This window comes from Cannabis sativa, chromosome 1 (genome assembly GCF_029168945.1).
Source record: "Cannabis sativa cultivar Pink pepper isolate KNU-18-1 chromosome 1, ASM2916894v1, whole genome shotgun sequence".
NCBI lineage: Eukaryota > Viridiplantae > Streptophyta > Magnoliopsida > Rosales > Cannabaceae > Cannabis > Cannabis sativa.
This window is the reverse complement of record NC_083601.1, coordinates 54,676,416-54,748,504: the sequence shown is the minus strand read 5'-3', so window position 1 is coordinate 54,748,504 and position 72,089 is coordinate 54,676,416. Positions and strand designations below refer to the sequence as shown.

Genomic DNA, 72,089 nt, shown 5'->3' with positions numbered 1-72,089 from the left:
AATCTCTGCAAAGAGTTAATATGCCTATATCCACTGAAAGTAGTTCATCTCATTCGCAGATGGATGTACATTCAGGGGTGGATATGAGTTTTTCGTTGTATTCTTAAAACGATAACTCTAGATTATACCTTTTAGCAAAGAAATTTGAAATGTTTGAAAAATTTCATTAATTTCTAGCAATGGTTAAAACCATTAAGGTAAGTGGTTAAAGATCTTGCGAACTGATAGGGGTGGAGAAATAGTTAGTAGATATGCAGTTCAAAGATCATTAAATTGATTTTTGAATTATATCCAAACTTACCTCCCCAGAAATTTCGAGTTGCATATTGATGATTAGTTACTAGTCGTTGCCTAATTCCTTCTATGGTAATACAATTTTAGAATGATGTAATGGTTGTATACTTAATGTAAATCATTACTAGATTCATGGATGACCTAATCAAAATCTTAAGAAACGTTAGAACTATTAACCATGGTTTGTTAGCTATTCTAAGTGATTAGGGGTGGACTATCCCATTGTCAATAGATAAGAAAGTGTTTGATCAAACAAATACTACTTTTCTAAGAAAATGACTAAGTCTGAAAAATAAGTAGCAAATAAAGGAGATATTCAATTCTTCATTCCAAAAGTGTTCTATCATCTTACATATGATGATCCCACTGCCTCTGTTGTCTTGTCACAACCAAAGAGGTTAATACCATTTAGTCTTCTTAGACATAATTCACGGTACCTTGTCGTAGTGGGAGAGTTTCTAGGAACTCACCTTCTTATGACTTGGGAGACACTAGTGATTAAAATCCATTGTGAGTTTAAACAAGTAATGGATTGTCAAGATAAGAAACTAAGAAGAAAAGCCAATAGAACTATGGTTTAATCCATTCACATGGAATAACCTAAAGTTTTCTATTACAAGGACATAAAAGGAAATTTTAGTTAACAAGTCTATTCTATGGACTTAACAAAACTTCTTGTTCCTAGTATTATAGGTTTGAGTTTATCTAAACCTATGGCTTGTGGTATACCTGGTAATTACTTAATCTAATGCAAGCAACTTACTTTAGTAAGATGCTGAAGCATTTTCTTTCTAATGGCAATCTATAGAAGCTTCACAACTTCTTAGGCATAGATTTTATTTATCTAAGGAAAAGTCTCAACTATTCCAGAAAAGATAAAGCCATGAAAGAATTTCTTAAATCAACAGTGAGAGGTCTTAGATATACTTTTGTATGCCTTAGACCAGACACCTGCTGTTGAGTGGGAGTAATGAGTAGGTATCAGATTAATCCAGGAGAAGAACATTGGAAGACAATCAAGTAAATCTTAAGATTAAGAAGAGGAACTATATGTTAGTTTATAAGGGTGTGTTTAAAACTCTTAGACTACACCATTTCAGATTTCGAAATTTGCCTTTGTGCTAGAAAATCTTTCTGATAAGATGGTGGTTACTCTGGGGGTGGAATAGTGATTTTGGAGAAGTGTAAAAACCTATCTGAAGTCTCTAGGTCTACCAGAGAGGGACTGAATGTTAAGGTTGTAGGAAAGGTACTTATTCAGTCTAAGGAAAGTTCTATACATTTTTGGCACCATTCCAAATTGCCTAAACTACTAGTGTTAATTTCCTGATTAACCAAAAGTAGTTGCCAAAGGTATAAGAATCCAGTATCCCAAGAGAGTAGACATATAGAGAGGAATTTCACATTATCAATGATTTTGTGATTAAGGAAGAGTAATGGTGGAGAAAAAGTTGTGGTTAATTCAACCTTTCAGATCCTATTACGAGGAGTTTACTACTACTACACTTGATTTGTATATCAAGGTGTTGAGATTATTTGAAACGCACGTTTTGTTTTATATTAGTGCAAGTGGGAGTTTGTTGGGTTTTATGCCCTAAATAAAACTCATTTCAATATAATCAGATTTACTTATTAATATAGATCAGAAATAACATTTAATGTTGCATGGTTCACATGATTTATTTCATGATTATATGTACATAATGTATAAATTCATCTGAAACCCTTTTCACATACTTGATCCTGTTTATTGTGCCGTCAACACATTGGAAAGTAAACATGACTATGTGAATAAAGTTTCCTAGATTTATCAGACATAGGGTTTTACTGATATGATAATCTACAACAGAGTTTACTTGCATTTGGAGAAGTGCTATGTTCTTTCCAGAGCATTGGTTAAAGTAAAGCTCAGGTTGGATGCATGGAGTATGCATCGGAAGGGACCGATATTGAACTTTGACTTAGATTTATTAAACTTACCGTAATATCTATTCAAGTCAATATCGCCTAGTTGATCCTAGATCAAATGTTCTTAATCCTGTTATGATTAGGCTCAATCTTGAAAGGCTATTCGTGTTCTTTGATTTGTTAGTTAAGCCTACTTTTAGGTCAGGGTGATACGTACATTTTGGGAACACGGTAGTGCAATTGAGTGGGAGCGCTAGCATAAACATGGAATCTATAGCTTTTATCTGGCGAATAGTAAGCAAAGGATGATCTCCTTCGAGCTTGACCAAACGAACATAAATGGTGGAGTACTCATTTCACATAAGCTGAAATATCATTTATACGGGGTCAAGTGTTTTAAGGAATAAATACATTGTAGGGTGTAACGGTAATTTAATCCCTTTACAGTGTAGATCATTCATATAGAGGATCAGTGATCACATTAGGATTATAACAATGGATAACTAATGATGTGTCTATATGGTGGAACATATAGAGCATTCTATATACTGAGAGTGCAATTCTAAGTTCTATGCGTGGATTCAACGAAGAATTAATAAGTTAGTGAATTTTAGTGCTAAATTCTTGATCTACTTATTGGAAGCTCGGTTATATAGACCCATGGTCCCCGCACTAGTTGAGATAATATTGCTTGTAAGACTCATGTAATTGGTTTTGATTAATCAATTATAATTCTCAAATTAGACTATGTCTATTTGTAAAATTTTTACTAAGTAAGGGCGAAATTGTAAAGAAAGAGTTTATAGGGGCATATTTGTTAATATGATACTTTGTATGGTTCAATTAATAAATATGATAAATGACAATATTATTTAATAATTATTTATAGTTATTAAATAGTTAGAATTGACATTTAAATGGTTGAATTTGAAAATTGGCGTTTTTGAGAAAATCAGATGCAGAAAAGATAAAACTGCAAAATTGCAAAAAGTGAGGCCCAAATCCACTAAGCATGGCCAGCCACTTTTATAGGCAATTTAAACTGATATTTTCATTATTTTAATGCCAAATAATTCAAACCTAACCCTAGTGGAATGCTATAAATAGATAGTGAAGGCTTCAGGAAAATTACACTTTTCTTCTGACACTTCTGATTCAGAAAAAACTGAGCCTCTCTCTCTCCCTATCTTTGGCCGAACCCACTCTCTCTTTCTTCCCTCTCAAATTTCGAAATCCTTAGTGTATGAGTTGTGCCCACACACAGCAAGTGATACCTCAATCATAGTGAGGAAGATCGTGAAGAAAGACATTCAGTAAGAAGGAGGTTTCAGCATCAAAGATTCAGAGAAAGAGATCCAGGTTCAGATATTGATAATGCTCTGCTACAGAAAGGAATCAAGGGCTAGATATCTGAACGGAAGGAGTCATTATATTCCGCTGCACCCAATGTAAGGTTTCTTAAACTTTATATGTGTTTATTTCATCGTTTTAGAAAGTTCATATTTAGGGTGTTAATAAACATACTTGTGAGTAGATCTAAGATCCTGGTAAAATAATTTCCAACAATAACTTCTTGGAATAAAGTGGAATATCCATTTTCTTAAGAATCCTATCAATCAAGCCATGTATAAAGTAAACCATTATGAATCATTTGAGACTGTAAAGCAATAGGACGCATGTAATGACCGCGTTAGTAATTTGAATTAGTAAAGGCAATTAGGACTAATTTTTGATATTTTTGTAATCGTTTATGAATTTAATTATTTCTGGACCCCATTATTAGAAATGAGCATTAGAGTTATAATTTCTCAATTCCGGAGATTTTATTAAACTCTAGGGTATTGTTTGACTTATATGTGAATTATGTTATTTTTGTAATTTTTGCTCGGCGACGACGGAAAATGCGATAGATGACTAATTTGATCACATGGGTAAGTTTAGAACCTTATTTCTTAGTGAGAAATATTTTGGAGAAAATAAAAAACTGGGATTAAACGGGGTTATGGAATTTGACCATTTTACCCATTGTTTTGGAAAATAGCTAAGTTGTAAGATTAGGGGCATTTTAGTAATTTGCCAAGAGGGTGATTTGGTGGCTGCCTAGGGTGTGGACACCTGGTTATTTTAATTCAGCAAGAAATCAATTAGTTTATCTCTTCTCATTTGAAGAAAAATAAGAAAAAAACCCAAAATTCAAGAACAACCTCTTTCTCTCCCTTCTCTCTCTTCGAACCAGCCAAAAACCAGGGGAGTTGCTGCTAATCTTTGGTGTTTTCAGGAAGGAATTCAAGTGGGATTCAAGCTAAGGTAACCCTAAAATCCATAGACTTGTTTTTTTTGAAGCTTTTACTTTGGTTTGAGTAGGTGATTTTGAAAATTAGGGGTTGTTAGGGTTTAATTTTTGTGTAGTTCGAATTATAGGGTTTATTTGAGTTGAATATAGCTTCTTGTAGCTGGTTTTGGTGTATGGGGTTGGATTTATGCAAGTTTGAATTTAAAAACCTAAGCTTTGATCTTTAATGGCATAATTTGATTCGCTGAGTTTTTCTAGTGAAATACTGGTTGGAATATGTTGCTTATACCTTAATTAGGTACTCTAGAAGGTTGGGTTACATTTGGTGGAGTTTTGAGCAAGAAATGAGATTTTTAGGTGAACTGGTGTAAACTGGGTAACCGGTTTTACACGTACCTGTAAAACCGGTTAGCCGATTTTGGCAGGGTTCCCCGAGTGTCTCGTTTTCTCAATTCTCGTCCATTCTGTGTCGTAGTTTGGTGTTTCCCTATTTCCTGAGTTAGTGTAATCCCTAGAGAGTATAACAGAACCTAGAGTGGTGGGTTCAGGTTTCCCGGATTAGGTTTTTTGATCATGTGATTTACCCAGTTTCATTATGTGATTAGGGCATCCTTCTAGCGCAAGACTTTCCGTTCAGGTCGGCCAGCACACTTGAATCTGAAAACAATGTAAGAATTGTATATAATGTGTGATATGAATATCTGAATGTATGTATATGTTTAGTGTATATGCTGTTGAAATTATTTTACCAGGATCTAGATTTACTACCATGTATGTTGTTTAACATCCTAATATGAATTTCTAAAACAATGTAAATAAACACATAAAAGGTATGAGAAACCTTATAGTGGGTGCAGCAGAATTAAAGGACTCCTTCCGCTCATATCTCTAACCCTTGTATCCTTTCTGTAACAGAGTATCACCAAGGTCTGAGCCCAATTCTCCTTCTTGTTGATTGGATTCTTCACAGTCTTACATACTATGATTGAGGACCAACTTGATGTGTGTGGGCACTTACTCTATCACTCAAGGTATGAAAATATGAAGAGAAGAAGAAGAGAATGTGGTTCGAAATTAATTGAAAAGAATTTGACTGAAGGTAATTTTTTCATCATCTTTTGGTGTGAGCCATCACTATCTATTTATAGGCAACCACCTAGGTTTAGGTTAGGATTTCTTAGGCATTAAAATAATAAAGAAATTAAATGGAAATTCCTTTCCCTAGTGGCCGACCGTAGGATGTTTGGGCCCCACTTAGAATTTTTCCATTTTATCACAATCTTTCCTTATTTTCTCAAAAATGCTATTTTTCCAATTCTAACCACTTAAATGCCAAAACTATTTATTTAATAATTAAAATAACTATCAAATAAAATTGTCATTTAATATATTTATTAATTAGACTTAATAAAGTCTCTTAATTAATAAATAAGACCTACGATCTCTTTTCTTCACATTTAAGCCCTTGCTTAGTGAAAAATTCATAAACTAGACATAGTCTAATTTTAGAATTATAATTGATTAATTAAAATCAATTAACCGAGTCTTAAAAGCAGTTTGTCTCAACTAGTATGGGGACCATGGGCCTATATAACCGAGCTTCCAATAAGCAAACCTAGAATTTACCAAGTAAATCCACTAACTTATTAATTCCTCATTGCATCCACCATAGAACTTGGAATTGCACTCTCAGTTACATAGAACGCTCTATATGTTCCACAATATAGATACGCTATTAATTATCCATTGTTATAATCCCAATAATCAATGATCCTCTATAGATAATCTACATTGCATAGGGATAAAATTACCGTTACACCCTTTCAATGTATTTTATCCTTAAAACACTTGACCACCTATAAATGATATTATAGTGAACTAATATAATCACTAAAATGAGCGCTCTATCATTTATCTCTATTTAGCAAGCTCGAAGGAAATCATCGTTTCACTTTTATGTCGGGATAGAAGCTATAGATTCCATATATATGATTAGCGCTCCCACTCAATTGCACTATCATGTTCCCAAAATGTATGTATCACCCTGACCAAAAAAATAGGCCTAACTAACAAATCAAAGAACATGAATAACACTCTTGAGATCGAACCTAACCATGTCAGGATTAAGATCGTTTGATCTAGGATCAACTAGGTGATATTGAATTGAATAGATATTACGGTAAATTTATCATATTTAATCAAAGTTAAATATCGGTCCCTTCCAATGTATACTCCATACATCCGATACTGGTAAACTTTGCCAATGCCCTGGAAAGGATATAACACTTATCCAAGGTGTAAGTATACCTATCGCTGATTATCATGCCAGTCTAAATCCAGTGAACTGATAAATCAAGGAATTAAACTTTTGAACATATAATCATGATTATATTCCACTATGTTGACAACACTATAATCATGAACAAATACATATGTTCTGGATTTAATAGAATTTATACATTAAAAATAAACATGAAATAAATCAAGTGAACCATGCAACATAAAATGTGATTTATGATCTTTATTAATTAGTAAATTTGATTATATTGAAATGGGTTTTATTTAGGGCACAAAACCCAACATATGCATGCTTATATGTTGTGATTCATACACTACCAACACTTGTACGGTTGCGGTACAGAGTGCATTGGTAAGGTGTATGATGTCTGAAAGTACATCATGGTGTTACCAACACTTGTACGGGAAGGTACAAGGTGTCTATGGTACAACACCTAACAGTACTCAAGGTGCGGTCCATACCCTACCTACACTAGTACGAAGGTATACTGAGTGCATGAGGTACATGGTACATGGTCGTATCTTAGTAGAACGTTCTTACTCATCTGCTAAGCCTTGTAAATAGGCGTATGGGCGCCTAGATACAAGTCGGTATTATATGACATGTTATATGCTTTTCTTACTGAGTTTGTCGACTCACAGTTCTACTTCCATGTGTGGGTAAAGGAAAGGCGAAAGCTGAACAGGAGTGAGCCTGGCTAGGATGAGATTGTACATGTCATGGCAGTGTGACCTAGAGTTTTCGGTCTCGGGACAACTGGGGGTATATTTTGTAGTCGCTGTGCGACCTGGAAATTGTATTTTGGTTCATTTTGTATAAAAGTTCAGAAACGGGATCCCGGTGTTTGTAAATAATTATATAAATTATAAAGTTTAATATTTATTATAAAAAGTTTTAATTTGACATATTTTTCGAGAAAAAATATTTGATTAGCAAGGGTAGCACTGTAATTGAAAAAGCACTATAGCGTGCCTTAGCATTAGGGCGTTACAACGCATATCTAAAAAGTTACCAAAGCAAGTACCACAATAAAGCTTAAGTTGAACTTCATTGAAATTGGAATTGATATTTTTAATCATATTGTTCTCTTGATTAGGAAATAAGATGATTTTACCCCTCTAACCTATATGCTAAGTAGCTTAATCATTACACCAAAATTAATATTATACTTATAAGTATCATCTTTTATTTAAAAATATCTGTTGCAACTAACTAAGATACATATGTATTTTTTTTCCAGTTTTTTTTTAAGGGGTTACTGCCCCACCTCGCTTATATGTGAGTCTGTCCGTGATTTTACCCTCAATCATTTCATCAGGCTTCAAATAAAACTTTCATCCTGAAAACAAAAAACAACTCGTAGGAAACTTAAACTTATTACTGTTGTAAACAACTCATGATATAAAAAAACTGAAAATAAACCATAAAATTATAAACATAAAAAACTAAATGTTTTTTTTTAAAAAAAAATAAACAGACAGTAAATTTTATTTTTTGAACTAATTTTTTATAAAACTAAATTTAATTATTAACACTAATAAACTAATTTTTACATTACTACCACAATAAACTAAGAAAAAACTACCAAAATTACTACCATAGTAAAGTAAACTAACAAATAAACTACCAAAATCACTCCTATAATAAACCACAATAATAAACTAATAAAGAAACTACCAAAATTAAAGAGACATTAATAAAATATTACATTACCACCAAAATAAACTATAAGTCTATAACCAGGGTCGTGTCGGAATATTTTACTAGGATCTAGATTTACTACCATGTATGTTTTTAACATCTTAATATGAATTTCTAAAACAATATAATTTAAACACATAAAAGTTATGAGAAACCTTACAGTGGGTGTAGCGAAATTAAATGACTCATTCCACTCAGATTTCTAACTCTTGTATCATTTTTGTAGCAGAGTATCACCAAGATCTGAGCCCGAAACTCCTTCCTTGTGTTTGGATACTTCACAGTCTTATACACTATGATTGAGGACCAACTTGATGTGTGTGGACACTTACTCAATCACTAATGGCTAAATAATATTTGTGAAGAAAGGCTTAGTGTTTCGAAAATTCAAGAGGAAGAAGAAGAAGGAAGTTGTCTCATCAGAAAACTAGGTTTTTAGCTTTGGAGGCATTAGTTGGATGAAGACACCATAGCCTTCCTTTTATACTATCTTCAATAGGGTTAGGGTTGAATTATTAAGAATAAAAAAATGATAAAAATAGGGTGAAAAACCACTTGATGGCCGGCCACTTAATGAGCCCCACTCAAGTTTGGGTTTTGTCATTTTTTCCAACTATTTTACCTATTTTTCATAAATACCACTTTTGCAATTTTAACCTCATAAATGCCAAAACTATTTATTTAATAATTAAAATAACTATCAAATAAAATTGTCATTTATAATATTTATTAATTAGACTCCATAAAGTCTCTTAGTTAACAAATAAACCCTAAAACACTATTTCTTCACAATCAAGCCATATCTTAGTGAAAAATTCATAAACTAGACATAGTTTTATTTTAGAATTATAATTGATTAATTAAAATCAATTAACTGAGTCTTACAAGCAGTTTGTCTCAACTAGTATGGGGACCATGGGCCTATATAATCGAGCTTCCAATAAGCAGATCTAGAATTTACCAAGCAAATTCACTAACTTATTAATTCCTCATTGCATCCACCATAGAACTTGGAATTTCACTCTCAGTTACATAGAACGCTCTATACGTTCCACGATATAGATACACTATTAATTATACATTGTTATAATCCCAATAATCAATGATCCTCTATAGATGATCTACATTGCATAGGGATAAAATTACCGTTACACCCTTTCAATGTATTTTATCCTTAAAACACTTGGCCACCTATAAATGATATTTTAGTGAACTAATATAATCACTAAAATGAGATCTCAATCATTTATCTCTATTCAGCCAAGCTCGAAGGAAATCATTGTTTCACTTCTAAATACCTATAGAAGCTATAGATTCCATATCTATGTTTAGACCTCCCACTCAATTGTACTATCATGTTCCCAAAATGTACATATCATCCGACCAAAAAGTAGACTTAACTAACAAATCAAAGAACACGAATAACACTCTTGAGATCGAACCTATTCATGTCGGGATTAAGATCATTTGATCTAGGATCAACTAGGCGATATTGAATTGAATAGATATTATGGTAACTTTATCATATCTAATCCAAGTTCAATATCGGTCCCTTCCAATGTATACTCCATACATTCAATACTGGTAAACTTTGCCAATGCCCTGGAAAGGACATAACACTTATCCAATGTGTAAGTATACCTATCACTGATTATCATGCCAGTTTAAATCCAGTGAACTGGCAAATCAAGGAATTAAACTTTTGAACATATAATCATGATTATATTCCACTGTGTTGACAACACTATAATCATGAACAAATACACATGTTCTGGACTTAATAGAATTTATACATTAAATATAATCATAAAATAAATCATGTGAACCATGCAACATAAAATGATTTCTGGTCTTTATTAATTAGTAAATCTGATTATATTTAAATGGGTTTTATTTAGGACACAAAACCCAACAGGCCGGCCCTGGGCATAGGCGGGGTAGGCCCACGCCTAGGGCCCACTCATTTTAGGGGCCAAAATAAAAAAATTGCCTTTTAAAAAATATACATATTTTTTTTAATAATTTTTAAAAATACTATTTATCTTTATAGTAAGGGCCCAAATTTTTTTTTCCTATAGCCCATTTCAACCCAAGACCGGCCCTGTCTATAACCAATTAAAATATTAAAAGTTAAGAAAAAATATAATCTGGTTATTAAAAGTTTATATATATATATATAAATTGGGTAAATACCATTTTGGACCCTGTGTTTTGCAAAAGTTACAAATTGGACCCTGTGTTTTGTTAAATGACAAAATGGACCCTGTATTTTCTAAAATAGTAAAAATAGGATCTTAAGCTTAATTTTTGACAACTTTTTTTTTTAATACAACAACTTGAAAACAATGCTTAATACGAACAGATACAAAAAATGTAAACAATTTTGTCATAGCACTTTTAGATCAGATTATAATTAAACTTTATTTTGACAAAAAATCAATTCAGGGTCCTATTTGTACTATTTTAGAAAATACAGGGTCCATTTTGTCCTTTAACAAAACACAGGGTCCAATTGATAACTTTTGTAAAACAGAGGGTCCAAAATGGTATTTACCCATATAAATTTGTTTAGTAAACATTTATAGGTAATATCCATTGAGAAGTATTTTATGTATATATTTAGTTTATTTTTGACATTTTTTTTTGTTATATATGTATTGCTTTGTGGATGATGATGTATATATGTAGTTTATTTTTGACACATTTTTTAATTACAATGATAAGTTTTTTCAAATTTTTTAATTTGCATAATTCGGACTAGTAGATATTGACATATTAAAATTAGATTGTTGTCTAATTGACTTTTTTGTTGTATATTATACTACCCTATTTATAAATTATAAGATACTAGTGGGAGGCACACGTGCTCCGCATGTGTATTCAACGTGATTTTTTATTGGAGTTTTTTTTTTTTACACTTCAAAACAGCTTTTTTTTTTTTTTTTTATATATTTTTACGGAATTCTACATAGAAACTCATATTGCAATTAGCGCTGCAAACTAAATTGCACCAAAAAATTGTATAGAAACCCCTATTGCAACTAGTGCTGCAACTACTTTAGAAACTCAAACCATAAATTTGAAAAAAAAAAGGTTAAAAAAAATAGTATATGGGGTAATTCCCCTTTTTTTTAGGGAACTCATTTATTATAAAAATATAAAAAATTTTATTTGCACCCCACAAATTAATAAGTACACCCTAATATTTTATAAAAAATAAACTTAAAATAATTTTTAAAAATTACTCTTTTAATATTTTTTTTGAATTATTTTTCTCATATTATTTTGTGTTAATTTTAGTACTTATTTTTTTTTTTAAAAAAAATCATAATGATTTTTCAAATTTATATAATTTTTTTTTTATTTTTTTTCTAATAGATTTTCATATAATTTTTTATTTTAAATTTTTATTATAATATTTAAATTTTTTCGATGGATTTATTTTTTAACAATTTGAATTGAATGACTTTTGATAAAAAAACTAATATAATTACAGATATAAATTTTATTTAAAATAAAAATTATTAAAATATGGTGCATTTATAAATTTTTAGAGTGCAAATAAAACTCCCCTAAAGATATTTGTGCTCACTGCCCACATTAAACAAAAATTATAATCACTTATACTAAATTAATTTTGTGGAGCTCTTTTACTATTTTACTTTACAATTATGAAATTAAAAATTACATATATTTTTTAAGTGTGATATTATTTTAGTAAGGCTATGGTCCTCACACATCAATAAATTAGTTTGTTCTTACGTGTGTCAAATTAATGTTAAAAATATAAGTGAATATATATAATTCAACAATTTTAAAAATTTATAAATCTATTATTTTAATAATCTAAAGGAAGAGAAAGGTAATTATAACATATATATATATATACTTATATAACTAAAATTGTGTTTTTTTTTTATTATTTTTATTTAATAAAATAATAAGTAAATTATTTCCATCAATTGAAATAATTTTTAAAATTTTTTGTATAAAATAATATACTTTTAAGTTATTTTGTATAAAGATAAATTATTATTCATTAATTAAATGTGAGATATAAAAAGATTTTAAAAATGTTTTTTTGTTTTATTTGTAAAAGGATTACAATATGTATAGTTGTTTGACTTAAATTTCTTTTGAGTTATAAAAGAACAAGTTATTATTTTTTTGTAGTTTAATATTTAGTAAAAGTTAATTAAGTAATTTACTTAGTGGAAGCCTAAAACATTCTTTTTTTCATAAAGGTTATAGATTATTATTTATATTTTTAATGTAACTATTTCTTTTATTGTTAAAAAATGAAAGAAGAAAAAAAGAATTAAGAAGTATGAAGTTAAAATAAACAACTTTCTGGAAAAAAAAAATAGTACAAAAATAGAATAAAATTGTCAAAAATTAGTAAACAAAAACTTTGGTAGTATAAAACAAGTTGATGACTTGATTTCTGATTGATTTAAAATTTAAATTTTTAAAAATATATAAAAAAAAGAGATATTAGCTGTAAAATTATCCGAACTTTATGGATTTTAATACTTAACTTCATAAATTTATTTTTCGACGACAAAATCTACTAAGTTTTCATTCCGTTTTGATATTTATACTTTCGTCCAAAAATTTCAGTTTAGTGTCACATTGGACTGCCCACATGTATAGAAGTGTACACGTGGAAAATTTTTAGTAGTCCACATAATTTTAATTTTAAATATAACAAAAAATTATTTTAAAATTAAAAAAAACAATTTAGAAAGTAAAAAAATATAATTTGTTTCTTTTTCTTTTTCTTCTGGAGCGACTAGAACCATCCCAACCCTATAACTTCTTCTTCTTCTTCCTCCTTCAACCCAAACAAACTTTGCCCCTCCTCTCTTGGTCTCTCTCTCATGCTCACTCTCCTCTCTCGTCTATTTCTCTCTTTGACGTAAAAGGGTAGAGGGCCACATTGCCCCATCTTCGACCGTCAATCATTGAAGACGTTGGGTGATGAACCCCTCTTTCCTCTCTTGGTATTGATATTTTTCAGATTTGTGTCTTCTGCCTTCTCTCTCTCTCTCTCTCTCTCTCTCTCTCTCTCTCTCTTAGCGTTTCGTTCGGCCTCATGTCGACGAGGTGTCTACGACCATTAATGGAAAAAATAGAGATCACAGATGAACACAAAGTACCTTGAAACCCACACTCACGTGATCCCTTGAGTTCCTCCTTCTCCATTTTTGTCTCTCTCTTTCTCACTGGATCCAAAACTTTTTAGTTTTGACCTGGCCATCTCCGGTGGTCAACAAGCGAAAGGAACTTGGTTTTGGTTTCCCATCATCAAGAGCTTCAAGAATCTGTGGACTGATCTTTCGTACGTCTCATTTGACTGAGAATCGCCACCACCTACGGTGGAGCTTCGATGAGCATCTCGGCCAGTAGGAGCCATTAGTGTTCCAGGCCTTTGTTTCGAGATTTAAAAGCTAACTCGAGACTCATAATGAGTATAAAACGCGCTGCATATATAAATTTTAATTTGATTTTGTCAATTGAGCTATTTTGCTCATGTTCAACATATATTTTCGAGTTTAGAATTTGCATGCATTTAAAATTTATTGTGCAAGTGAATTATAGTTGTGATTGCAGTGTGATGGTGGTGGTGTTAATAGAGGTGGTGTGATGGTGGTGGTGTTAATGAAGGTGGTGTGGTGGTGGTTTTGGGGTGAGGAGGAATTAAGGTTATTAATTAAGGTATTTAAGTTGAAAAAGAAAAGAAGTAGAATCTATATATGTTTTTATTATTATTTTATTTTTAATTTTATAATTATCTCTTTTTATAATATTTTAATAATTAAAATTATGTGGACTACTAAAAATGTACTATGTGTGTACATGTAGACAATTTACTGTGACACTTAACTGGAATTTTTAGACAAAAGTGTAAATACAAAAATAGAATTGAGATTAATTAAGTTTTACCGTCAAAAAATGAGTTTATAGAGTTAAGTGTTATAAATCATAAAGTTAAAGTGATTTTGCCGCAAAAAAAAAGGTACACAAAATATAAAAGTAACCCTTAAAATTTTACATTTCACACATTATTTTTTTGATTTAATTGTTAAAATTGACTTGATCAAGTATCAATAACATTTTTATTTGTTTGAGTATGTTTTAATACCCTTATTTATACATTTTTTTCTCTATTTTTTATTCCTTTTTCTCTTCTCTTATGCTTCTCTCTTTCTTATTTTTCCATTCTCTTTCAAACTTTAAAAATAATTTCTGATCACGTCGTTATTCGGATGAACCTAAAAAAAATAACATTGTGATCTACTCTTCAATGTGAATATTTCAAAATGTAGCGCTATTTTAAGAAAAGAAATAGTTAGTTACTAATATATCGATTAGTTACTGTTTTATAATTTTTTTGAAAGGTTGTTTTATAATTTTTTTTAAATCTTAGTTGACATTCATTTTAGAATTTCGTTAATTGTATTATACAATAATTAACTAGCTTTCAAAATAAAAAATATATAAAATAATTAGTATATAAAAATGGTAGTTGTTATATTATATGACAACTTATTAATTTCGAAAATAATTTTTAAGATTACTTAAATGTATTTTAAATTATAATTTACCATAATATAACTTAAAAATAACTAACTATACAAATAAATTATAGAGATAACTAAAATATATTTTAAATTATATGATAAAAATAAAGATTTTTATATAAAGGTAACTAATTAGTTTCTTATCAACACTATTAGTAACCAAAAAGTTACGCTTAAAAAACAGAAAAACGATTAAAAAAAAAAGAAAATGTCAAAAAATATCAGAGAACGTCAGATGTGGCTGATGTGATACGTCAGTAATAGTAGTAATATTATTATTATAAATTAAATGCAAAGAGTGTATATTATTGTAAATTTCTTAAAAAAAAAAGTATGTGTGAAAAATTCTAATTTCTTAACTTTGTTTCGAGAGATAAGTTGAGATATACCTTTTTTTGTATCAATTAATCAAAAATACTTTCATATTATACTTTATTAAAATATAGCACATGCTTTACATTAATCTAAAAGGTATAATGAAAACATCATCTATAAAAATTAAAACAAACAAAGTAAATGGATATACAATCCAATTTCCACTTATTTCAATGATTTGAAACCGATGGAATAAGCCCAAGCCCAATTCATTTATTTATTTATTTTTTTTGAAAGAACCAATGTTGAAGTCAGCACAACTTCACCCACCATCTGTCTACGTTAATCAATTTCTCTATTTCTTTTCTTCTGTCTTTTTTTGATCGCGCTCCCTCTTTCTTCTATCACTTGCTAACCTCTTTCATCGGAGAGGAGGAATTCATAGGCTGTGTTGGGTTGTCCAACTCGGCTTCTTTACCACCTGCGCACGCTTCGCTCATTGCTCTGATAAACAATTACAATTACTTCACTCACAGGTACGCCATTTCATCTATTTTTACAGACTTTATTTTTTCCCCTTTACATAATTTTTTTGTTAATTTCTCTCTGTCTTTATATTCTCTGATAAGTGTTGAAGTAATTGAATCAACCTGTGTTTTGTTCTGAAAAATTGTTTAGAAGAAGAAGATAAGTTAATGGTTTTGAAATATGATAATACACTGATTTGATTCTGTTATGCTGTAATCCAAATTGAGTTCTCTACTTGAAACATTTGTTTTATTATGCAGCCCTAAATGTAGAGAAAAGATTGAAACTTTATCAGGTTGTTTGATTTTTCTCAAGTGATTCTCTCTGTTCTACATTGGCATTCTAGGTATCTTTTTAGAGGGATATGATTTAGCTATTATACAATTCTTTTTTCCTTCCTTTTTAATGGTGTCAGGGATATGATTTAGTTCTAAAATTTTGATACTGTGTATATATGTACACCTTATCGCATTCTTTTAAACGTTAATAGTGTAAATATGTTGTAATAATCATACGAGATTTTGTTCTAGTCTAGATGGTTCCGAGATTTTGTTCTCAATCTTTTTTCATTTGAAACAAAAGAAACTTTCATATTTTTGTGATTTTGTTTCAATGGGATTACACCTACAGAAAAGAAATGTCTGCTTCTTTCATGCGAATCACATTTGTTCCTTGTTTGCTTTCTTAATCACTCTAGACATGACATGGCTTATAGTTTGTAAATGGATACTATTGTGGGGTTTGTTTTTTGTTTCCTTTTAGTAACATGTTTAAGTTTAGGATAATTCCATATATGGGGTTCTAAGAAATACCAGTATTGGTTTTGACTAAGTGTTTGGTGACATTGAGAAACTTCTTTCCAAATAAAATCTAATTCATGGTGTTTTTAAGCAATTTGAATTGGAATTATTCTCATAGTGACAAATAAGTTACCATTGCGTGTAATGTGGAGCAATGCTGTGTTGTTGTTGATTGGAAAAATAATTTGTAGTTGTTTCAAATTTTATTTGGCATTTTAATAGGAGAAGCATAAAAGATAATGCTTCATTGAATTGATTACTAAGTAATGACCTGTTTAGAGAAGTCTAGAACCAAAATGGGCAATACTTCATTGAATAGCTACCAACTAATAACGCGCTTAAAGAAGTTGTGAACAATTATGGTTTATTCATTTGCATCTCTTCAGCATTGTTGTTAGTATTTGACGGATTTCTTTTAGAACTAACAGAGGTTTTAACAGTATTCTGTTAAGCCACAAGAAATTCTGTTAGATAGGCATTTATTATATAGGTAAGAGATATGTGTGTTGGTGCGCGAGTGTAGTACTTTGACATTGAGCAAATCAGTATGACTTGCATAAAAACCATATATAAACTGATCATTTGTAGTTAGGGGCTTTATTACATATGAAAGATACATTGTTTCATACTATATATTGATCCTTTTAGTCCCATAACCAATTACATATAATCCAAAGGCCAGTTGGAGCATATAGAGAAGAATAAATTAGTTAGGGTGGCTATGCTGTCCTCAAAAGATAAATAAAGCTTGTGTTCAAATTATGTAAGAATGAAATTGCTCTAAGTCATATGCTGGCCTTGTAGATGTAAGCCAATTGTTTGTCTGTGCATTCTATTTTACTTCTCCAAGGAGGAAGTTTTCAGATTTGTTGTAGAAGTAAGGCATGCTCAGGCAGCTAATTTGGTGGTTCATTCATGATAGGACATGAGTCTGAATTTTAATGTAGACTACTAGACATTTTGGGTGGTTGTGTGTGATCGATTTAAAGTGAAAATATAAATATTAAATATTCATTTTTTTAATTAAATTAAATTTATTTAAAAGTAAACAAAATGCCAAAATAAATAAATAAATAAAATGCCATTTATGTTGAAGTGAAAACAAAAATTATTAGAAGAGAAACAATAGGTTGCATTAAGACTTAAATTAAATTAAAATTATATATATGTTTACATTTAAGCTAGCAATTTATAAGAAATTAATACTATAGTGATGTCTATTTTGATAATTTTGTATTTATCAAATAAATATAATTATCAAACACTCAAATACAATTACACTATACAATTGATATCGTATGTGTGCTTAAGTTGGTTAAGAAAAAGATTATGAAGCTAGTTTGGACTCTAGCTTAGAAAGGTATACTAGCTTGAAATGTCTCGTTGGCTTAATTATGAAAGTAGATTAATATGGCATTATCAGGTTTGGGGTTAATATGTCATAGCTTCAAGATAGACGTTTCCCATGGTATCGGTAAGGTGATCCATAAGAACAAAAAAGATTTTAGTCCTTAGCTCCTTCTTGACATGAACAATGACCTCCATCCAAAACCAATAGAAGAAATTATAGCACTGCCCACAAATCCCAGCTTCTTTCTCGTAGAATTTCCTTCTCCATCATCAAAGCTATTAGTCTAGATTTTCCTTTTCATTTTCCAGCAATGTGAGTGTAGTTAAAGGACTAGGGAGTAGGGACAACCTCCATCTCCTCCTCTGCGTTCTAGTTTATCACTAGTGTGAAAATATATTTTTGATTTTCTTTTGCAGCCTAAGGCTTGATTGATTAATTCAAAAAGAGTAGCATGATTGCCCAAAATATACATATTCTTTGGACCGAAATTAACTTGGTCAGGTCCAGTTAATTAACACATATCACTAGATAGGCATCTCGCGTGATAACAGAGTGATTGATCCCTGGACTCCAACATCTGCCCAATTTTATTTTATTATTTTACATCTATTTCTCTGTTTTAATGACTTTTTCCATGTATAATTCTATCTGTTTTAGTTGATTTGAACTTTTAATATGTGTGGGCTATTCATCTCTTTGGTTTGGCTGTAAAGTTTGTATTGTATTGCAAGGTCTTATCATCTTCAAAAAAAAAAAAAAAAAAAAAGAAAAACGTGTGTGCATTTTAGATGTAACTTTTCATTAAAACAATTCATGATAATATGCGTTGAAAAAAATTTGTTTTTCATTATCCAAACATGTTTCTAGTTTTTGAATTTTTTTTTCAGAAAATATTAGCCGTAGATTTTGAAAACTACAAAAAAAAAAAATTAATAATAATAAAAAGACTTTTTCGATATTCATTTTTTAAATACGATATTGAAAAATGAAAACATAAAACAATTGCTAACAGAATTACATTTCATATTAGTTTTCTGTGGCTTTTCTTGGTTTCACTTGTAGTGTGTGATAGTTGGGACTTGTTCGTTGCTTATGTTTGAGCTTCTTCTGTTTGTGTGAGAAAGCTTGAGATTAGGCTCATTATGTCTTGTTTTTTGAAACTTGCCAACTTTTTTAGATCTCTTCTCTCTTTTTCCTGAATGTTGATCTGCACTTTCCCGAGAAAATAAGCTTCAGTTTCCTTTTCCTCTCCGATAAACAACAGAAAAATGTCAGACGCGTTGATCAATGGGCTCGCCGGAGCTGGAGGCGGGATCATCGCCCAGCTGATCACATATCCTCTTCAAACCGTGAATACTCGACAACAAACAGAGCGTGATCTGAAGAAAGAGAAGAGGAAGCTTGGAACTGTTGATCAAATGTGTCAGGTTGTAAAAGAAGAAGGATGGGGACGATTATACGGAGGTTTGACGCCATCGCTTGCAGGAACAGCTGCTTCTCAGGGTGTTTACTATTATTTCTATCAAATATTCAGGAACAAGGCTGAAGTTGCTGCACTTGAACAGATGAAGTTAGGAATTGGTGATGGATCAGTTGGCATGCTTTCTTCACTTGTGGTGGCTGCTTTATCTGGGTAATTTTTGAGTGGGCTGGGAACAAGAAAAGAGAAATTTATACGTAGAAAGTTGACTACATATTCATTTATCTCATGCATTAGTCTATTTCAGGTGTGTGAATGTGCTGTTGACGAATCCTATATGGGTAATTGTTACTCGCATGCAGGTAACTGGTCTTAGTTTTCTGTTATCTCAAATAAGTTTTATTTTAGTGCAATTGATTCCTGTTGATGTTCGTTAGATTCCTACCATGACTGACTAGGTTAGTGAAAAGTGATGGGTGGACGAATATATAGTATCACTGTAAAGTTTGCAATTGTGGCTCAGACAAAAACCTCCTTTTCTTAAGAAATAGCAAAGTATAAAACGAGTTTAGTTTTTAAAAGTGTTGACGGACCTGCATTCTACAAGATTCCACATTCTTGGATTGGATGCTATTACAGTGGCTGCTGGTCTGGAACTTGGAATATTGTCTGAATCTTTGAAAAATTAATTAGTGTGCTTTATTACAATGCTGTCGCATATGATTTATACATGCATAAATATATATATATATATATATATATATATATTTATATGTATATTTTTTTCCTGCTGTGCCAGTATCTTAGTTTCCTTTTTCTGTTTTAAATTACATCTTAGTCCTCTTGTTGAAAATATGTGACATGCAGACTCATACAAAAATCTCAAAGTCCTTGCCTGAGACACGACCAATTACTCCAGATGAAGCAGTTCTTACTGCAGCAACCGAGCCTCCGCCATTTGGGACTACCCATGCAATTCAAGAAGTTTATGGTGAAGCTGGAGTTTGGGGATTCTGGAGAGGTGTATTTCCAACATTAATTATGGTTAGCAATCCTTCCATACAATTCATGTTGTATGAAACCATGTTGAAGAAGCTTAGGAAAAGACGTGATTTGAGTAAGCAACGTAACAAAGGAGTGACAGCTTTAGAGACATTTCTTCTTGGTGCTCTGGCAAAACTAGGAGCTACTGTTGTCACATATCCTCTTTTAGTTGTCAAGGCTAGGCTTCAAGCTAAACAGATTGCAACCGGTGACAAAAGGCATCATTACAAAGGCACATTAGATGCTATTTTGAAGATGATCCGGTACGAAGGCTTCTACGGGTTTTACAAAGGGATGAGCACAAAAATTGTGCAAAGTGTACTTGCAGCTGCTGTTTTGTTCATGGTTAAGGAAGAACTTGTAAAGGGAGCTCGGTTCTTGCTTACCAGTAAGACCACAAAAAAGTTGAAGTCAAAGGTTTCATTGTAGTCTCACTTTCCTTACGTGCTGTCTTAGCAAGGCATATCTGTAGTCAAATTTATATTTACAAAATTTTCCCTCTTTCGACAAACTCTTGCTTTGGGAAATGATTAGGATGTTAGAGGATTGAATGGAAGTAATAAAATCTGTATACCAAATGTTATATTTTATCTTAAAAATGTTCCTTATTGATTTGTATACCAATGTTATGATTGGTGGGGTATGCTGTTCAAGCCTAATTATATAGTGACACGGTGATTGTTAGCACTGGTTTCATTTCAAATAGAAAACGTTCTTTTTTTTTTTTTTCTTGAGTTTCTCCTGCTGGTTTGTTTGTTAGCTTGCATTTGAATTTAGTGTTTGCTTTTTTTTTTTTTTTGCTTTAGTTGAATCGGTAGTGATAAGTTTCTTTTATTATTGATGGTGCTTTCACCATCATGATTTGTGTTTAGAGCTATTCCATTTTCATAATAGAATATAGAGCAAGGGGTCCAAGCCAAAGTGGGATTTGGTGTAATGATAGACTGTAACCAGTAATGACGGTAGGTAGGACTACTTGCTAAGGCTAAGGCAGGCACATTTTATTCAATCTGAATCTATGTTCACTAATATATCATAATTCTTCACTGTTGACGAAGACATTGCTTCCTACAAACAAACAAAAAAAAAAAACCCTCTATATCTCAAACTCTAGCCTCAACTAAAGACTAACTGAAAGAAACATAACAACACTACAATTAGTATAACAAATCTACCATGTTGTTGTTCAATGCATTTGAATGATAAAATACTATATATATATTTAGTAATTAGCATACAGTATTAACTTTTAAATTCATTCAAAAGAAAAATATTAAATACTATATGCTTAATTTTTATTTGGCATATAAACAACAACCAAAAAAAATCCAATTTTATTTTAAATATTTTAGTTTTGTTTTATTTACTGTGCAATTATTTCTATCCAAACAAACTGTGTAATTCTTTCTCAAAAAATAATAATAATAATAATAATAATAAAAAATAAAATAAATAAATAAAACTGTGGAATTAATCTTTTGTAAATAATTACAGGTATTTTTTTTGCTGAGCATTCACGTCTGCCCGATTGTCTGAAAAAAAAAAAAAAAACTCACAACCACCGCCGCTCTAACCCTGGCTATGGCAAACCCCAACGAAGACAAACAGGGTCTCAACACTCTCAACCCTAAGGACCACGAAGACCATGGCCCATTCTCCAATGGCGACGATTCCGAAGATGATGAATACGATGCCGCAGATGAAGAAGACGACGAGGATGATAACGATGAAGAAGAGGAGGAAGAAGAAGAGCCACCAAAGAAGCCCCAATCCCAGGCAGACCGGTTGCGTTCAGAGAAGTCCAAGCTTGAAAACCTAATGCATCGAATGTCCACCGGACAAGTTCCTTTGAGGGTTCATGATGTTATCATCAAAGGTAATTCTAAGACCAATGACTATCTGATCGAGGCTGAAGTGGAAGGTATCAAGAACGCTGGCACTATGCAAGAGCTGCTCGAGGCTGCTGGAATGGCCAATGCGAAGCTTCAAGCACTTGAGATCTTTGATTCGGTTAGGATTACACTCGATTCTGGTCCGCCTGAGTTGCCTGGGACTGCTAATGTGGTCGTTGAGGTCGTCGAGACCAAGAACCCCCTCTCCGGAGAATGCGGCGCCTACACTAAACCTGCGGTAAGGTTTAATTATGCGTCTGCTTATGTTTGTTTCATTTCATTATACAAATTTAGTTGTTCACATGTTTGGTTGCTGAGTAAAAGTGGATTAATTGAAATGCAAGTGCTGCTTTACAAGATGAAAGACTTCTAGTCATGTAATTAAGTTTGTAGTGTATTGCTTACTAATAGATTTTAAGTAGGTCAGTTCAATTTTTGGATTTATGTGACCTAAAGGTTCAAAACAAGTTTTAGACTATTCACATGCCTTTCATAATTTCATTGTTGTCATGTCTCTCAGGAGCATTCATTGAATTTAGAAGTTATATGACTTTGTTATTTTAAGTTAAGATGCTCAAGATGTCAAGTTTTGTGAATTATTGTGTGTGAGTTGTTTATTTACTTGTGGATAGCTCTCGTGAAATTACATGATTCTTTTGTAGGCTAGATCTTGGACGCTTGAAGGCTCAGTTAAGTATAAGAATTGGCTTGGATATGGGGATCTGTGGGATGGTTCTTTGGCGTATGGACCAAACCAAACTTCTGAGATAAGTGCTGGAGTGTTTTTGCCCAGATTCAAATGCTTCTTAACTCCTGTGGTAGCACGGGCATTCTTGCTTTCTCAAGATTGGCAAGAGTACTCTTCATACAAAGAGCGACAATTGGGTCTATCTCTTGGTTTATTTTCGACCAAGAACCACGACTTGGCATATAATCTTGGATGGCGTACCTTGACAGATCCAACACAGATGGCCTCGAGGACAATAAGAAGGCAGCTTGGACATGGCTTACTTTCATCTCTTAAATATACGTTTAAGATTGACAGAAGGAATTCAGGTGTGAGACCAACTCGAGGTTATGCTTGTGTTTTGAGCAGTCAAGTTGGTGGGTTATCTCCTGATCCTCGGTGTTTACGGTTTCTACGCCAGGTATACTTGCCTTATGTTTAGTGTATCACATCTAAGCTCTTAAAACAGAATTTACAGAATAAGGGTCTAGCCTTTTCATTGAATTGGGTAGGAGTCAAATTGATTTGGTTCTGTTATGATATGTAAAAATAAATTGGTCTGGACTATTTGCAAGAAAATGTTATTCTTGGGACAATTTTCTTTTACTTTCCTTTTTCTCCCTACCTGTCGCCTTATTTGGAGGAATTATGATTACTTGTTTTGTTAGTTTGAGAGAAAAATATATATATTTCGTAGAGTTTACATAGCATCATCGGACATTAGGTTAATTTGATGACAATTACACTGTTATACGCCCTTCCCTTCGTTTGTTTTCTTTATGCCTTTTACTGCTTAAGTAACTTTTTCTGTGGAAATTTCAAACAGGAATTTGATCTTCGTTACGCTTTGCCTTTTGGATTTTATAACGTTGCACTTAATTTCGGAATATCTGGTGGTGTTATTTTCCCATGGGGGAATGGATTCTTGAACAAGCCCTCATCCCTGCCTGAAAGGTTCTTCTTGGGTGGTGATTTCTCTCCAGTTTGCACTGTGGGAGGGCCAACAACAGTGTGGGGATTTAAGACAAGAGGCATAGGTCCTACAGAGCCAAGAAGGCAAAATAATGATAAACCTGATGAAGAGAGTTCCGACTCTTCTGGAAGAGATGTTGTTGGCGGAGACCTTGCTCTTACTGCATTTGCAGATCTTTCCTTTGATCTTCCTCTGCGCTGGTTAAGAGAACATGGAGTGCATGGACACATTTTTGCAGGTTCTGGGAACCTCGCAAAATTGACAGAGAATGAGTTCCGGAACTTCTCTGTTCCGAAGTTCTTTCAGTCATTTCGAAGTTCAGTTGGAGCTGGGATTGTTGTGCCCACCAAATTCTTCCGCCTAGAGGTTAGTTATATAATCTGGTTTTATTTACCATTAAACAGTACTTTTTTGTTTACTGTGTCCTTTCCATCTGAAAGATTATTCAATGTTGAGGTAAAACTTATAAATTTCCAAATTCATCCACTTATAAATGAAATGCATCCAAAAAGAAAGTGTGCAAGGATTTGTTATGCTGATTGATCACAGAGTATTCCGTTTCACAACCCAGAATTTCTGTTGAAACTTCAAATTGATTTGTAGAAATAGTAGTCTTGTAGAATTTAATAAATAATCATTTTTTTTTTTTTGTAGAGACAATCGTCACAATTCTATTTCTTAACAGTTTCTTGATCTGCCTACATACTTGTTTAGCCAATTGTGTTATTTTGCTTGTTAGGGCAAGGAGAACTTGCCAGAGATTATATGGGAGAGCATAAAACTTTGAGTTATTGTTTGCGTCTAGAGTAAGAGTTAAATACCTTTTCTTTTTCTGACCTATAAGATAGGTTTTGCTGCAACTTATTGCTGTTTCTAAGTTAGCTTTTATTTGTAGTTTTTTGTGGCTATTAAATTTTTTCGCCTGCTTGAGTTTGATCTGGTGTGTTCGGAATAAATCAAACTGTCTTGGTTGTCTGATTGTGTTCCAGCTAAAAAAAAACTGTCTTGGTTGTACTGATTTTCCACAATACAAGACTGGTTATCTGTATATGTGTTTGTTATTTTAGTGAAATTTATAATTATGATCTTAAAGTATGAGTTCTGGAAATCATATAAAAATGTGTTTTCTCCATGAACCTGTTTGACCAACACATATGGAAGTACTTTTCAATTGTTTGCGTTGTTTCTTTTTTCTGTATGGCCTATTGAATCATTAAGAAAGGTCTTGAATTTTGCCAACTTTGGTTTTCTTGGCAGTGCAACTACTACTATATATTAAAGCAATACGAGGACGATCGTGGGAAGTCTGGCTTTCGATTTAGCGTGTCAGCTCCATCATAGAATCTGGAACTCTTATACTTGATTCAGCAACCATGAGGTGGCAAACAAATTTTTTAAATTTCAGGTAACAAAGATTTTTTTTTCTCTCAACAATGGGTTTACAGCTATGCTGCTTTGCTAAACATCTTGTCATAGACAATTACAATTTTTTTGTACTCTTAAACCTTTGACTGTAATTGAGAAAGCATAGTCTTACTCCATCAAAATGGAGGAAAATAAAATGCCCTTTGGAATGTTGAAATATGTGGCTGTTCTTGAAGTTTATTGAGCTGTGGCATGGTCTGATATCTTATTGCTTTTCGTAGAAGAATATGATTTCATATTTACCCCTACTCTTCTTGTTTATGATATGACTCATATGAAGTAGCTTTTTCGTGTAAGAATATTTCTATTTATTTAATGTGGATCACATTGCATACCAATCTTGGTTGTGATATTTCTTATTTTTGTGGTTACTACTGCAAGCTGATCGTATATAATGGTTAAGACTTTTTAGAGTGCAAACTTTGAGTTCATATCTTAAAAGTTTGCCCTTGAATTTGGATGACGTGTAAAACTAATGTACATTTATATTTCATGTTAGATTAGCCGTATATGAGCTTTTTTTTTTTTTTATTATTTTAATTTAAAGATGTGTCTGTCTTTGAAGATGTGTGGCATGGGAAATTATGCTTTTCTAGACTCCTTTCATGAAATATGGTTTTACAGTTTGGTGTGGGTGTGTGGTCTTACAGTTTTACGTATAGGAACATGTTCGTTGGTATGACTTTAACTAGTGAAATGCATTGGCAGCTTTAATTCTATTTTATTTTATTTATTTATTTATTGCTTGCTTGCTTGTGTTTTATTTGTTTTTACTGATGAAACCAAGATAAACTCAGTTGCCACTATTAGGTGGCGTATAAATTCAATCATACGTTTGGGTTATAAAATTGATTTGTTACGTATCAACAACCTCTAATATCAATTTAGTAGTAATAATAATGAATAACCAGGATGTTGTCCCCTACTAAAATTCTGCTTTGTTTTTTTTTCTTTTCCAATTTTACTTTTTAAAGGTTGATGTTATTCCGATAATTTATATTAACGATTTTTTTTGGGATCTGGTCATCATGATCACTAATTAGAAAATAATAAACGAGCTCAACATGATCAATAATAACATGTATAGAACTGTTGTATGTTGTAGTTGATATATTATACCCAATTAGTCGTTAAAACAAATACTCAGCTATCTAGACCGTGGTGATTGTAGACCTAACTCAATTATTGCATCTGATTTTGTTTTTTAAGTAGAATATACCATAGTATATTAATTAAAATTATACGTACTTACAATATACGTACATGTATTCAAAGGGGTATGTGTTATTGTTTGGTTATTTTATAATTGGTGTAGTTGTGTCTTGTGTGGCACTTGTTTGATCTCTTGTGAGTTGTGAGTGACTTCTTGGACTTTGAAAGGGTCAATGATCAGGTGACTTTACTCGCGTTAGAAAATTTTAACTTGAGAGAATACTCTAATATTTGCAAGTGGGGGCAAGATGCATAAATAAATAAAATACTTGTGCACTTGTATATATGTGCGTATGTATATAAATATATATTTTTGGAAAAGACAGACATCCTCTTTCTCAAGGATAGAGATCCGTATTAATAGGGTCACGTATTCTCATGCATGAAAAAAAATTATTTATTATAAAATAAAATAACATTAGCTATAAGGTAAAGTTAAAAATAGATGGGAGAATGGAGGTACTGTTGGGAGGGAGTTGACTTTACAGTTGGGTCTACTAATGCCGAATCTTTTCAGACCAACCTGTATTTTAATAGTTTTCACAGACTTCTAATAAACTACGAATTTAATTCGATTATTTTCTAAAAAAATTATATATGGTATATAGCTCATCTCATCTGCCTTTTCGAAATCTCACTAAAACTTAATTATGTTGAGGGTAAATGTATATTGTTGTGTCTCTTATTATTTAAATGGTTTTGTTGGGTTTGTAATAATAAATTTCTCATCATTCATGTACAAGTATAAAATTGCTAAACTTATCATCATTCGCATATTACATAAATTCAAGGACGTCCTAATTGTTAGAGGCATTTATGAGAATAAGCGTACTGCTAATTACTAACCACATGATAACCAAATTGTATATATTAGAATTTATATGATCCATTTGGAAAGGAATATAATAAGTTGTAAAGAAAGAAAAAGGAAAAAAGAAAGCGTGCGCACCACATATAAATTCAATTTATATTATATGTGGAAGACATTGATTTCGAGGAAAAAGAAAAGAATAAGAAGCTGCATGCATGCAGATAGAAAGAGGTAATAAGTTGGTATAACAATAATGTTTGCAGAGCTGTTCCAAGGTTGTATATTATTTCTTGGACGGCCATGGCCAGATTAATGTCTCAGGAAGCTCGTGATGGGTTCCAAATAATGTTAACCTCTTTTAATACCATCTTTGTAACTTGTACCTTTTGATTCACACCCATTCATTTCAGAAACAATATATTACACGAGCGCAGAATATTCACTTCCATTTTTAATTAAGGCAAGTCAATTCACAGCGAAAAAAAAACTTCAATTCTTCGGATATAAATTAATGTTATTTGTTTTATACATGCATAATATATATAATTTATAAATATGTGCGTGTACGGTCATTACACTTCAATGAAATGTTCGGGTTTAAATCGAATTTTTCAACCTGTACAACGATATCCATTTAATAGCCTCTTCTTTTTCAGTTTAATTTTCCCAGGCCTTTAATAAAAGGTATTCTCTATCGAAATATATTTAGTGTTTTATTAACAATATATTTGTGTTTAATTAGTTTAGAGAGAAGTGACATTGTTTTCGTCATTCACAACACACATTATATATAAAAATCAAGTTAACACACATACTTCTTTCGTCAGATATCAATTAGAAGGCATGCATATAATATATATTATAATTATTTTTTTAAAATAATAAATAAATAATGGTCCTTCAAAATACTTTCGTCAATATATATCAACAACACCAAGGGAATATTTGAGTAGACCATGTGTGAAGTATTTATACTGCCACCGAAACACACAAGAATATATTAAGCAGAGATCAGCTATAGAGAAGCTAATTAATTATTTTCCAAACTTAATATTAACTGTTTTTTTTATCTGCTAAATGTATAAACTAAGAATGAATCATATATATGTCTGGTGTGATTTATCACAAAAAAAAAAAGAAAAAGAAAAGAGAGAATAAATCATATATTTATTTTCAAATACTCTATAGCTAGTAATAACATATTCCATAATTTTGTCTCTAACATTCTTTCTTCCTATGTGAGTGGGTTTTTCATGGTCAAATTCTATATAGGTAGCAGTTAGAGCGCATATATATATTTTCAACGGCATGACATTAGTAGTCATGATCAATTAACACACAAACCATATATTTAAATTATATGAAAGTGTTAGATTCAATATAAATAAATAAATATATACATTTTAAATGAAATAATTATATATATATATATGGAAGAGGTTTCAATGGTTATATTTTTATTGTAACCATCATGGTTACATTTTTTTAAGCCATTGGATTACTATTTAATGGTTGTGATTAATTTGGAAATTAAATAAAAATAAATAAAAAATAACTTGTAACCTGAAAGTAACCTAATCATTTATTTCCTTATAAAACTTTAATTAAGATTAATTATATTTTAAAATTAAATTAATTATAATTATTAATTAATTTTTTACAATTTATTACTATATAAGGATCTTTTAGCAATTTATTTTTTTATACTTAAATTATTTAAAATTTTATAGCAAAGTTTTTTATAATTTAAAATTATACACATATAATTTCATAATTTAAATTTTATTATACTTGTAATCTTAATTTTAAATTATTACACATAATTATTTAATTTTTTTATTTAAATATTTAAAAAGTAAAAAATGAAATAAGTTGAAGGATTTTTTTTTAAAAAAAATGGCTGCACTTGTTATCGATTGATTAGCTTGAGGCCTCGATCATACTTAGTTCATATAATTGTAACAAAATAATTAAATATCATTTAAAAATAGTTAATTATTTGAAAATTTATTATAAGAAGAGAATTTTAATTTGTGTCAAAAGAAGTTTAATTTTTGTAAAAAAAATAATTTTTTTTGTAAATATTATAATTAAATGGCTTAATTATTAAAATAATTCAAGTAAGGATTTAAATATAAATATTAATTACTAAAAGAGGTCTTGTTAAATATTTAATTAATTAAGAAAATAGTTAATTATAATTAAATAATTCTAAAAAAGTAATGTCTATTTAATTAATTATTTTAAGAAAATAGTTAATTATAATTAATTAAATCTAAAAAAGGAAAGTCTACCTATTAGTAACCTGCTATTACAGGTTAAAAAAAATTGTAACCATATAGTTACAATAAAAATGTAACCATTGAATAGTCACCCATATATATATATATTAATATACATACTTATTTATATATAGAAAGTTAGAAACTACAAGGCACACACCAACCCAAGCTAGCCCTTGGGTAATCTAAATTAGTTGACTTAAATAAGAGAGAGGACAAGAGTCCCTATATGGGGACAACCGTGATTCTTGACAAATGAACAGTATTGGCATTATTTTTTTTGATAAAATATTATATGATAATTAATTAAGTTTAATATTGTTGTGAGTGACGGGCCAGCAATACCAAACAAAAAAAAAAAAATGGTGATCTTGATCCTACTTAAATTAGGGACTATGCATATATATAATTTATATATTTTATCTTTTTGTGATGCTCTGTGTAATTTATTCATATGTAACATGTCTTTACCAATTCACAAGTCACGAGCAGACGAACTAATAAACCCTTTTTATTTAAAGAGGCACAAGATTCTTGATTCGTCGAAGTTGACTACTTTGTCCCTGCAGTTATTTAATTATAACTACGAAGATTCTTTAACATATTAACTTTTTGTAGCTACTCTAAAAATGAACTATTATTCTTTTAGGTTTCACATCAAAATTATGAGAAATGTTGTTATGAGAAATGTTTAAAATATCGACATATTTTAATTTAATAAATAATATAATTTTTTTTTAAGCAACTAATTATAAAATGTTGCTTAGTCATTAATTCTTCATAATTAAATTAAACAATAATATTTTATTTTTCTGCCAATTTCCTCTAGGTGACTATTATTTATATAAGTACTTTTCTATGAGTTGAAGATTATTTATCAACATTGTTATTAGGTATTTTAAAAAATTTAATACTACATAATGTGACACACTCTATAATTTGGCTAGCGGTTTTTCATATTATTTATTACATTAAAATATATAAGATATTAAAATGCACTAATAATATTTCACTTCTTGTGATGCTTGACATTTAAATATCTCTTAGCATTTTTTATTATTTATATATATAGGGACATGTTCCTTAGACACAAAATTTTACACAAATTTATACACTAGTTTATTCTATGGGATCAAACATGATCATCCGAAGGCGATGATAAAAACAGCTATAAAAATAAATCATAATTATAAAAAATCTTACAACCATGCATCATACAAAAAAAAAAAAAAAAAAAAAAAAATCTTAATGCCCTCCCCCAATCTCCCCCAATCTGATCATTGTTACTATTACCATCATATCATTTATCCTATTTGGGAAGATTCAATCAAACAACTAAAAAAATAAAACTATTCATAAAACTTCTATCTTTTTTTTTCTTTGGCAGAAACCTTTATATCTTTTTTCTTCTCTATAATAATTTTTTCTCTAAAAATCAGAGGTATTTTGGTGTATATTAATTTTGCCCACATTAAAACTCATAAGATTAATTCTCTAATTGGTCAAAAAGAGATTTCTCTCTTTTTATTTCTCTCTCTCTCTCTCTCTCTCTCTCTCTCTCTCTCTCTCTCATTTTTTCATTTATTTTTTTATTTTTGTGAAAATGAAATGGGTTGCTGCAATACTTAATTTCTATTTTGTATATAATGACTTGATGTTCAAACATTCTTACAAGCCACACCTTACTAAAAGACAAACACTACGTACCTATAGAACAATTCATAAACTTTATATAATTTTTTTTTTATTTTATATAGTGATATTTTAATGAATAAATATTCATATAAGCTTCTCTCCTGTTTCTCTGCTGACATTTCTTTCAAATGTAGATAGATAAAAATTTGGTCCTTAATTAATAGAAAAAGGGAAGAAAATATTGAAGCATGTAATAACATCAAAATAAGAAATCGAAAGAGCCACTAATATGGCTAATATTCTGAGAATTGTTTCAGGTTTTTAAGGTTGATACTCTCGATCAAGATGACAACTTCAGTTATATTTGGAAGATTTTAAATTTTCTAAATATAACTTTAATTAATGTTTTTACTAATTATATTATTCTACTTTGTTACTGCAAGCTAGCTGCTATAATTATGACTTTTAGATTATATTTGATTTGATGGATTGAAAATAGTGTATAAATTTGTGTCTAAAAAACGTGTCAAATACATGAATTTTCCTGTAATGTGCTTATACATTTACCTCTTAATTTATGATCAGAAGAAAGAAATGTGTTTTAGTTTAATTATCACTAGAAAAATGACTCTAATATGATGATTATATATTAATTTAGCAATTTTTTTTTAGATTTCAATAACAAATATAGTATTTATTTAATTAACAAGAGGATGATATTTTAGCAAGTGTTAATTGTGTATGTGTCTCAGTTATTATGAAAAAAAAAAACACATGTAATTTCAACTACATAGATTTTAATTTAATTTATTATTTTTCTCCATTTATATAATATACATATATACCAACATGGGTCATAGTATAAATAATAAAGAATTGTATACATATATATTTATATATATAACAAGTAAAAAAATTTGAGAGAGAGAGTGAGAGAGAAAGAGACTAGTATAATATTTTTTAAAGAGAATTGTTCTTCATGATCACCATCTATTCTGGGTGAGGTAAGAGGAGACGAAGACATAAGAAAAACTCATTCTCTCTCTCTCAACACAAAAATATGACACTAAAGTCTCATCATGATCGTTTGCTCATGATCATCCTCATCAACATTAAGTCAGGCCTAACAGATTGATCACAAAAGAGATCTATATATAGATACGCGATCATGGCGGCCGAGATGATGAGATCAAGTACTACTACTAGTGATGACCACGATGCAGGTTCTTCTCAGGTTTCAAAGACAAACAATAATCAGGACTACAATACTCTGGAGCATATTGATGAAGAAGAAGAAGAAGACGAAGACGAAGACGAAGATGAAGATAATGAAGATAGGAAGAATGAGCAGAGCTCGAGCAATAGCACAGTTGAAGAAAATGGATCGAAGAAGCAGCAGGGAGCTACTTCTGGTGGATCTGTAAGGCAATATGTTCGTTCCAAGACTCCAAGGCTTCGCTGGACTCCCGATCTGCATCTTTGCTTTGTTCGAGCAGTTGAAAGATTAGGAGGACAAGATAGTAAGTAAACATATATATACATATATAAACGATCCAATTAATTAACCCTAGACATAGCAGTACTACTTTTTTATACATAAATGGCTGAATTAATAATATGTTTTGTTGGAGCAGGAGCTACACCAAAGCTGGTTCTTCAATTGATGAACATAAAGGGCCTTAGCATAGCTCATGTCAAGAGTCATCTTCAAGTAATTATTATTATTATTTGATTTAAGATTTCGGCCATATAGTTTTTTCACTCTATATGATCATATATATATGTGTGTGTAAGATTCAGGGCTCGTATTCATATATATTAATTATTTCTTTATTTTTTGGCTTCGTATTTTTGTAGATGTATAGAAGCAAGAAGATAGAAGACCCAAATCAAGGTATATATATACAGTTTATATATATAGCATTAAATAATTTAGAGCCTAACAATACCTAGCTTATCCGATCTATATACATGTATTAATTTGTATATAAATACATTGATTTTACTTATATATTTTCTTTTTTCTGTTATGACTAATACACAGTTCTTTCAGAACAAGGATTTTTCTTGGAAGCAGGAAGAGAACATCATCACCACATTTACAACCTCAGCCAACTCCCAATGCTACAAAGTTTCAATCAATGGCCTAATTCAAGTTTAATCAGGTAATATAATTAATATATATAATTGACTCCATAATAATCAGTTTTCTCTCCAATATAGTCTAATTCTATATATAGTATGGGAAGAGGTTTCAATGGTTATATTTTTATTGTAACCATCATGGTTACATTTTTTTAAGCCATTGGATTACTATTTAATGGTTGTGATTAATTTGGAAATTAAATAAAAATAAATAAAAAATAACTTGTAACCTGAAAGTAACCTAATCATTTATTTCCTTATAAAACTTTAATTAAGATTAATTATATTTTAAAATTAAATTAATTATAATTATTAATTAATTTTTTACAATTTATTACTATATAAGGATCTTTTAGCAATTTATTTTTTTATACTTAAATTATTTAAAATTTTATAGCAAAGTTTTTTATAATTTAAAATTATACACATATAATTTCATAATTTAAATTTTATTATACTTGTAATCTTAATTTTAAATTATTACACATAATTATTTAATTTTTTTATTTAAATATTTAAAAAGTAAAAAATGAAATAAGTTGAAGGATTTTTTTTTAAAAAAAATGGCTGCACTTGTTATCGATTGATTAGCTTGAGGCCTCGATCATACTTAGTTCATATAATTGTAACAAAATAATTAAATATCATTTAAAAATAGTTAATTATTTGAAAATTTATTATAAGAAGAGAATTTTAATTTGTGTCAAAAGAAGTTTAATTTTTGTAAAAAAAATAATTTTTTTTGTAAATATTATAATTAAATGGCTTAATTATTAAAATAATTCAAGTAAGGATTTAAATATAAATATTAATTACTAAAAGAGGTCTTGTTAAATATTTAATTAATTAAGAAAATAGTTAATTATAATTAAATAATTCTAAAAAAGTAATGTCTATTTAATTAATTATTTTAAGAAAATAGTTAATTATAATTAATTAAATCTAAAAAAGGAAAGTCTACCTATTAGTAACCTGCTATTACAGGTTAAAAAAAATTGTAACCATATAGTTACAATAAAAATGTAACCATTGAATAGTCACCCATATAGTATGTGTATATATATATATTAATTAGGTGTTTTTTTTCCTTCTCTTTCAAATTAATAAAATGTAGATCCTCATATGGTGATTCTTCATGGAGATCATCATCAGGCCGTGACCACCAGATTTATAATAATAATAACTCAGTTAGGGCTGCTCTTGACAGTGCCAACAACAGATCATCATCATCATCGTCATCAGTACATGGATCAGTTCAAGGATTCAATTACGTTGCAGAGAGATTATTACTCAGAAATAATAATCATAGTAATAATACACTGCTTATTACGAGTAATAATTTTTCATCTTTGAATAATAGTGCTAGTTGGAGATCAATGCAGCAAGGTCATCATCAAAACGAATCGCTTCAAAGATCATCATGGCCGAGATCATCATCATCAACCCGATTCGGTCACACCACATCATCAATGGAAGATCATCATCACAATCATAATAATATCGTGCCAAAGAAATCTCATCAGTCGTCAAAGCAAGAAGGTGATAATATTCTGAAAAGAAAGGCATTGGATTCTGATCAATATGGTCATGATGAGTTGGATTTGGACTTGTCTTTGAAATTGACACCAAATAATAGTACTAATAATAATAAAGAGAGAATTGGGGGTGGATTGTTAGAAATGGATCAAGAAATAGATACAAGCACTAGTTTGGGCCTTTCTTTGTCCCCATCTTCGTCCTCAAAGCTTACCAAGTTGAATAATATTAATGGAGGTGGTCATGTTATTAGAAGTAGCAGTAGTACTGGTAATGGTAGTGGTAGTGGTAGTGGATTAATAATGAATAATAGGAGGTTAATGGGAACGAGTACTCTTGATCTGACTTTATGAATGAGACAATTCTGAGTGAGATCTTGAGGTACTTGTTTCCAGTATATGGGGTTAATATAGATCATTATTTGATCATCATTATATATATATTATTTGTCATCTTGAATGTGTAACATCCATCTACTCTATATAGCTAAATTACAAGGTATAACAGTCATCCTTATTTTCACTGTTTTCAATATTTGTTTTTGTATGCTCGATGATATATATTATATGATATATATGCCTTTCAAATGATGAAAACCGAGGAACATGCATATCTATCGGTTAATAGTATAAATATAAAATAAATATTTTTAAAATTTATCAACAGACCACTATCTGCATATATGTGTATTTTTTGCATGAACTGTCATTTGCTTAAAAATATAAATGTACCAAAAGGGACACTTTTGTAATGATTGCAATAATTTGGAGTATTTTTTGCCACACAAAAATGTTCGAAGAGTACAAAATTATTTTAGGAGAAAAAAAGTTGTTTCTCTTACAAATTATTCTGATAATATATACCAAAAATTATTGTTTTTTATTTTTTTTCAAAAACACACACATATATATAGAGAAGAAAGGAAGTATATATACATATATATATATATATATATATAAGAGTTTCCATTACAGTTTTGGTCATTTATTCCGATCCAGTCAATACTTGGATTATTCAGTGTTCTCATCAGAATGAAATAAATAAATAAAAGATTGCAAAGTTTTGTTTTATGTAAATTAATCTATGTATATAAATATATATATTAATAACTGTGTGGCTAGAGAGTACCCTAGAGATAATTTCTCCATTATTTTCTTGTGTTTTAATAATTAAGTTTATCCCGAGCTCGAATTACATGATCTCAATCAAGGACAAAGATGCTATATATTATATATTCATTTAATGAATAGAGTGTTTTTCTTTTGGGGGGTACATATATATGTACGTGTATAAATGAATCGAAGTAAGCTAGCTAATTTTCGAGCACACGAGATGTACAGTTTCTTCTCGAAGCTCTAATAGACATTCCAGTTTCATTTAACCCACAGGCAATGACAAAACTAACTTTGAGAGAACTTTTTGAAAAGTGAAATCTTGTCCTGATCAAATATTATATATATATATATATATATTAAATATGTAACTGTACCAGGGCATATATATATATAATATAATTTCAAACCTTATATTATATATATTTCCATATCTAAGACAAAAATTCTTGAGAAGCAAATTAATTGATGTTAGCTCTAGCTATACCTAGATAGAAGCCTAGCTAGTAAGAGTAATGGAGACTGTAGATTTTCTCAAATATTGATATTGGTTTCCAGTTCCTCTGCGTCTCTAATTAACGATACCACATTTTGCAACGATCTTATTAGCTAGGCTAAAAATCTAATTTAGAAAGGGAAATTTTATTTCCTATCCTTAAATAAGATGGAAACAAATCACCTGTCCCTAATATGCTGTCTCTACCCTGTTCCACCAATAAATTACAGCCACCTCATTAATTGCTAACTTTTCCCTTTTCAAGAATATCAAAAAGTCTTTTATTAATTAACTTCTCCTAATATATCGTTATCTATAGTTATATCAGTATATATAATTATTTATATTTACACTATTAAATTTCTTTAAGGATATTAATTAATTTTAAACAGACTTATATACATACTAGATTGATGTTACGTGCCAAGTCACGTATGTTAATTTTATTTTAGTTTTTAATTTTTTTTAATATCATAATTTTAAAATTAATAATATTCAATGTAGTGATATGTTGAAAATATTTTACCAGGATCTAGATTTACTACCATGTATGTTTCATTAACATCCTAACATGAATTCTAAAACAATCAAATAAACACATATAAAGTTTAGGAAACCTTACATTGGGTGCAGCGGAATATAATGACTCATTCCATTCAGATCTCTAGCCCTTGATTCCTTTTTGTAGCAGAGCATAATCAAGATCTGAATCTGGATCTCTTTCTCTCCTTCCTTTGATGCTGATTCTCCTTCTTGTTGTTTGGATTCTCCTACAGTCTTACACACTATGATTGAGATACCACTTGATGTGTGTGGGCACTACTCTATCACTCAAGGAAATTCGAAATTGAAGAGAGGAAAAGAGAGAGAGGGTGGCACATGGCTTTTTCTGAAAGGAACAATATGCAAAGTCATGAGTTTCCTGAAGCCAATACTTTCTATTTATAGAATGCCATCTAGGTTTAGGTTAGAATTGTATGACATTAAAATAATGGAAAAATAAATGGTAAACCCTTTGCATAGTGGGCGGCCATATAAGGAAATTTGGCCTCACTTTGCAACTTTCCCATTTTGTTATTTTTCATTCCCATTTTCTCAAAAATGCCGATTTTCCAATTTAACCATTTAAATGCCAATTCTAATTATTAAATAACTAAAAAATTAGTTATTAAATAATATTGTCATTTAATATATTTATTAATTTAGACATATAAAGTCTCTTAATTAATAAATAAACCTAGAATCTCTTTTCTTTACAATTTCGCCCTTGCTTAGTGAAAATTCATAAAGTAGACATAGCCTAACTTTAGAATTATAATTGATTAATCAAAATCAATTAACTGAGTCTTACAAGCAGTATGGTCTCAACTAGTATGGGGACCATGGGCCTATATTTCCGAGCTTCCAATAAGTCGAACCGAATTTACCAAGTAAATTCCCTAACTTATTAATTCCTTATTGAATCCACACTTAGAACTTGGAATTGCACTCTCAGCCATATAGAACGCTCTATATGTTCCACGATATAGATACGCTATTAGTTATCCATTGTTATCATCCTAATTTGATCAATGACCCTCTAATAAATGATCTACATTGAATAGACACTAAGTTACCGTTACACCTTAAATGTATTTTATCCTTAAAACACTTAGCTCTGTATAAATGATATTTCAGCGAAGTGAAATGAGATCTCCACCATTTATCTCTGTTTAGCTAAGCTCGAAGGATATCATCGTTTCACTTCTAAATTCCTATAGAAGTTATAGACTCCATATTTATGTTAGCGCTCCCACTCAATTATACTATCATGTTCCCAAAATGTACATATCACCCTGACCCAAAAGTAGGCTTAACTAACAAATCAAAGAACATGTATAATACTCTTGAGATCGAATCTAACCATATCAGGATTAAGATCATTTGATCTAGGATCAACGGGTGATATTGAATTGAATAGATATTACGGTAAATTTTAACATATCTAATCAAAGTTCAATATCGGTCCCTTCCAATGTATACTCTATACATCCGATACTGGTAAACTTTGCCAATGCCCTGGAAAGGACATAACACTTATCTAAGGTGTAAGAATACCTATCGCTGATTATCATGTCAGTCTAAATCCAGTGAACTGACAAATCAGGGAATAAGCTTTCGAACATATAATTAAGATTATATTTCACTGTGCTGACAATACTATAATCATTAACAAATTCAAATGTTCTAGACTTAAATAGAATTCATACATTATATATATAATCATGAAATAAATCATGTGAACCATGCAACATAAAATGTTATTTCTGATCTTTATTAATAAGTAAATCTAATTATATTGAAATGGGTTTTATTTAGGGCACAAAACCCAACATGATAATCATTGAAATTTGAAAGCAAAATAGTGATTTAAATAAAAATAAAAATAAAAATTACATTGTAATAGTAATTAAAAAAATTATTATTCGTCCTAAATTTATCTTCGCAATTAATGAAAATGCTCATCTGGTTAAACTATCAAAACATTCAAATTTAATTTAAAATAATATTTAAAATTTAACTAATTCTAAATATCAAAATTTGAGAATAATTTTTAATAAAAAAATAAATAATATGAACAAATTTATTATTAATTGCAACACTTTAGTTGCATTAATTACATTTAGGTTTAACTAACTACATGACGTTGACCCTTTACGTGGCAATATCTAATAATTTTTTTTATTTTAAAAAAAAGTCACCCAATAATTTCTCATAAACCAAGAATTCTGTTATATAGCCACATTTTATATAGAATAGATATACCAATATTACGAATTTAATATACTTATATGTTCATATATATATATATATATATATTTCATCTTTAGTTTTTTTTCAAAAAAATCTTAAAATATATTCATTTTTACAAATTACTAGGACCTTTTATATGATGTTGTAAAGTCCTTTTTTGGCAAGTTAGTTGACAAAATATTTTTTCTTTTATGGTAAGATTCTTTTGCATTCATAACCGATTTCTTACCTTGTTTATTCGGTTTGTAGTTGCTCTTTTCCTTGTTAGGAAAGTTGCACTTTTCAGCTGAACTTTCCTTTGTTTGGAAACTTCTTAAAAGAGAAGCAATTCTCTTTTGGAAAGTTGTCTTTTTCAGGGAAACTTTGATTATTGCCTTTTCCTCATTGATTTCGATTGTATCTTGATATAATAAGAATATCTAATCTGTTTTTGGCAGGAATCAAGCTTTGATAGAGGATCAGACCCGATTATAGCAAGTTTCCCGTTTCTGGTCTGATCTGTGCGTCAGCATCCGTATCTGATGCTGCAGATCGTGTTTTCTTAGGAAAGTTTTTGTACAACTGTAGATTCGATCTTGTGACTGTCTCTAAGGTTTCTATGTTCTATAAATAGAGCCTAGAGAGCAGCCATTCGAATTAGCTCTTCCATTAATCATTTTTTGCACTTATCTTTTTTAGAGAAGAGAGTTTTTCTTTGTTTTGTGAAAGCCTAGTTGTTCATCTAGGTTCTAGTTGTTTATTTCTGTTCTTACTCTGTCCTAGAGGTTGTGAAGAACTACTTGACTGAACAAGAGATTGGTCTTCGGGAGAAGACTTGATAAAGCCTTACTTCGGGAGGAAGTAAGCACTTGGTCTTCGGGAGAAGACTTGTTGAAGCCTTACTTCGGGAGGAAGTAAGCACTCACACTTCAAAGACGAAGGGAGTTCGGGCTTGAAGGTGTTTCAAGAAGTCAGATTCATAAAGTGGATTACAAAGGATTGCGGCAATACTTTAGAGGGAGTCTAAACTTGTTTAAGTCAATTGTGTTTGTAATTTTGATACTTTATTAATTGATTTCATTCTCTGGGCGTGGCCCCGTGGACTAGGAGTGTTCGTGAGAGCACTGATACCATGTATAAATCTCTTGTGTCAAGTTATTTATTTTTCTGCAAATATTTTATATTCTGCCTGTTCTGTTTTGTTGTAGCAGAATTACTTTCTGCTTCTGCAGACGCATACTGTTTTATATTTTCTTATATATGATTGACATTTGCAAAAACACGGTTTTTCAATTGGTATCAGAGCGGGACACTAAACTCTTAGTGTGGTCCTATAACATTTTTGTGTTAAAATGTCATTTTTTGCAGAAGGAAGTTCTATTTCTAGACCACCGTTGCTTAATGACTCTAACTATCCTTATTGGAAAGTTAGAATGAGGGCTTTCATCAAATCTCAAGATGAGAAAGCTTGGAGAATGGTTCTATCAGGCTGGTCTCTTCCAGTTGAGGCAGATTCTTCAGGTAATACTACTATAAAATCTGAACAGGAATGGTCTATTGAAGATGATAAACTTTTTGCCTACAATAGCAAAGCCTTGCATGCTAGTTTTAACGGTGTAGGTGAAGGTTACATTAAACTTATATCATCTTGTGTTTCTACTAAGGAAGCTTGGGAGATCCTTCAAACTCAGTTTGAGGGAACTTTTGATGTAAAGCGCTCTAGATTTATCATGCTTCAAACTAAATTTGATGAGCTTAGAATGTCGGATAATGAAACCTTAACTGAATTCTATGAAAAATTATCTGATATTGCTAATGAATACTTTGCTCTCGGTGAAAAACTTGATGATTCTGTTCTTGTGAGAAAAATTGTTAGAGTTCTTCCAGAGAGGTTCGATACTAAACTTTTGGCAATGGAGGAAGCTAAAGATTTTAGCACAATGAAGGTGGAAGAATTGATTGTTTCCTTACGTACTTTTGAATTAAATCAACAGATTAAACAAAAGGACAAACCCAAATCCATTGCTGATAAAGGTAAAAGTATTGCTTTGAAAGTTGCCGATAATGAAAATTCTGATAGTGAATGTGATGATGAGATTGCTTTATCAACAAAGAATTTTCAGAAATATATGAAAAAGATGGGAAATAAAAAGAATATTTCGAAAGTTTCAAAAGGTAATACTTTTATTAAACCATCTATCTCTAACGAAAAGGGAATTCAGTGCAGGGAATGTGAAGGTTTTGGGCATATTCAATCTGAGTGTGCAAACATTTTGAAAAAGAATAAGAAAAGTTTCAATGTCACTTAAAGTGATGATGAAACCGAAAGTGATGAAGATAATTCTGAAAATGTTTCCCTAACTTCTGTTATGACTAATGTGTTGTGTGATTCACAGGTGAAAGCTAGATTGGTATGTTTGAATAATACCACCAAACAAGAGGAATCAGATTCAGATGAGTCTGAAATCTGTGAAGAGTCTCTTGCTGAATCATACAAAGTCATGTATGAAAAATGGATTCAGGTAGCTTCTGAAAATAGAGAGTTGAATAAATTGAATAAAAAATTGTCTCATCAAATTGAAATGTGTGAACTAAAAATAAAAGAGTATGAGACAGATTTTTGTGATAAAGATGAAAAAATTACTCTCTTAAAGAAGGAACTTGAAAATTTTAAGAAGAATGTTCAAATACTTAACCATGGATCTTCTATTTTTGAAAAAGCTCAGAATGCAGGTCAAAGAGGTTTTGCGGGCATTGGATCAAATGGGATGGAAAGTTCTGGAGTCACGAAGTTTGTAAAATCTAGTGTTCCAACGAATCTTCCTGAGGCTACAAATGTGAAGTCTGCTGCAACAGTTTCACAGCCTGTTGTAGCAGAAGCTGTTTCTGATGTCGCAAAATCTCCAGGATTTTCGAAAAGAGTAAGATCTCAGGTAAAAATATTTGTTCCCACCTGTCATTTTTGTGGTAGAAAAGGACATATCAGACCTAAATGTTTCACGTTGAAAAATTTGTTTAAAACAAATTATTTTGGTAATTTGGAAAAATCTCAAAAGAAACATAAAGGTTTGAAACAAATATAGGTGAAGAAAAATTGTCTAGCTGGTTTTTCTAATAAAAGTGCTGCATCTCAAATGTGGTATTTTGACAGTGGTTGTTCTAGACATATGACAGGTGACAAGGACTTTTTGACTAACATTCGGCCTATGCAATGTGGTGAAGTCACTTTTGGTAATGGCTTAGCTGGAAAAGTTGTTGGTATGGGAACTCAAAATTTTGAAGGGTTACCTAGACTGAAAAATGTAATGTTAGTTGAAGGACTAAGGGCTAATTTACTTAGCATTAGTCAAATTTGTGACCAAGGGTATACTGTTTCTTTTGACAGTGATCACTGTTATGTACTTAATGATGATAATGAATGTATCCTGCAAGGATTTCGATCCAATGATAACTGTTATACTCTAACCCCTGTGTTTACTTGTCATTCAGCTATCAACAACACCACAGATTTGTGGCATGCCAAGCTTGGGCATATTAATTATAAAAACCTGAAAAAATTGTCAAATGCAGGTATTGTTCGAGGTCTTCCCAAGCTTAGTAAAGAAAGTGTTGGTAAGTGTGAACCTTGTCAACTTGGAAAGCAATTAAATATCACTCACAAACCTGTGTCTGATATCAATACCTCAAAAGTATTGGAATTGCTTCACATGGATCTTATGGGTCCAATTCAAGTTGAAATTTTGAATGGTAAACGATATATCTTTGTTTGTGTTGATGATTTCTCTCGTTTTACTTGGGTAGATTTCTTAAGAGAAAAGTCTGACACTTTTGATGCCTTTAAAACTCTTTGTTTGAGAATAAGAGTTGAGAAAGGTTGTAATATTGGGAAAATTGTTCGAATTCGAGGAGATCATGGTAAGGAGTTTGAAAATTCTATGTATGATGATTTTTGTAAGTCTACAAGTATAACTCATGAGTTTTCAGCTCCCAAAACTCCTCAACAAAATGGAGTTGTTGAGAGGAAGAATCGAACATTGTAGGAAATGGCAAGGATGATGTTAAATAGCAAGAAGTTGACAAAGTATTTATGGGCTGAAGCTATTAACACAGCTTGCTATATAATAAACAGAGTGTTTATTCGTCCAGGTACCTCAAAAATATCTTATGAAATCTGGAAAGGTAAACGCCCCAATGTAAGTCATTTTCATGTTTTTGGATGTGTGTGTTATGTTTATAGAGATCGTGAGCATATTGGTAAATTTGATGCTAAAAGTGATGTTGGTATTTTTATTGGATATTCCTTAAATAGTAGAGCTTATCGTGTTTATAACATGAGAACTCAAACTGTTTTGGAATCAGCTAATGTGGTTGTTGATGATTTTAAAGATTTTTTAGAGTTTTCCACAGAAGCCAAGATAGATAGTCTCATGGATGCTCCTCCAGAAGCAGCAAAAGCAGATCCTGATGTAGCAGAACACATTTCTGATGCTACAAATGACGAATCTGCTACTACAACTGAGACTGGAGAACTAGAACCGTCTATCTTGACTCATCCAAACATCATCTGATTCTATCCAGAAAGAACCAAGCACCAGAGTCAAATTGAATCATCCAAAAGATCTCATTCTTGGAAATCCTGAAGAAAGCATGGTAACTCGCAGAAGGTATGTTAATCTGATCAGCTTTCTTTGTTTTGTTTCTCAATATGAACCGAAAAATGTGAAGGAAGCCATGACCTTTGAGGAATGGCTCAATGCAATGCAAGAGGAACTCAATCAATTTGTTCGCAACAAGGTTTGGATTTTAGTCCGAAGACCAAAAGGTATAAATATAATTGGAACAAAGTGGATTTTTAAAAATAAAAGTGATGAGTTCGGTACAATTGTGAGAAACAAGGCCAGATTGGTGGCACAAGGATACACACAGGTAGAAGGAATTGATTTTGATGAAACTTTTGCTCCTGTTGCTAGATTAGAATCAATTCGTTTACTTTTGTGTATTGCTTGTATTTTGGATATTAAATTGTTTCAAATGGATGTAAAATCTGTCTTTCTCAATGGTATTTTAAGTGAGGAAGTTTATGTTGAGCAACCAAAAGGATTCGAAGATCCTCAATTTCCAGACCATGTGTACAAGCTTGAAAAAGCTTTGTATGGTCTGAAACAAGCCCCACGAGCTTGGTATGAAAGGTTGACTCAATTTTTACTTTCTCATGATTATCAAAGAGGTAGTGTTGATAAAACTCTTTTCATCAAGCATATAAAATCTGATTTTATCATTGCTCAAATTTATGTTGATGATATAGTTTTTGGTTCTACATCTAACCATGAAGTGCAGGTTTTTGTTGATCAAATGAAGAATGAATTTGAAATGAGCATGGTTGGTGAGCTTACTTTATTTTTGGGTCTTCAAGTGAGACAAATGGAAGGAGGTACATTTGTATCTCAAAGTAAGTATGCTAAGAACCTTGTCAAGAAATTTGGTCTTGAATCGGCTAAGCAGGTAAGTACTCCAATGAGCACCACATTGAAATTGACAAAAGATGAGAATGGAGTAAAGGTAGAAACTACACTTTATCGTAGCATGATTGGAAGTATTTTGTATTTAACTGCTAGTCGTCCTGATATTTGTTACAATGTGGGAGTTTGTGCTAGATATCAAAGTAATCCTATGGAATCTCATGTATCTGCTGTAAAAAGGATTATTCGATATATTAATAGTACTCTTGATTATGGAATTTGGTACTCTAAAGATACTAATTCTAATCTTGCTTGTTTTAGTGATGCAGATTGGGCAGGCAATGCTGATGATCGAAAGAGCACAAGTGGAGGTTGTTTCCTTCTTGGGAATAATCTAGTATCTTGGCATAGCAAGAAACAAAATTCCATTTCTTTGTCCACTGCCGAAGCTGAGTACATAGCTGCTGGGAGTTGTTGTACTCAACTGTTATGGTTACAACAAATGTTGATTGATTATGGATTTGAATTGGGTGTTTTAACCATCTTTTGTGATAACACTAGTGCCGTAAATATTTCTAAAAATCCTGTTCAACATTCTAGAACAAAGCACATTGATATAAGGCATCACTTTATCAGGGAACTTATTGAAAATAAATCTTTGCAATTAGAATATGTTGATACTGAAAAAAATTAGCTGATATTTTCACCAAGGCCCTAGATTCAAGTCGCTTTGACTCCCTCAGAAAGTCTTTGGGAGTTTGCATTGTCTAAATCTCTCTTGTTCATATTTTTGTACAATATTGTTAAGTGTTTCTTTTCTAGCATTTAATCTTCTTTCATTTTAATTTGACAAATCATGTTTATGCTTTTGGTTTATAATTAGTTAGGATCTCATTCGTTTCATACTTTGTGATGTTGTGTTAAAAGGTTCATGTTACTTGTGTCTAGGATTAAAAAAATGTACTTATACAGAGTTGAGCAATTTTTGTTTCAGACTTGTCAGGCCCCTTGCTGGAATAGAGCTACCCATACTAAGGTGTGAAAGCCATCTTTTGAGTAAGCTGGAACATTGTAATTAGCAACTATGATGAGGATGCACTACCATAGAAAAGGGCTACCTTCAGTATGGTGTGATAGCATCCAGTTGTGGGATCAAATTGAAAAAGGCAAAAATGAATAATCTTGCCAATGACAATGATCCTATTTTCATTGCACACACTTATGTCTGACAAGTGTGTTCAAATTTGTAAGTCTTCTCTACTAAATTAAATTGAAAATCCTAGTTCACAATTTTTAGTAACATGCATGTCTTTTTCCTCAACATCAATTAAGTATGATTTGTTCCTGAGATACTAATTAGTTATTTTCTTTTGAAAGCGTAACATGTATTTTATTTTGTCAATTTTTAATGATATTCGATTAAATTGGTTGATTAGAATTTCTTATGTTTATTGTACACATTTTATTTTCGGTTTCTTTACAATAAAAAAATAAAAAAAAAGGGGGGAAGGCATGGTGACTTGATTCATGGGCTAAGGAAATTATGTGATTAATTGGTAAGTATCAATATTTATTCTTCTTTGATTTATTTTGATATGTTTCCATTTAAAGATTGATCTTTTATATAGTAATGTGTCTTTAATCTTGAAAGATTGACTTATTTTTGGAAATATTATTGGTAATTCTAGTTTCCCTTTATTTTTTTTTTTAAAGAAAAGGAAAGGAGAATTTTTTTTTTTTTTTTGCAAGATAGTGGGGCGGTTTCCTTTTGTGTTCTTGGGCTAGTAGTTTCTCTTTTTAAGTTGGTTTCCTCTTTTGATCCTCTCTCTCATGATTATATAAACCAACTTCCTTTGTCTTTTATTTTCATAACCTAGCTACCCGATTCCTATTTCTTTGTGTTCTTGTTCTTTGTTTCTCATTCTTACTTTCAGAAATTCATGCTAAAACTAAGAACCTAGGGCATCCAAGGAAAATGGTGGAATCCGATCAAGCCCCCTTAAATGCTCCTCTTGTTGCTCCAATCGTCTTGCTGCCATGGAGGAGGTTCAGCAAAAGATGTCCAAGCAGCTGTCCTCATTAATCAAGCTTTATGGGGCATAAGTTTTCTTTCTTTTTGTTTTTGTTGGACATATTTCTATATTTTCATTTCTTTTTGTCTTTGGCCCTTATAGATAAACAAAAAAGGGGAGTAATTGGATTTTTAATTGTATACTCAACTGTCTAGGGGGAGTTGAGGTTTGTGTTTGTGTTTGTGTTCGTCTTTGGTCAAAGTTAGCTTTTTATTTTGGTTTAATGTTGTGCTTCTTAGGGGGAGTATTTTTTGTTTATTTCGCTAACTTTGTTTTGTAGGTGTTTGTTAATTAATAATATTTTGATTATCTAAAGTGCCAAAGGGGGAGATTGTTAGGTCCTTTTTTGGCAATTTAGTTGTCAAAATATAATTTAATTAATGTGCATTTTATTGAGCATTCAATTTGTTTTTATCAACTCTGGACCCTTTTTCCAGGAAGAGTTGTGTTTGGTACTTGTGAACTTATTTGGATTAAAAGTTAGCATGTTGTTTTGTTGTTTTACAATTTCGAGTGTGTTACTCAAGGGGAGTTGTTATTTGTTCTTGCTAACTTTATTTTGCAGGTACTTTGTGTTAAAAAATATTTTGTTCATCTGAAGTGCCAAAGGGGGAGATTGTAAAGTCCTTTTTTGGCAAGTTAGTTGACAAAATATTTTTTCTTTTATGGTAAGATTCTTTTGCATTCATAACCGATTTCTTACCTTGTTTATTCGGTTTGTAGTTGCTCTTTTCCTTGTTAGGAAAGTTGCACTTTTCAGCTGAACTTTCCTTTGTTTGGAAACTTCTTAAAAGAGAAGCAATTCTCTTTTGGAAAGTTGTCTTTTTTAGGGAAACTTTGATTATTGCCTTTTCCTCATTGATTTCGATTGTATCTTGATACAATCAGAATATCTAATTTGTTTTTGGCAGGAATCAAGCTTTGATAGAGGATCAGACCCGATTATAGCAAGTTTCTCGTTTCTGGTCTGATCTGCGCGTCAGCATCCGTATCTGATGCTGCAGATCGTGTTTTCTTAGGAAAGTTTTTGTACAGCTGTAGATTCGATCTTGTGACTGTCTCTAAGGTTTCTATGTTCTATAAATAGAGCCTAGAGAGCAGCCATTCGAATTAGCTCTTCCATTAATCATTTTTTGCACTTATCTTTTTTAGAGAAGAGAGTTTTTCTTTGTTTTGTGAAAGCCTAGTTGTTCATCTAGGTTCTAGTTGTTTATTTCTGTTCTTACTCTGTCCTAGAGGTTGTGAAGAACTACTTGACTGAACAAGAGATTGATCTTCGGGAGAAGACTTGATAAAGCCTTACTTCGGGAGGAAGTAAGCACTTGGTCTTCGGGAGAAGACTTGTTGAAGCCTTACTTCGGGAGGAAGTAAGCACTCACACTTCAAAGACGAAGGGAGTTCGGGCTTGAAGGTGTTTCAAGAAGTCAGATTCATAAAGTGGATTACAAAGGATTGCGGCAATACTTTGGAGGGAGTCTAAACTTGTTTAAGTCAATTGTGTTTGTAATTTTGATACTTTATTAATTGATTTCATTCTCTGGGCGTGGCCCCGTGGACTAGGAGTGTTCGTGAGAGCACTGATACCATGTATAAATCTCTTGTGTCAAGTTATTTATTTTTCTGCAAATATTTTATATTCTGCCCGTTCGTTTCTTTGTAGAGAATTACTTTCTCGCTTCGTACGCATACTGTTTCATATTTTCTTATATATAATTGACATTTGCAAAAATACGGTTTTTTAGATGTATTCATTTATATGATGTATTCATTTATGAGAAAAACAAAATAATTATAATTTTTAAAACTAATTAATTAGATCCACACCACAAATTTAAAATATATAATATGTTATTGCACAGAACTTTAAAATAGAAGAGCCAAACATTAATTGATGGTAGTCATAACAAAAGAAGGCGAGAAGGAAGATGAAGATCTAGATGCATGAATCCAAGACGAAAATAATCAGCTCAAACCTATTGAAGAGCTGGAAGAGGTTATTTTAGATCCAAATAATCTCACAAAATGTAGATACAATGGGAAGAATTTGGACGAAAAACTAAAATAGCAATTAATCAATTTTTTGAAGCAAACCAAGATCAATTTGCCTAGAGCCACTCAGATATGATATGGATAGACTCTAAAGTAATTTGTCATCATTTAAATATTGACCCTAGCTACCCAGTGAAAAGACAAAAACGACGACCATTAGACTCCGAGAGACAAGGGGCACTTAAAGAAGAGGTTGACAAATTGTTGACCAATGACTTTATACGCGAGTCCTTTTATCCCTTGTGGATTTCAAATCTAGTTCTTGTCCCAACACCAAACGACACTTGGAGGACTTGTATCGACTTTTTAGACTTGAATAAGGAATGTCCTAAATGATAACTCTAGAAATTTGAGTTATTCTTCACATTTTTTTAAACTAAAATTGGTTTAGTTCTTAAGTTTTTAATTAATTTAGTAAGTTTTTAATTATTTTTGAATTTATTAGCTTTATTGTAATTTTATATGTTTTTGTGTGTTTTTATAATTATTTTATTATAATATGTTATGTAGTATTTATTTTTAATTTTATTTTAGTTTTCTAATTAATTTTATGTATTTTTAGGTGTATTTGGTAGAAAATGATTGGGATTAAAATGAAGAAAAACTTAAAGAAATGGGTTAAAAGCATAATTTTAGAAAAGGAAATCAGATCAGCCTTTATGAAGCCCACTCTCGGTCAAAGTCAACAGCCCATCCACACCGTTCGTTGACTGATCGAAGGGCTCCCATGCGCGCGTGCTCCTCACTCCCGACCAGAAGAAAGTGGCGCCTGCCACACTTGCTGCTCCAGCATTTCACGCGGGCCCAGCTCGTCAGCCTCCCCTCCAACCAGCTCGCGCCACGCAAGCTTTCCGTCAGCCCCTCCTCCATTCAAGCCACGCCAAGTGTCCTGCAGAAGAAAAAAAAAGGAAAAAATGGCTGTTTAAATTTGATACATCTCAGCCAAATAAATTACTTTACAAAAAGCCAAAATTCTCATTTTCTCCCACAACTTACACCTAAATATCAACTTTATTCTCCCAATTATTTTCACCTAAATAAACATTCCTAATTTATTTTTACCCTATCTTTTCACTATTTTTCCATCCAAACAAACATTTATTTTTTCCAATACTCTTACACATACTCTATTTATCCCCTCTCTTCCCAACACTAATTAAATTAATCAATTTATTTATTTTATTTTGATTAATTTAATCTCCCAATTTTGCCTATAAATATGGTGTTGGAAGACCATTTCAAAGGACATCTCTTCACCCTCCTAAACACCTCTTCAACCCAAAACACTTCTCCATTCCACACTCTTCATTTTTACCATTTTCTTTCTACCATTTTTACACTTTGAAGAGCATGTCAAGTATGTTTATCTTTTGTAATTTTTATCTAGTTATGAGCTTCTAATCTTTTTTCAAGATTATTAAGATGATTATGAAGCAAAATGTAACTAGATAGTGTTTATGTTTGTATGTTGATTTCCCATTTGTGCTATAAAGTTCATTGATTTTTCTATCAAAAATATGTCTTTTTTATCTTCAATATCATGTATTTTTGATTGTTAAAGCATATTTCTACTTAGTTCTTCATTATGCAAAAATATAATACTCTTTGATTAAATGTCTTTCATTAAATTGTTTACATCTAATTCTTAGAATATAAGTGTTATATTTTGCCTAAACATAGTTTCTTTGATTTTGTGTAGTTTCATTAAATTGTAACACATTTAATGCTTAGAAATTATACATTTTATAAGTGAAGAAAAATCCTACCTTTTGGAAAATAACTTGTACTTAAATGAAAAATATATTTTGGAAAATATGGTAAGATTTATTTCAACTATATCTAAAACTTGGGAATCAATATACTTATAAATATTATTGAACTTGCATTTTGTGGATTCTAATATCTTAATAATCTTATTTTACACATCTTATTTGAAAATCATTTTCATACTCACTCATCTTTAATCTTAAGTATTTTAGTTGCTTGTCTTTTATTTTATTTTGCAAAACTAAAATTCCATCAAATATTTGGAGCTAGGTTAGAATATTCTTATTTTGTTTGAAATAGTTTCTTTTGATGTTAGTCAACTCCCATGGGTTCGACCTTGCACTTACATGAACACTATATTCCGAAACGATTCGTGCACTTGCGAGTATAAATATTAAAACACTCACTTTTGAGGACAACACTAAAGATTGTTTTTCACTACCCAGGATTACAGCTGTGCTGTGTGAAAAAATAGTTGTAGCTGTGTTGTAGGGAAAAGAAGTTGTAGCTGTGCTGTGGGGAAAAATAGCTGTAATAGAATTGTGTAAAAAGCTGAGCTGAGTGTGGTAAATTATAAATTTTAAAGTGCTAGGAGTTGTTAAGATTCTATTATAATAATGATACTATTTTAATCTAATTCATAATAATCACAAATATATAAATATATTATATTAAATTTTTATTACTATATATTTTTTAATTTTTTTTTTCATAATATAAATTTATATGCATTTGATAAAAATAATTTTTAATATTTTTAAATTATATTTTTATCACTTGTAAAAGAAAAAAATTGTAGTTTATAAGAAATTTAGGTTGATATTGTTTGTTAATAATAAAAATATAATTATAAATATAAAATATTTTTTAAAACAAAATAAAAAGTTAGAAATTTAAATATTATTTATTTTAAATATTTTTTCCTTAAAAAAACATATTTATTTTTTGTAATATATAATAAATAATTAAATAAATTTTTAGTAAAAAATAGTTTATTATAGTCTTTTCATCAAAATAACTTTTTCTAAAAATTAGTTGTATCATCTTTAGCTTTTAGCTGTAGTTTTTTCATAAATTATTAAATAAGCTATTTTTTAATTGCTTAATTTTTCCAAAAATTATACCAAACAAACCCTTAATCATATCATTAAGCATTAATCCATGCATGCTCTATAATATTGAGCATTAATCCATGCTTTATAATAGCTATAATATCATAGCTTTGAATTTCAAAATCTATATATGTAACTCACGTTTTATTACCCAAATAAATTTGGTGATCAACAAAGTTGTTACAAATTTGGTAAATAGATTTGTTCTTCATCTCAAAATATAACATTTTGATGAAATTAAAGTTGTACACCAAAAATTAATTGCCGACACATTTTATATTAGTACATTATTTTAATACATAATATTATACTACTCATTTCACAAAATAATAAAACATTTCTCTATTAGAGTAAAGTATTATAACAAAATATTTGTAATAAATATATTAATTTGTAACATTTATCTAACAATCAAATAAACATTATACTAAAATATAATTATGCATATTTTATATTAATTTTGAACAATAAATAGGATGCTTTATATTAAAATCTTCCTGTAAATATATTATGCTACACTATAACTAAAATGTACTCCCATTTCTCCTGATCATCCAATCGTATATAAATATATATAAATAATTTTTCGTTTCTATTTTTATATATATATATATATATATATATATAACATTGTTGAAATATGTGAGCAATATTATAATGTGTGGAGTACAATGTTTTGAGATACAGATAATTACCACTGCATGAGTATGATGAATAAATATATGTAAGTAATATCTAATAATAATGAGATAATTACTGTTAAAATAGCTATATATTGAGTACTACGTGTGAAAACTGGTTGGCAAGAATCATGTATGCTGCTTGTGTTGGATGAGCGGAATCCCAAAAGACGTATTTGGATGGATCCACACACGTTGTCATACCCGAAACGCAAAAAGGACCCACCTCCAACAACCCCGTTCCACAACATCCTCGAACACTTTCTTCAAACCCTTCAAGTGTTCAATATAATATTAATATTATTCAAATATATAAATTAGTATATATATCCACATGTAGTAGTATTAGATATTTACTTATACGTACCATAGTTAAATGGGTTATTGACCATGTCAAGGAGAGGATCATAAGCATTAAAGTAGGCAATTTTAGAGGCAGGCAAGGAGTGTTGAAGGGCAATGAGAAAGGCTTGAAGCTTGGTATTGTAGGCTTGGGAATAGAGGTTGAGTGGCTCTACGCACACTCGCTCCAATATGTGCTTTAAGCTTGGCGCTAATATACTCCCTGCTGTCACCACCAATGGTAAGCACCCTACTGGTGCCAGACCAGCCACACCAAACTTACGAGCCCCTCTTGAGTATAATTTCTGCATTATATTTATTTATATCATGTATGTAGTTACATATATTAATATATATTTAGAGAAAATTAAAAAAAAAAGGAAGATAGGGCAATGTTGTCAAAATATTTAAATACTTCTAATATACATTAATGCATAGCTAGCAAATGCACTCGTATTAAACTCTTTACTAAAAATAAACTGGAGAGTTCTTTTACGTACGTACTAATTCATGTAATCAAATAATTTAAAACATCTTTAATATCCTTCTAATAATTAGGCTAATATTTAGGAATAATTAATTGCATGCAGATAAACACATCAAAATTACTGTTTTTTTTTTTCGTTACAATTAATTAACAACCTATATAACATTAATCGGTAAACTAATCTACTACATAATTAAATGGAATGAAGGGTTTAGTATAAATTCACATACATATTTATAGAATAGTTAAAACTACACATATATACTATGAAAAAGGACAGAATTACGTACCTGAATGTATGAGCCAAGTGTTTGTACCAAAATACCTTGGTAGTTAGAAGCATCATTTGAACTTGAGGAACTGTCGTGAAATATTTGATTATTGAACAATAAGCCCAATGCTTGATTGTAGAGCACGTCATTAAAGCCAGTACTGAACACAAACAACGAGTCCCTAACTAACTCCTCACACCTATCTTTCCCAACGTATCTCTCTATCCTTTGCATGGCCTCATCAAAATACTCCAACTGCCTAGCCGTGCTCACCACGCCTCTGAAGGCAGTGTTGGTGCCGTTCTCAATGCCGGCCCCCGCCGAGGCGAAGCTGACACCGCTGGCCAAGTCGGCTTCGGAGAGAGTAGGATCCAAGTAGGGTGGCAAGAACTCTTTAATGCCAAAGTTGGAGACTAAGAAGTCTGTGACCAATTTTCCATTGGAGAATCTACCGGTGGGCTTCTGCGTAGGTAAATCCTTCCCATATGGAGGGTGGTTAGCGGTGAAGATCGCCGAGAGGCCGGTTAGGCCGTTGTTGTTGCCCGGATCAATGGTAGAGTCGCCGAATGCGAAAACTGCCGGTATGGACGGCGATGGTGGCGAAGATGCGGTGGTGATTGATATTATTGGTAGAGTGAATAACAAGGAAAAGCAGTGGAATATGGCGATTAACTTTTTTTTGTCCATTGCTGTATACCGTGTATATATGTACTATGGTTGAGGCTAATATATAGAAAATCAAGAAAGAGAGAGAGAGAGAGAGAGAGAGAGAGAGAGAGAGAGAGAGAGAGAGAGAGAGAGAGAGAGAGAGAGAGAGAGAGAGAGAGAGAGAGAGAGAGAGAGAGAGAGAGAGAGAGAGAGAGAGAGAGAGAGTATGCTTATATAGAAAATGTGAATATATGGTTAATAATTATCATGCTTATTAATCAATTTTATCAATTATATATCTTTATTTCTTCAAAGTGATTCAAGGGAAATGTAAAGTAGCGGAGCAATTAGAGGGGCCAAACTATATTATAAATTTAGGTAATAAATATTTTGAAAAGACTTTATTAAATGAGATATTTTTGACAAAACTCGTTTTATATTTGTATTTATTACACATATGACCCTAATAAAAAAAGTGACAGAAAAAGTACTTTATTTTACGACTTTATTGTAACCGTACCTTTTAGTTACAACTAAGTCCGTTAAGTACCAACTTAGAAACACCTGATAATATTTTATTGGGCAATTTATTAAATAAAAAAAAACTTTAACATTTTTCTCTAATTTATTTATTAGGGTCATATGCGTAACAACTGCAAATACAAAACGTTTTTCTTACATATTACAAAAGTCATTAATAAGTGAATTTATGCTAAAATTTTTGGCGACTTCTCTTTCAATATATACTAGCAAATAATCATTTAAAAGTCCATTTCATCTTGTTGTTGAGTTAGCCTTCACTATATTCATAGTTAAAAAAGATCACTTTGTGACAGCTATATAGAAATGATAATTTGTGCTGAGTAATTTGTGGTATTTATATTACACTTAGTAGCTACTAAGTCTTAACCCCATGATAAAATTTGAATAATTTATGGTGTTTACATTATATTTTATATATAAGAATATTTGTTATTTAAGGAAATATATTTCTATTTAAAGAAATAAATTTCTATTTAAGGAAATAAATAAATAATTGATTTTTCTGATAAATGAATATTTTATATTCATTAAATCTGGACAAAATCAATTATGTAATATTCTATATATGGTCAGATTTCTATATTCATTACCGGATTTGATTTCCTGAATTAATTGTCAAAATATTCTGACAATTAATGTGGCACAGATACTGATGGAGTATCTCACATATAAATATAGGGTCTCGGTCCCCGAGCTCCTCACTCATTCTGTTCATAACAGTAAAATTCCATCTAAAGAGAGTTGAGAGAGCAAGGAAGCCCGATTACCCACATCAATCGGTTTCTTTTGCAGATCATGCTTATGTGGGACTAAAGCTCAAAGATTCAATGGCTGGAGGTATTTCGATCCTTAAATTATAGTGCATATATGATTTATTAATTCCGCACTTTATTCATAATCATGTATGTTTTAGTCTATACAAATAAATGTCTAACAGTTGGTATCAGAGCGGATTATATATCTCTGCCTTGATTTATTTTGAGTTTCATATATATACATACATTTACGGGGTTCTTCATTTATAATATAATATATATTTTATATATATATATACTTTCATATTATATAATCCTGATTTTATATATATTCATACTCAATTTTTATATATATATATATACATTCATATTCATATTCATCTTCATATGTATACATATATATATTTATATTCATATTCATATTCATATATATAATATATATACGTATACGATCGGTTCTTAATTTATATATATTTTATATATATATTTATATTCATATAATTCCGATCATATATATACATTTTAATTCAATCTACGTATACATATATATATTCATATTTTAATTTTGTTTATGTATTATATATATACGTAAGTATTGTTGTATATATATACGTATATATATATATATTTTTTATATATATGTTTATATAAAATACTCAATACTTTCATATTTTTATTGCATAAAATTGTATGTAATACTCTCTGCCATACATGAATGATAATTTTATACAGTATATACACATTGTATACGAGTATATATATACATGAAAGTTTTATTTTTCGGTCTATAATTTTTTTTTGTTTTCATTTTCGGTATTTATTTTGAATCCTCTATTCATATAATATTTTAGATCGATTTTATGAACGAAAAGGATTTAAAAACCATCTGAAAACTGAAAAATTATCTTAAGAACACGATCGGACCCGAAAGAATTTTTATGAAATTAAAGTCTACATTTTACGTATTTTCGATGCTTGAAATCAATATAGATCTCTTAATTTATTCATTTAGATCATTTTGGAATTGGCTTCATGAATTTTGGTCGTCGATGTCGTTTTTCAGGGTAGATTTTTTTTTTTTTTTTAAAAAATAAAAAGGAAAATTAAGAAAAATTTAAGAAAATTCCGAAATTTAATTATTTTGATCTATTTTTGGAATTTTATTTTATTTCCTTATTTTTGTTGATTTAGTCAATTAAATTATATTTGTTTAACTTTCCATTCTTATTTAACATATATCTTCATATATTATATGTTATTTAGTAATAAATTATTATGAAAAGTTTTTAATTTGGTAAATTAATTACATGCTTTATTTTTACATGTAATTACAATAATTGTGATATTTTAAGAATGTGAATATTTGATTATTCTACAATTAAGTGCGCAATTATTATATTTATTTACCAATTAAGTAATTTACTAATTGAATTAATTGATAATCTACCATTAAGTATATTCTTTGATTTTGTATTTAATTCATTTCGTATAATTAATTGTACTAATTTGTATATTTACCTTATTTATACAAATTAATTATTAGTGCAAATATTTAAGATATTATATAGTCATAAATGCATAATTAATTATATATTATGGAATTAAGCATTTACTTTATTATCATACAATAATTATATTAATTTGTATTTATTTGACAAATTTATTTTTAATATAATTAATTTTGATTTGTATGATTTAAATGTTATACATAAATTCCTTTTATAGTGCTAGATATATTTAGAAATATTCAAACATTAAGATAGGTTGAATATTTTATATAGCACATTAAGTTTCATAAAATATTCATAAAACTTCTTAAAATGAATAAAATATGAATAAAATGTAAGTAATTTTGTGGTTTTACATAAGAAAGCATGAACCTGGGACAACTGCTCATATCTAGAACGGTTTTTAATGATCTTCGGACGACCACACTAGGAGCACTAATCTCAGTGATTGTCTATTATGTTAATAACGAAATTACTTTTAGGTAGAGCCCAATACCTAATGTCAAAGTGAAAATATAATTTTATATAATTAGGGAGTAGCCACAACATCTTTAATTATATAAAATTATATATTAATTAAAATTCACCTTAATGGACATAACTTGTAATTAATTATATAGGTATAATAATTTTACCCCACTTGGATTTTATTATATTTGTATAATTAATTAGGATAATATGTTAAATTAAATTCTCTTAATTTATCCCACAGGGAGTTATGGGGATTTAATTTAATAGTGTTATCACAAATTTAATAAAGATAGATAATAAACCTTCATTTTCCTAAACTAATTATTTAATTAAATCTATCATAAAGTTCATCTAATTTTATTAAATTTAAAATTTAACCCACAGACAATTTTAAATTTAGTAAAATTTTAATCTTCAGTTTATACTTTAGTGTCTAGTGAACCACATAATTTTAAATAATTAGGGAGTAGCCACAGCATCCTTAATTATATAAAATTATATACATTAAGTGGATCAAGATCACATAATGGACATGAATTATGTGAGCATAATAATCTTACCCTACATGGATTTTATTATATTTACATAATTAATATATTAAATTAAATTCTCTTAATTTATCCCACAGGAAATTATGTAGATTTAATTTAATAATTTTATCATAAAGTATAAAATTTTGAAACATTTATAAGTGTTTCATACCTTTCATTGAGATAGAAATATTAAACTTTAAGTTTTTTCATAAATTGTGTAAATCTATCATAATCTACATCTAAAACTAATCTTATTAAATTAAAATTTTAGCCCACAGGCAATTTTTGTTTAATAAGATTTCATATTTAAGCATGTTTATTCATTGGTGAAACATGATTCATTTAAACCTCAAAACTATATATGTAATTTTATTACATCACTATTCATAAATTTCTTCCATACCAGTAGAAATTTTCAAAAATTATTCTGATAACTTCATCTAGCATATACAGTTTTTACTGTATATAATTAAGAAAAATAAATCACACTTTATTATAACCAATAAATTTTTAATTTATTGTGTATGAATTCATTCTAATATAGTTAATGTGATTATTAGCACATAGTGGATTATTTTAGATTGTTATTCCACATTCATAATTTCTTGCAAGGTTTACAAATAAACCTAAGAAAGTCAGTAATTGTGAGCAAATCTTATCCACAAACAAGATAAGTTCTCACATTTAGAAGTTTAAGGAACAAGCAATTTAGTAGTGGCTTTGTTTTATAATTAGCAAAGACCTTTATGTTCCAAGATTCTATTGAAACTTGATTTAGACACATTTAGAGGTCTTTACTACAAAATGATGTCACTCATAAAGATATGCAAGTTCAATCTGACAATAAGAAATGTGTTATTAATAAGAATTCTTATACATTATAGCACCAAAAATTATGGAACATATATATCTCCATAAATAGAATAAATGTTAGTAAATGGTGGAGATATTCATTACATTTGATTTTACTAACTTTATTTAGAACTTGTGTGGAATTCATTAAGAATTTGTATTCCAACAAGTCAAAATCGGTGCATATTAGAATTCTATCATATTAGAAATCATACAAGTCAATTAATTTTGAAGACATGGACTCAAAATTTGCATCTCATTTTTTAATGATTACTCACATAAATTATATTTCTACAAAAGTATAGATTTATATGTTTTAAAGACATTTAAATCTTAAGTAGAGAAATAGTGCATTTTGCATATTAAGATAGTGAGATCAAAAATAAAATGGAGAATATTACATCAAAATTCGTGAGTATTGATAAACTCCCAGTGCATTTGCAAAGTTTCTTTAAAAGCATGGGTTCATTGCCCGATACATATGCTTGGTACACCCAAATTATAGTGTGTGACAGATTTAAGAAACTAAGCATTTTTTGGACATGGGGTGGAGCCTACATAGCCAACTCCAAACTTTCCTAAATATTTGTCTATTGATACTCTTCAATGGGGTGTACATATCGAATCGTGTTCTAACCAAAGTTGTTTCTCAAACATATTTTGAGTTGTGATAAGGTTAAAAACCGACTGGATGACATGTACACATTTTATAAATACCCATATATAGTTAGAGTACAATTGTCAAAGAAAAGATCTGGGCCCAAAACCATAAATGAGCATATTTCATTTGAAAAGCTATAAGGTTTAAGGGTTACATATTTTATTATCCATCTGACAACACTAGAACTGTGGAATTGAGAATTAACTTGATCAGTGGGAGTGATCAATCTAGGAACCTAGTTTCTGAGAAAGATCATTCATATTTTCTCAAACTTCCACCTCAAGTGTTAGATTAATTATGATTCACAACAACCCTTAAGGTTAATGGTTATTGAGAATTCATAACTAATCATAATAATCTACAAGTCATTGGTAAAATTCTAATAAGTTATGTTATTTAGTAATTGCTTATATTTTCCAAAATAACGTGCATATTGAACCATTTGCTCTTTTAAGAGTTTGTTGGTCCATCCTTAAGATGACTTATTAGAACAATAAGATCAATGTTTTCTAGTGATTACATTTTGTACAATAAGAGTTCAACTACAATATTAATTTGAGACACAAATTAAATTATAGGATGATAAAGAATTGAAGTTGTAGTACAATATGCCATGAATGAAGAAATGAATATCTTAAAGAGCAATAAAGTTTTATCTTTAGTAAAGTTGCCTAATGGGGTGAAGAACATTAATTAAGCATAAGTTTTTTCACCAATAATATTGATTAGGCAACATTGAGAAACATAAAGATATAAAAGTATTCATTGCTAAGAAGTTCATTTTGAAATAAGAATCAATAACAAAGGAGATTTACATTCTCACTTGTTTATATAAATGATTCTATTATAGACCTTGACATTTGTTGCTCGTTTCAATTCATTAATCAATCCCAACAGTGAACTAGAGGAGAAGGTATATAGACTACCATAAATTTTTCCTCTAATAGTGGTGAACATATGCAAGCTTAAGGTGTCTACCTATAGATTAAAACAAACATCTCACAAATTGGTATTATATCATCTTTTCCTTTAGATTTGAAAAGAGAATTATGGAAATAATTATATACCAGAAGGTTAGTGGGAGTAATATTTGTTTTATACGTAGACAATATGTTACTTGCAAATGATGATAAAAGTTTTCTATATAAGTTGAAATAATTCATATCTCAAATTATTATTTTGAGATAAGGAATATAAATAATATATATAATTTTAATTAATTAGAAAGTAGCCACAACATCTCTGATTAAATAAAATTATGTATTATTCATCTGATATAACTTTTATTTTTAAGTGTGATAAATTCCACTCGAACCAGCATCTGAAAAATGATCTGGAGTGAGAATAAATTAAAAACATTCATTTGCTTCTATTTTAGAAGTCTAATGTAAGCCTAAGAGTCTGAATAAGACATTGCATTACATTTGTTTCAGGATCGTTAAGTAGTATCAGAATAACTAAAGTTAAGACCACTTTATTTTTCATACAAAGTGATGAGGTGTCTTTAAGATACTAAAAATTATATTCATACATATTTTGTTAAGATGAATTGACCATCTGGAAATATAGTTAACCAATCAGATTCTAACGTACTTCACTGGTTGTATTGATTCACGTAAATCAATATTTTATTACAACCTTAAGATTACCAGTAAGATTATATTGTGGAGAATCTTGATTGTTATTTCCACTATAAAAGTCACATTCATTTATTGTTTTGAGGATACATCTCGTATGATGTATTATAGAGTTTCATCGTAGGCCTAGAGTTCAGAATTACAGTTTCATTAGGCCATTAAGAAAATTTTGCGATAAATTCAGCTACAATATTTATGGCTAATAACTCTAAGAGTACTGGTCGAAGCTAGCATATCGACATTAAGTATTTAGCCATAAAAAGGCGTGATAAGTGGTCATTAATCACGCAAACTGAATTGGGTGATCGCATATATCCTTGACTAAAGGCATGCCGCAACACAAATTCAAGGATCTTAAAGTAAATATGGGATTCAGTTAACCTACATGCAGTTTTTATTTGTACAACCAAAAATTATTCAATGAAACTCTAATTTCGATATTTTCTCATATTTATGTGCACCTTAATTTCATCTGAGAAAATTATCGTAAGAGGACCTGAATAAACATAAGGGTTAGGGTTTATTCGCTTAAGTACATTGCCACATAGAGTACATTGTTATATAATAAATATATCGTAATACATGGAAGATAATACTCGACTTATAATGAGGACATGTTGCTATGATTCGTATGTTTATTATATAATGAGGAACGTTTGGGTTTGAATGTTTTAGTCTAAATGCTGACCAAGTGGGAGAATATAAGAATATTTTTTATTAAAGGAAATATATTTCTATTTAAAGAAATACATTTCTATTTAAGGAAATAAATAAATAATTGATTTTCTGATAAATGAATATTTTATATTCATTGAATCTGGACAAAATCAATTATGTAATATTCTATATATGGTCAGATTTCTATATTCATTGCCGGATTTGATTTCCTGAATTAATTGTCAAAATAGTCTGACAATTAATGTGGCACAGATACTGATGGAGTATCTTACCTATAAATATAGGGTCTCGGTCCCCGAGCTCCTCACTCATTCTGTTCATAACAACAAAATTCCATCTAAAGAGAGTTGAGAGAGCAAGGAAGCCCGATTACCCACATCAATCGGTTTCTTTTGCAGATCATGCTTATGTGGGACTAAAGCTCAAAGATTCAATGGCTGGAGGTATTTCGATCCTTAAATTATAGTGCATATATGATTTATTAATTCCGCACTTTATTCATAATCATGTATGTTTTAGTCTATACAAATAAATGTCTAACATTATAAACAATTAAGCATATCTTGCAAAGTAAATTAATATTACTAAAAAGGAAATTAATTATGTTAAAAGAGAATAAAAGAAACAAATAGATTTTTATAAAAATAAATAAATAAAAGTAAAAACCTATAGCATATATCATATTCATAATTTATGTTTGACTTTGTCAAACAAGGTCACCATATACAAGTTATCAAAAGAAACTCAATTATCCTATAAAGTTATAAGTATATAATATATTGTGGGGGCCATGGTCCCTGTATATTAAAGTGTACGTCCGCCCCTGGAAATATATACAAAATATTTTCATTGATAAAATGTGATTATCTCATTGGTTTAATAAAGTATTTTAACAGTATACTAATATTTAATTAAATTCACAATTGAGTGGGGTTTCCTAGAAGAGATGCTAATAGGTTTAAACTTTCCTAAGAAGTTCATCCAGCTGGTAATGAACTGTGTTACTATTCCCAAATTTTCTCTGATGTTTAATGGATCCTTACATGGTTTCTTTGAAGCTAAGAGGGGGATTAGGCAAGGAGATCCTATGCCTCCCCTATTGTTTGTATTGAGCATATATGGAGTATCTATCTAGGCTCATGAGAAAGATTGGGGAGAGAGAGGATTTCAAGTTTCATGATAGGTGCCATGACCTCAAACTTAATCACCTAACTTTTGCTGATGATGTGCTTTGGTTTTGCCATGGAGACTTTAGGAGTATTCTCTACATGTTGCAGGCACTTAAAACTTTATCTCTTGCATCTGGCTTGTGTCCGAATGTGTAACACCCTAACTAACATAGGCGTATTACGTGATTTTTAAACTTGCTGTGCAGCTCGTTGCTAATCAACGAGGTTTATGGAAAATGTGATTAATTAAATTTTTGCTTTTTAATTAAACTTGTAAAATATAATTACAAAAGACTCGGGATCCCGATTACAAAATCATTTACAAAAGTTAACTGTTTATACAAAATAAATGTCGCCTAGCGACTGGTTACAAAAATCAGCCTTGCTGTCCCGAGGATCGTACGCTCCAGGCCTAACCGCCCCGACATGTACAATCTTCATGAGCTCGTTCACGGTCCATCAGCTTTAGCCTTGCCTTTACCTACACATAAACGTAGAACTGTGAGTCAACAGACTCAGTAAGAAAAGCATAATAATACTCATACATAAATCTCGGTCATGATCAGACGCCCATACCCCTGATCATAACCCTAACTGCCGTGTCCAACACGATACTGAGTCCCACTACTGCCGTGTCCAACACGGTACTGAGTTCTGAACATTCATAGGGACGGTACTATTGACAAGTAACAGCCTGATCGGTCGAACCGGTCATACTCCGGCTGCTGGTCATACTCCTGCCTGTACCGACGTGTTACAGTATCTGCCTGATCGGTCGAACCGGTCATACTCCGGCTGTTGGTCATACTCCAGCCTGTACCGACGAGATACGTCAATAGTACGGAACCACCAACCTAAGTGTCAGCCTGATCGGTAGAACCGGTCATACTCCGGCTGCTTGTCATACTCCAGCCTGTACCGACGTGACAGGGTTGGATGGTTCCAAGCCAACATACATAACTAATGTAATCTAACAGGCTTCCTACATGCACGCTAAACATGTAATCTACATATGCATACTGTTATACTAATCTTACCTGGATTCCGAATTCAGGTGTGCCGGTCAACCTGACTGGAACTTAACTGCGCGGCGGATTACAGGCTCCTAAACCATAAAAATCACAACACTATAAGTGACACGCTAAATCACTTCCCGGGGACTTAAACTAGGAACTAAAAGTTTCCCTATCGACAAAAAGCATGGCAATACCCCCAAAACATAAAAACGAGGAAAACTAGGGTCCCTGAATTTTCCCCAACCGGTAGACCGGTTGCCCAACCGAAATTTCGGTTCTGGGAAAATTCAGAACCCCATCCGGAATTCCGGATGCACAACCGGAATTCTGGTTCCTCGCAGGCAGCAAACTCAAAAATTCATATCTTGCTCAAATCAACTCCAAATCAATTCAAACCTTCCAGACCTACTCCATATAACCCAAATAACATTTCCAAGGCATCAAAACCACCCAGATTGCACATAATCGAAAAGCACCATTAAAGCTCAAGCTTTGAGTTCTAAACTCAAACTTGAGCAAACCTAGCTAACATGCAATCAAATCAATCTAAACTTACTTAAACATGCTTAGAATAGCCTCTGAAAACAGTAACAAACATCAACAACATCACAGCAACAGATTCAAGACATTTCTCTTTGAAAACCATATTTTTGAGCTAAAAATTCCAAACTTGAAACAAAGCAATTAACATGCATTACTAACAGCCTAAATAACTTCAAATTAACATGCTTACATCTCAGAAATTATCAACAAAACACAGCAGCAACAACAACCAAATATTCATGCATGCATCATCATCTTTTCTTGAAAATTAAGAAAACTAAAGAGCAAGTTACAAGGCTTACCTAGAGCTTAGAATCACCCAAAAACAGCTTGAAAATCAAAGAAAATATCCAGCTTCTTGCACACACACACCCAGCCGAAAGAGAGAGGAAAAGAGAGAACGGTTTTTGAAACTTTTCTATTTTCCTAACTTTGTAATTTTGAAATGAGAAAATGGAATTAAAAGACACCTATTCCTATTTACTTCAGCCAACAATTAACTAAATAAACCTTTATTTTTCAATTAATAAAATCGCTAAAAGACAAAACATCATTGGGGCAAAAAGACCATTTTGCCGCTCCACACTAAAATAACATAAATCACACTAAAGGGGTATTTTTGGGAAATTCTAAATTCCAGGCCATTCTCGACATTCCCAATGTCTAATAAACTGCCCCAAACTACTAACATACTAAGTTGTGATTTTTACTGAGCCAAACACCGAGTTCCAAAATACCGGGCACCGGAATGCAAAATTATGCAAACTACTACATGACATAAAAATGCATCTCTGAATTCAATAATAACAGTATAATAAATTATTTAAATAGCTATAAATAATTTTCATAATTAATCATGATTAAATGCTAATTTCCAAATTAAACTAAGCGGTCTTTACAACTATTCCCCCCTTAAAAGGATTTCGTCCCCGAAATCTAACCTGAATAACTCTGGATATTGAGCTCTCATATCTGACTCTAGTTCCCAGGTGGCTTCCTCCACCTTGCTGTTTCTCCAGAGAACTTTGACCAATGCTATGGTCTTATTCCGAAGGACTTTATCCTTTCCATCCAGGATCTGCACTGGCTGTTCTTCATAAGTCATGTCTGGCTGCAGCTCAAGGCTCTCATAACTGAGTATATGAGAGGGATCTGAAACGTATTTTCTCAACATCGAGACATGGAATACGTTGTGAACTGCTGATAAAGCCGGAGGCAATGCTAACCGGTATGCCACTTGACCTATCTTCTCGAGAATCTCGAAAGGTCCTGTAAATCTAGGGCATAACTTGCCTCTTTTCCCGAAATGTTTGATCCCCTTCATCGGAGATACCCGTAAAAACACATGGTCCCCTACTTGGAACTCAACATCTCTGCGTTTCGGATCTGCATAACTCTTCTGTCTACTCTGTGAGGCAAGCATTCTAGCTTTTATCTTCTCTATTGCCTCATTGGTCCGCTGCACTGACTCTGGACCTAGGTATTTCCTCTCCCCTGTCTCATCCCAGTGGATGGGAGATCTACATTTCCTACCGTATAACAGTTCGTAGGGAGCCATCCCTATCGTACTCTGATAACTGTTGTTGTAAGAAAATTCTATCAACGGTAGACACTTATTCCATGAGCCTTCAAAATCCATAACACAGGCTCGCAACATGTCCTCCAATATCTGAATTGTCCTTTCGGACTGACCATCTGTCTGAGGATGGAATGCTGTACTAAATTTCAGCTTTGTACCCATTGCTCGCTGCAAACTCTACCAAAATTTGGAGGTGAACTTCGGATCCCTGTCCAAAACTATAGACTTCGGTACCCCGTGAAGTCTTACAATCTCTCTGACATACAACTCTGCCAACTGATCCACTGTAAATGTTGTTCTAACCGGCAGAAAATGAGCAGATTTCGTAAATTGATCCACCACTACCCAGATGGAATCAAATAAACCCGTGGTCCTAGGTAACCCGACCACAAAATCCATCGTGATATCTTCCCACTTCCATTCTGGTAGGGTTAGAGGCTACAACAACCCTGCTGGTCTTTGATGTTCAGCCTTAATCTGCTGACAAGTGAGGCATCTCGATACGAATTCTACCAAATTCTTCTTCATACCGCTCCACCAGAAGTACGGTTTCAAATCTTGGTACATCTTAGTGGTGCCGGGATGCAGAGAATACGGGGTAGAATGAGCCTCCTCAAAGATCTCATTCCTAAGTTCCACACTATTCGGAACACAAACCCTAGCTTTATACAAAAGCATCCCGCTGTCTGACACTGAAAAGTCCTTGGCTTGACCAGCCAACATCTCATCTCTGATCTTCACTAACTCTGGATCTGTCATCTGAGCGACTTTTATTCTTTCCAGCAGATCAGATTGTAGCGTTAAGTTGTGAAGCTGACCTACCACAAACTCAATGCTGCATCTAACCATATCCTCTGCTAGCGGAGGTGAGATCTGAACCATACTAGCCACTTGCCCGGGACCCTTTCTGCTCAGGGCATCGGCCACTACATTGGCCTTCCCAGGGTGATAGAGGATCTCACAGTCGTAATCTTTCACTAATTCCAACCAACGTCTCTGTCTCATTTTCAAATCTTTCTGAGTAAAGAAATACTTGAGACTTTTATGGTCGGTATAGATTTCACACCTTTCTCCGTAAAGGTAATGCCGCCAAATCTTCAGTGCGAAAACCACTGCGACCAACTCTAGATCATGAGTCGGGTATCACTGTTCATAATCCTTTAACTGACGGGAGGCATAAGCGATGACCCGATCGGCTTGCATCAACACACACCCCAGACCCTGTCTGGATGCATCACAATAAACTACAAACTTCTCGCTGTCTGAAGGCAAAGCTAGCACTGGAGCGGTAATCAACCTCTGCTTCAGCTCCTGAAAACTAGCTTCGCACTTGTCTGACCAAATAAGTCGCTGATTCTTCTTTGTAAGCTCAGTTAGGGGCATTGAAATTTTAGAGAACCCTTCCACGAACCTACGGTAGTACCCAGCTAAACCCAAGAAGCTTCTGATCTCTGTCACTGTCTTCGGTCTTGGCCAATCCCTGACGGATTCGATTTTCCCGGGATCTACCTTGATCCCATCTTTGCTCACAATGTGCCCTAGGAAGGACACCTGAGATAACCAAAATTCACATTTCTTGAACTTGGCATAAAGCTTGTGTTCCCGAAGCCGTTGCAGTACCATCTGAAGATGTAATTCATGCTCCTCTTCTGATTGAGAGTACACGAGGATGTCGTCGATAAACACAATCACACAGATATCGAGGAAATCCTTGAATACTCTATTCATCAAGTCCATAAATGCTGCAAGAGCATTGGTTAGTCCGAATGACATAACCAGGAATTCGTAATGTCCATACCTAGTGCGGAAAGCCGTCTTCGGAATGTCCTCCTCTCGGATTCTCAACTGATGATAACCCGAACGGAGATCAATCTTAGAAAAGACCGTCTTCCCTTGAAGCTGATCGAACAAATCATTGACCCTAGGTAATGGATATTTATTCTTCACCGTCAGCTTGTTCAATTCTCTGTAGTCGATGCACATTCTCATAGATCCATCTTTCTTCTTGACAAATAAAACCAGAGCTCCCCAGGGTGACACGTTGGGCCGAATAAACCCTATGTCAAGCAACCCTTGGAGCTGAATCTTTAATTCCTTAAGTTCAGCTGGAGCCATTCTATAGGAGGCTTTGGAAACCGGTTCCACCCCTGGTGCCAAATCTATCACGAAGTCAATCTCCCGTTGAGGTGGTAACCCTGGAAGTTCTTCGAGAAAAACATCCAAAAATTCCCGAACCACCTTGATGTCCTCTGGCCGAATGGTATCTGGCCGAGTGGTGTCCACCACCACGGCCAGAAACCCTAAACAACCGCCATGCAATAAATCTTTAGCTGACATGGCCGAAATCACCGGGATCCGAGATCCCTGAACTGAACCAACAAACACAAATGGTTCTTCACTTTCCGGTTGGAAGATCACCATCTTCCTTTTACAATCAATGCTCGCTGAATATTTAGATAGGAAATCCATTCCTAAAATAATATCGAACTCTACTAAACCCATCTCTATCAAATCAGCACTTAACTCTCTACCATCTATCCTGATCGGCATAGACCTAATCCACCTGTTGGAGATAACCAATTCTCCGCCAGGTAATAGGGTTCCAAACCCTGATTCATAACTATCGTACAGTCTATCCAATTTACTAAAGATTCTGGCTGCCACATAAGAATGTGTAGCCCCAGAATCAAACAGTACTGAGTAAAGCGAGTTATTAACAGAAAGCTGACCTGTCACAACTGATGGGCTGGCATCTGTATCAGCCTGAGTGATGGCGAACACCCTGGCTGGAGTGGGTATCACTGGAGCTCTCGGTGCCTCTGATCGGAGCTGGGGACAGTCCCTCTTGAAGTGTCCGGGCATGCCACAGTGAAAGCATCCCTGACCTTTGCACTCACCCCGATGGTGCCTTTTGCAGCTAGGGCACTCGGGATAGGAAAATCGGGTCTCAGTACCACCGGAACGACTACCTCTATTCTGGTTCCCCCGGAACCTCTTGTTCTGACTCGAGCCACCGGATGCTGTGGGTGCTCTCTTCCTCTGATCAATGGCCGAACCACTACTCCCCCTGCTAAAGCCTGATGCAGGAGGGGTAGGAGCCCCGCCACTCGTCGGAGTACTAGCTGACTCTGACATACACCCAACTGCGCCCTCAGCTCGCAGTGCCTTCTCCACCATCTGAGCATAGGTTGTGTTGTCGTCCGTGGTGATCATCAAATCGTGTTTGATCTTCGCATTCAACCCATCTAGGTACTTCTCTTTCTTGCTGAAATCGGTCGGCACAATTCTCGAGGCTAACCTCGCCAACCGATCAAACTGAGTAGTATACTCGGTCACGCTCATGTTCTCACGCTGGGTCAGGTGAGCGAACTCTTTCCTCTTGGTGCTTCTGACCGCCTCATTATAGTACTTGGCGTTGAAGAGTTCCTGAAACCTTTCCCAGGTCATGGTGGTGACATCGTGAATCTGAGACACCATGTCCCACCAGACCAGAGCGTCCTCCTGGAACTGGAAAGTGGCACACACCACTCTATCATTACCGGTGACACCCATGAAGTTCAGAATCTTGGTGATCACGGTCAACCACTATTCGGCTTTCATTACGTCTAGTCCTCCCAGAAAAACTGGAGGTGCTTGCTTCTGGAACCGCTCATACAAAGGTTCCAATCTATTGGCTGCCACCATTATCACGGCCTGGGCAGCAGGAGCAGGTGCCACTGGAACTACTGACACCGGAGCTGCAGGAGCACCCTGCTGTCTCAACCTCTGAATCTCGAGGTCTTGCTCTTCAATCCGGGCTTGCATTTCCGCAAACTGAACCTCCCAATTCTGGGCTCCCTGATCGGCTGGGGGAGCCTGGGCAGCCTGTGGCGGGTTCACATTACCCCGACCACGAGCCCTGCCTTGGGGACCTCTACCTCGGCCCCTGACTGGCGGGGGAAACTTAGCTCCCTGACCTTGATTCGACTCCACTGAGTTACCCTGACTCCTGGTAGTCCGCCTGGCGTCCATCTAGTTAGAACCGCCTGCGAAACCAAGAGTTGGCATATCAGGTCGTATTCAAGGAGAGCTTACTAATGCCGCTTAATTTGGAAATTAAAAACGAAACATGCGCCTATTCTACTATCAGGCTACAAACATGCTTCCTAACAGGCTTTTTCTTTTTCATAAATAAATAAATAAACTACTAAAGCAATAAAGGCTTACTGAACCGTGAAACGAGCTAACTGCTGATGATGATTGTACATGTCGTGACGATCTTCGGAAGACAACACAGAAATTTCTACGATACCAAATTGTAACACCCTAACTAACATAGGCGTATTACGTGATTTTTAAACTTGCTGTGCAGCTCGTTGCTAATCAATGAGGTTTATGGAAAACGTGATTAATTAAAATTTTTGCTTTTTAATTAAACTTGTAAAATATAATTACAAAAGACTCGGGATCCCGATTACAAAATCATTTACAAAAGTTAACTGTTTATACAAAATAAATGTCGCCTAGCGACTGGTTACAAAAATCAGCCTTGCTGTCCCGAGGATCGTACGCTCCAGGCCTAACCGCCCCGACATGTACAATCTTCATGAGCTCGTTCACGGTCCATCAGCTTTAGCCTTGCCTTTACCTACACATAAACGTAGAACTGTGAGTAAACAGACTCAGTAAGAAAAGCATAATAATACTCATACATAAATCCCGGTCATGATCAAACGCCCATACCCCTGATCATAACCCTAACTGCCGTGTCCAACACGATACTGAGTCCCACTACTGCCGTGTCCAACACGGTACTGAGTTCTGAACGTTCATAGGGACGGTACTATTGACAAGTAACAGCCTGATCGGTCGAACCGGTCATACTCCGGCTGCTGGTCATACTCCGGCTGTACCGACGTGTTACGATCCGCCTGATCGGTCGAGCCGGTCATACTCCGCCGCTTGGTCATACTCCACCGTACCGACGGGATACGTCAATAGTACGGAACCACCAACCTAAGTGTCAGCCTGATCGGTCGAACTGGTCATACTCCGGCTGCTGGTCATACTCCAGCCTGTACCGACGTGACAGGGTTGGATGGTTCCAAGCCAACATACATAACTAATGTAATCTAACAGGCTTCCTACATGCACGCTAAACATGTAATCTACATATGCATACTGTTATACTAATCTTACCTGGATTCCGAATTCAGGTGTGCCGGTCAACCCGATTTGGAACTTAAGCTGTGACGGATTACAGGCTCCTAAACCATAAAAATCACAACACTATAAGTGACACGCTAAATCACTTCCCGGGGACTTAAACTAGGAACTAAAAGTTTCCCTATCGACAAAAAGCATGGCAATACCGCCAAAACATAGAAACGAGGAAAACTAGGGTCCCTGAATTTTCCCCAATCGGTAGACCGGTTGCCCAACCGGAATTCCGGTTCTGGGAAAATTCAGAACCCCATCCGGAATTGCGGATGCACAACTGGAATTCCGGTTCCTCGCAGGCAGCAAACTCAAAAATTCATATCTTGCTCAAATCAACTCCAAATCAATTCAAACCTTCCAGACCTACTCCATATAACCCAAATAACATTTCCAAGGCATCAAAACCACCCAGATTGTACATAATCGAAAATCACCATTAAAGCTCAAGCTTTGAGTTCTAAACTCAAACTTGAGCAAACCTAGCTAACATGCAATCAAATCA

At 31.9% G+C, this 72,089-nt stretch overlaps 4 protein-coding genes across 7 annotated transcripts; 3 read left to right on the top strand and 1 right to left on the bottom strand.

Annotated features, from left to right (window-relative positions):
* Nucleotides 1-15,700: 15,700 nt before the first annotated feature.
* LOC115706474 (peroxisomal nicotinamide adenine dinucleotide carrier) lies at nt 15,701-21,155 on the top strand. Of its 3 annotated transcripts, none has more exons than XM_030634132.2 (4): nt 15,701-15,930; nt 19,338-19,706; nt 19,801-19,855; nt 20,361-21,155. In XM_030634132.2, exons 2-4 carry the CDS (start codon nt 19,342-19,344, stop codon nt 20,964-20,966), a joined length of 1,026 nt encoding a protein of 341 aa, XP_030489992.2. In that variant the 5' UTR covers nt 15,701-15,930; nt 19,338-19,341; the 3' UTR covers nt 20,967-21,155. The 3 variants fall into 3 exon arrangements, with proteins under 3 accessions (XP_030489992.2, XP_060964584.1, XP_030489994.2); XM_061108601.1 differs by having other exon boundaries at nt 15,704-15,930; nt 19,310-19,706; XM_030634134.2 differs by having other exon boundaries at nt 15,704-15,930; nt 19,251-19,706.
* Nucleotides 21,156-21,957: 802 nt separating this feature from the next.
* LOC115705865 (uncharacterized) lies at nt 21,958-25,711 on the top strand. Its single transcript, XM_030633311.2, has 4 exons — nt 21,958-22,667; nt 23,092-23,577; nt 23,983-24,495; nt 25,387-25,711. Exons 1-4 carry the CDS (start codon nt 22,119-22,121, stop codon nt 25,468-25,470), a joined length of 1,632 nt encoding a protein of 543 aa, XP_030489171.2. The 5' UTR covers nt 21,958-22,118; the 3' UTR covers nt 25,471-25,711.
* A 6,674-nt stretch (nt 25,712-32,385) lies between these two features.
* LOC115705090 (myb family transcription factor APL) lies at nt 32,386-35,707 on the top strand. Of its 2 annotated transcripts, none has more exons than XM_061108600.1 (5): nt 32,386-33,014; nt 33,129-33,205; nt 33,352-33,388; nt 33,539-33,659; nt 34,754-35,707. In XM_061108600.1, the coding sequence occupies exons 1-5, from the start codon at nt 32,663-32,665 to the stop codon at nt 35,526-35,528; spliced, it is 1,362 nt and encodes a 453-aa protein (XP_060964583.1). In that variant the 5' UTR covers nt 32,386-32,662; the 3' UTR covers nt 35,529-35,707. The 2 variants fall into 2 exon arrangements, with proteins under 2 accessions (XP_060964583.1, XP_030488187.2); XM_030632327.2 differs by having other exon boundaries at nt 32,387-33,014; nt 33,548-33,659.
* Nucleotides 35,708-52,644: 16,937 nt separating this feature from the next.
* Nucleotides 52,645-54,710, bottom strand: LOC115703734 (GDSL esterase/lipase At2g40250-like). Its single transcript, XM_030630967.2, has 3 exons — nt 53,814-54,710; nt 53,062-53,341; nt 52,645-52,967 (listed from the first exon to the last, which is right to left on the bottom strand). Exons 1-3 carry the CDS (start codon nt 54,480-54,482, stop codon nt 52,783-52,785), a joined length of 1,134 nt encoding a protein of 377 aa, XP_030486827.1. The 5' UTR covers nt 54,483-54,710; the 3' UTR covers nt 52,645-52,782.
* Between the last annotated feature and the right edge of the window lie 17,379 nt (nt 54,711-72,089).

Bases quoted from the DNA above. Each gene is read 5' to 3' on its own strand.
- LOC115706474 (XM_030634132.2), top strand. From the start codon at position 19,342: ATGTCAGACGCGTTGATCAATGGGCTCGCCGGAGCTGGAGGCGGGATC. The intron at 19,707-19,800 runs GTAATTTTTGAG...AGTCTATTTCAG, and splicing joins GTGGTGGCTGCTTTATCTGG to GTGTGTGAATGTGCTGTTGA. The intron at 19,856-20,360 runs GTAACTGGTCTT...TGTGACATGCAG, and splicing joins TAATTGTTACTCGCATGCAG to ACTCATACAAAAATCTCAAA.
- LOC115705865 (XM_030633311.2), top strand. From the start codon at position 22,119: ATGGCAAACCCCAACGAAGACAAACAGGGTCTCAACACTCTCAACCCT. The intron at 22,668-23,091 runs GTAAGGTTTAAT...ATTCTTTTGTAG, and splicing joins GCGCCTACACTAAACCTGCG to GCTAGATCTTGGACGCTTGA. The intron at 23,578-23,982 runs GTATACTTGCCT...AATTTCAAACAG, and splicing joins GTTTACGGTTTCTACGCCAG to GAATTTGATCTTCGTTACGC.
- LOC115705090 (XM_061108600.1), top strand. From the start codon at position 32,663: ATGGCGGCCGAGATGATGAGATCAAGTACTACTACTAGTGATGACCAC. The intron at 33,015-33,128 runs GTAAGTAAACAT...TTGTTGGAGCAG, and splicing joins AAGATTAGGAGGACAAGATA to GAGCTACACCAAAGCTGGTT. The intron at 33,389-33,538 runs GTATATATATAC...ACTAATACACAG, and splicing joins GATAGAAGACCCAAATCAAG to TTCTTTCAGAACAAGGATTT.
- LOC115703734 (XM_030630967.2), bottom strand. From the start codon at position 54,482: ATGGACAAAAAAAAGTTAATCGCCATATTCCACTGCTTTTCCTTGTTA. The intron at 53,342-53,813 runs GTACGTAATTCT...AATATAATGCAG, and splicing joins CACTTGGCTCATACATTCAG to AAATTATACTCAAGAGGGGC. The intron at 52,968-53,061 runs GTACGTATAAGT...GAACACTTGAAG, and splicing joins CAATAACCCATTTAACTATG to GGTTTGAAGAAAGTGTTCGA.